Consider the following 72,089-nt stretch of genomic DNA (forward strand, 5'->3'; position numbering starts at 1 on the left):
GGAGCGACCATGTACCTGCGCACAGAATGTCGCAGGTGCGACGCACAAGAACCAGCCTTGGGTAGTAGGTTCCAATTGCTCAGTGGCTCGTACGAAACTCATCTGAGTCACTCGGGACCTCGTCCGAATATTCCAACAAGTCCAGAAACATAATACGGACTTACTCAGGGTTTCAATTCACGTCAAACAACCCCAAAATTACAATTCACACCTCGATTCGGACTTATGAGTTTCAAACTTTTCACTTTGCAAAACTTGTGCCAAAACATATTAAACGAATCCAGAATGACTTCAAATTTGGCACACAAGTCATAAATGAAATAATAGAGCTATTCGAATTTTTTCGGAATCTCAATTCGAGTCTGATATCAATAAAGTCAAATCTGTATTAAAACTTTGGAAACCTTTAGCCTTTAGATTTCTAGTTTTCGTTAAATGACGATAATTTGAGCTAGGGACCTCGCATACGCCCAAGTCCCAAATCATGATACAGACCTACCGGGACTGTCAAAAGACTGATCCAGGTTCGTTTGCTCAAAATATTGACCGAAGTCAACTCAATTGAGTTTTGAAGCTCTATTTCACATTTTAATCCATTTTTCACATAAAAACTTTCCGGATAATTATACGGACTGCGCACGTAAGTCGAGGAATGATGAATAGTACTTTTGAGGTCTTAGAATACAATAATGAATGTTTAAATTAAAAATGATATTTTAGGTCATCACATAACCGGGGTTTGATGTCTAGTAGGAGTTACGTTTTAAAGTCTTAGATGCAGATTGTAAGTCTTGTAAGTATCTATACTTGGTAAATAAAATACTTTTAATTACCAAAAAAAAGATTATTCATTCTTTTCAAATTTGTATGATTTTTATACACATGGTATTATTAATTACACCCGTGTGTGTGATCGAAGTGAGAAATTGTATACTAAATGGTGAAAGAGATAATAAAGTCCGATAATTACCCTATTGAAAGCAATATCACTAATACTATTATTACTCTCGTTTGAAGCCATTGTAGATAGAATCAGGCCTTTCAAGTCATTGTAGAAAGAATCAGGCCTTTCTTTGGTAAACTCATTAATGCTACTCAATGAAGTTTCTTCAGGAATAGGAAGGCGACTGACAATGCCATTACTATTCAGGAAGTCATAAATAACTTCCGTAAAATGAAAGCAAAACGGCTACTATGCTTAGTACAATTGATCTGGGGAATGACTTTCGATAAAATTGAGTGGCTTTCGTTAAAAGTCTCTTCATTTGATGAACTTCCTTGGCAAAATTATTCAGACTCATCATCATGCATTGCACTCACGACTACTTTTGCCTGGACTAATAAGATCCTGAGAAAATGAGCTTCGAGATGTTAAATCTGGAGCTCATAAAAGAAAATCAGGAGCTTCCAACTCAATCGAAGATCTCTTGATTCAAAAGAGGGAGCAAGTATGTCAAGCTTTGGAATAGAAGTATAGGAAAGCTTCCTAGCTGCAATGGAGGAAAAACCAGAAGCTTCTGGAATTCTAGAAGATCGACTGAAAAGAGAAGATGAAGAAGAACAGAGGCAGAGTCTCTAGTTGAGGAAAATGAAACTCAAAACTCAATTATGATGCAAAGTGTCTGTTATATACATTAAGCCCTAACTAACTAACCAATTGGAAAAATGATAGCTAAGCTACAGTTAATAACTAACTTCTATAGAAGTAACTAATATATGAATAAATATAGTTACAGTCTCAATACCCCCCCCCCCCCCCAAGTTGGAGGTGAGGGAAGCACAACCAACTTGCCCAGGACAGTAGCATGTTTGATCCCAGTAAGAGACTTTGTGAGGATGTCAGCTAGTTGATCACCATTGCTTATGTGATGAAGCGAAATGAAACCTTCTTGGAGCTTGGATCTTACAAAGTGGCAATAAACTTCAATGTGTTTAGTTCGCTCGTGAAACGTAGGATTTCTGGCAATATGTAGAGCGAATTGACTATCACAAAACACAGGAATAGGCAAGGCAGAAGGAACAGTCAACTCTGTAAGCACTCGATGCAACCGGAGGAGCTCACCAACAACTTTCCTAATAGATCTGTATTCTGCTTCTGCTAAAGAAAGTGAAATGGTCTCTTGCTTCTTAGACTTCCAGCTAATGGGGTTGTTACCCAATAAAACAACATAACCTGACACTGATGTAACAACCCGACTTGTCATTTTGAGAATTAGCATTCTGTTCGGTAGCTTAAGGTCTCGAGCAGCTTTGAAATGTGTATTATGACTTGCGAGGGTGGTCAAGTTTGATTTTCGAATAATTCGGGATTTAATTGAAAGAAAAATTCTTGTTTTAGAAGTTTAAGTTGACATAATTGACCGGATGGTGAATTATATGTAAACGACCCCGGAATAGAGTTCTGACGATTCCAATAGCTCCGTATGGTAATTTTGGACTTAGAAGTGTGTCCGGATATTTATTTTGAGGTATGTTTCTAAATTAGGCTTGAAATGACAAAAATAGAAAATTTAAGTTTGGAAGTTTGACCAGGGAGTTGACTTTTTGATATCAGGATCGAAATCTGATTCTGGAAATTAGAACAACTCCATTATATCATTTATGACTTGTGTACAAAATTTGAGGTCAATCGGAATTGATTTGATAGGTTTCGGCATCGAATGTAGAATTTAGAATTTGTTAGTTTTGAATAGGCTTGAATTGGGGTGTGATTCGTGTTTTAGTATTATTTAATATAATTTGAGGTATCGACTAAGTTCGTGTCATATTATGGGACTTGTTAGTATACTTGATTGGGGTCCCATGGGGCTCGGATGAGTTTAAGATGAGTTTTGGAAGAGTTTGATGTTTTCAGCATAAGCGTGTAATGATCCAAAGGTCCATTTTTAGTCTAGAGATCAAAATTCGATTTCGAGACTTCCGAGATTTTGATAATGAATTATAGAAGTGATCTGGAAAGTTTGGTCTAATTTTATCAAGTCGCGATTGGGTTTTTAGCTCGAAACACGAGTTAATTATTTAACAAGCAAAATAAGTATCGCATTGAGCAAATGAGCTCCGAATTGAGTTTCGATTGAACCACTAGGTTCGTATTATTAATTGTGACTCATAGGAATAAGAATCGTCAAATTCTGAGTTCGTATGATGGAGTTAGAGTCTTTTTAGTGAAAACAAATAACTGTTGGTGCAAGCAAGTTCTGGTGTGCACTTTTAGTGACGGAAAATGGACTTTTAATGACGGATGGGCAGAAACTTAAGAACCAAAAATGGTCATTTCCTTCATTTCGTTTTGGATTTTTGGAGCTAGGTTCTTGGGTGATTTTGAGGATTTCTTCACGACTTCAATTTGGGTAAGTGTCCTATATCCAAAAGTGATTATAATTCATAAATCCATGGTCATATTAATCATTTGTTTCAGATTTAAATGGAAGAAATTAAGATTTTTGCAAAACTTTTCAAGAACGAAAATTTTAGATTTGGAGGTCGAGTTTTTATCGGAATTTGATAAAATTGGTATGGTTGGACTCGTAATTGAATGAGTTGTCGGATTTTGTGAGCTTCGTCGGATTCCGAGATGTGGGCTCTACGAGTATTTTAGAGCTAAATTTCGGATTTTGTTGGAAAATTAGTATTTTCTTATGGAATTAATTTCAATAAATATTATTGACTGAATCGAATTATTTGTGGCTAGATTCGAGGCGTTTGGAGGCCAATTCACGAGGCAAAGGCATAGCGAAATAAAAAATTACGCGGTTTGAGGTAAGTAACAATTTTAAATTTGGTCTTGAGGGTATAAAACCCCGGATTATGTGTTATGTGATCGGTTTTGAGGTGACGCACATGCTAGGTGATGGGCGTGTGGGCGTGCACCGTAGGAATTGTGACTTGGTCAACTTCCATGGAACTCTGTAGTTGAATAATCTGTTGTTATATGTACATTCTCCATGTAGTAGAGAAATTGAACCACAAATCATGTTTAGATTATGTGTTGGCACTGTAGGGACCCGCATAGCTCGTGTACATGTTGAAATATCTGCTTAATTATTTTTTTGTACTCAGTAACAATTTACTTGTTTATTTTATTCTAGTCTCTATTGTTCCTTATTGATGCATCATATCATTGTTGTTTGGGCTGATTTCATGATTATTGAGAGCCCGAGAGATTGGGGAGATTTATGATTGAGTGAGGCCGAGGGCCTGATTGTGAGATATTATACTATAGCACGTGAGTTGTCTGTGCAGCACGTGACTTATCCGTGCTGATCCATATATTATACTATAGCACGTGAGTTGTCCATGTGGATCCAGATATTATACTATAGCACGTGAGTTGTCCGTATAGCACGTGAGTTGTCCGTGCGGATCCCAATATTATACTATAGCACGTGAGTTGTCCGTGCCGCACGTGAGTTGTCCGTGCGGATCCAGATATTTATACTATAGCACGTGAGTTGTCCGTGCGGATTATAGGGGTTGGGTTGTAGGAGCCCCTCTGGAGTCTGTACACCCCCAGTGAGTTCAGGTACCTACTGAGTGCGAGTGTCGAGTGTTGAGCGAGTGAAAGGACTGAGTGACTGTTGCTTTGAGATGATGCATTGATTTCTTTATTGTGTACTACATCTATTATATATCCCTATTTTTGAAACTTCTGAAAAACGTTATCTTCTGTTTCAGTCGAACTTGATATGAAATTACTGTTTGAGTTTTAAATATTGAACTTGAAAGCATGCCTACTTTCTTATGTGAAAATTACTGTAATTGGACTTAGCTGTGAAGCTCATCACTACTTTCAGTTCCTTATTTATTATTGTTACTTGCTGAGTTGGTTGTACCAATACTACACCCTGCACCTCGTGTGCATATCCAGATGCTTCAGGATACGGAAATTGTTAGATCTCAGAGTGTTATCAGTTGGAGACAATCAAGGTAGCTGCTTGGCGTCCGCTGACCTTGACTCTCCTCCTTTCAATTATTGTACTATTCTATATTTTCAGACATTGTTTTTAACAATCAGACTTTATTATCATTTAGATGCTCATGTACTTAGTGACACCAGGTTTACGGAGTGTATTTGTATCAGTATTTGTAGGATTTTGTATCAAATCAGAATATTATGTTTTCAAACTTAAAAGATTATTTTGATTTATTGAGGTTATCGACTTTCCTATTATTGAGATAGGCGCCATCACAGAATGTGAGATTTTGGATCGTGAGAAGTTAGTATCAGAGCCCTAGGTTACATAGGTCTCGCGAGTCATGAGCAAGTGTCTAGTAGAGTCTTGCGGATCGGTATGATGACGTCCATACTTTTCTTCGAGAGGCTATATGGCATTTAGGATAAACTTCCCATCTTTCTTTCCTTATCGTGCGACATTGATTCAGCTTGAAGCGTACCTCTTTGAATTTGTTTCACTCACTCGTATGCGTATGTGAGCGCTCGATATCAGTTGTGCATCGCCAACTTGTGATTCTATGAACGAGGTTCGAGATGTGTATTCTGTGTTTTGGTGATGGGCCAGTCTGGAGGACTTGAAGCCAGGTTTAGACCACAGCTTAGGCTCGGTAGCTTTAGTTGTGTGAAGTTGTACATTTGGACTCATATGTCCGGAAGTGTCCTTATGAGTGGAATTTGTGGCTCGATGAGCGGTGAAATGACCATATGATGAGTATGTTGTGACTGCGGAATGTGTCCAGATGGTTCGGATATGACGGGATGAGTTTGTTAGGATGTAAAAAGGACTATTGGGTGCTTGATTTCTATCTTGATGTGACGTATAGTCTTGAGTTATGAGTGTGTTGAATTTTTTCATGTTGTTTAATATTGGAACGAAGTAGATTTTTCATGTCTTGTGGTGAGTTCAGACCCAGGGAGATTAAGCGATCGCATATTAATTGTGGCTGCAGAAGGGCGTATCAAGATGCCAATTTTAGGCTAAGCAGGTGGGTTATCTCCTGCGAAGTAATTTATGGATGTGTGGTCCTTACAATATTGTGAGGAGAATTTCTTTTCTACCATCAGGTTCTATGTGTGGAGATTTGAATTTGAAATGGTCAAGGAAGTCGACCTAACCGTCACGAGAATGAAGGCGAGCTTAGTAGATGATTTGAGGTATTTTATGGTTTGTGTTACCTGAGCTTGTGAAGAATTTTTGTTGAACAGGATGCAATATTATGGCAGTAATAGAGTATCGGTATAGTGAGTTATCAGATGTTTTATTTTGTCGCTTTGAGCCAAGTAGGGAAGTCTGCTATCTACGATTTGATTGCACGATTATGTGTTGTATTAGTTTTGGTATGAGGCATACTTGTGGATTAATATGACTTGCAGAGGTTGAGATGGAGGATGAGTCGAGTAAGAAATATTCCTAGATACGGGTTATATTACACTTTATGAGTATATGAAAATCATGGGAGGGGTGAGTTATTATTTGCGAAGTATGTAGTGCGCACGGAGTATGAACTTGATTGGTGGTGTTAAGGCATGTTTACTTTTTTGAGTGTTATTGTGCTAATGGGGAACATGTCTTTCGGCCCGTTTGTGTAGTGCAATTTAGCTTTGAGCAAAGTGGGTGACTCCCGAGAAGGTTCTAATGGGTTCAAAATTTATATATAGCAATTGAGAATTTATCCGGACTTGTGTATGGATAAAATCTAAGATTTGCATTTGATGGTGCCGAGACTTGCGGTAATTCTGTATGACTATGGATTCTACATTCTAGTATAAGAAAGGTTAAAGAACTATGTTAAATTCACATAAGGTATTTTCAGAGTGGGCGTTTCGGTTGTGGTACTTATGTGGGTGCTTACGAAGAATACAGTGGCTTATGCGCCTTAGGGTAGTGTGTGGAATTTTCGTTTCCTTGATCGTTTATCTGATTGATTGTTTCATTCCTCTACATGCTATGTTATCGCCTAATCAGGGCAATTTGAGAAACAAAATGTGCACATGCATACATATATGTTCTTCTCACATAATTTGATGAGTTGATTTTAAATAATGTTCTGTGCCGGAAAGGTAGGATTACACTAGAATAGCTAAAATAGTTGTGTTTGTTGATATAAGGTCATTGGACCTAGAATGGATACTATCGGGTTTGATTACAGCGTGTTGGAAGAATAATTTAGAATTCAGCTTAATAATTGGCTATGGTACTTGTTGAACGAGGGAAAGCTATGTGACTTGTTGATCTAGTAAGTGGTCATGAAATATCGCGTGTTTCTTTCATTATCAGCAGTGTACGAAGGTTTTGGAATGAGGTGTTGTTTGATATGATGTTTAATACCAGTATCGGGTTTATTTTGTTTTAGCAGCTACAGTGATTAGAAACTTTTGCGAGTATGCGGGTTGTGTGGTATATCATGTGACTACATCTTGAGTTATGGCTAAGCTTAATACAACTTGTTAAGACTTATACATAATATAGATGTGAGATTCGGGTCTTGAAAAGAAATTTTTGGATGTTGAAAATTGGATTCCAATGTTTATGGGCTGATGCTATATTAGTAATTTTCAGTTATGTGGTGTCGTCAGGCCTATATGGAATAGGGTGACATGGGATCACCCCCGGGTATGTGCGTGTTAAGGTGAAATAGTGATTTGAAGGTATAGTAACAACTCTTGGCACGTTCGAGGACGAACATATGTTTAAGTGGGGAAGAATGTAACGTCCCGACTTGTCATTTTGAGAATTAGCGTTTCGTTCGGTGGCTTAAGGTCTCGAGCAGCTTTCAAATGTGTATTATGACTTGCGAGGGTGGTCAAGTTTGGTTTTCGGATGATTCGGGATTTAATTGAAAGAACAATTCTTGTTTTGGAAGCTTAAGTTGAAATAAATGACCGGATGGTGAATTATGTGTAAACGACCCCAGAATGGAATTCTGATAGTTCCAATAGCTCTGTATGGTAATTTTGGACTTAGGATTGTGTCCGGATATTTATTTAGAGATCCGAAGCTAAATTAGGTTTGAAATGGCAAAAATAAGAAATTTAAGTTTGGAAGTTTGACCGGGGAGTTGACTTTTTGATATCGGGCTCGAAATCCAATTCTAGAAATTGAAACAGCTCTGTTATGTCATTTATGACTTGTGTGCAAAATTTGAGGTCAATCGGAATTGATTTGATAGGTTTCGACATCGAATGTAGAATTTTGAATTTGTTAGTTTTGAATAGGCTTGAATTGGGGTGCGATTCGTATTTTAGAAGAACAGGTTTCCATTACCACGTATAGATGACCTATTTGATAGAGCTACAGGGTGCAAGAGTGTTCTCCAAGATTGACTTGCGTTCAGGCTATCGTTGTTCAATGTAATTTGAGGCATCGACTAAGTTCGTGTCATATTATGGGACTTGTTATTATACTTGGTTGGGATCTCATGGGACTCGGATGAGTTTTGGATGAGTTTTGGAAGAGTTTGATGTTTTTAGTATAAGCATGTAATGATCCAAAGGTCCATTTTTAGTTCTAGAGATTGAAATTCGATTTCGAGACTTCCTGGATTTTGATAATGAATTATAGGAGTGATCTGGAAAGTTTGGTCTAATTTCATCAAGTCGCGATTGGGTTTTTAGCACGAAACATGAGTTAATTGTTTAATGAGTAAAATTTGTATCGCATTGATCAAATGAGCTTTGAATTGAGTTTCGATTGAACGACTAGGTTCGTATTATTAATTGTGACTCATAGAAACAAGAATCGTCGAATTCCGAGTTTGTATGATGGAGTTATAGCCTTTTTAGTGAAAAAAATAACTTTTGGTGCAAGCAAGTTCTAGTATGGACTTTTAGTGACGGAAAATGGACTTTTAGTGACGGATGGACAGAAACTTAAGGACCAAAAATGGTCATTTCCTTCATTTCGTTTTGGATTTTTGGAGCTCGGTTCTTGGGTGTTTTTGAGGATTTCTTCACGACTTCGACTTGGGTAAGTGTCCTATATCCAAAAGTGATTATATTTCATAAATTGATGGTTATATTCATCATTTATTTCGGATTTAAATGGAAGAAATCAAGATTCTTGCAAAACTTTTCAAGAACAATAATTTTAGATTTAGAGGTTGAGTTGTTATCGGAATTTGATAAAATTGGTATGGTTGGACTCATAATTGAATGGGTTGTCGGATTTTGTAAGTTTTGCCAGATTCTGAGACATGGGCCCCACTGGCAATTTTTGAGCTAAATTTTAAATTTTGTTGGAAAATTAGTATTTTCTTATAGAATTAATTCCAATAAATATTATTGACTGAATCGAATTATTTGTGGCTAGATTCGAGGCGTTTGGAGGCCAATTCTTAAGGCAAATGCATAGCGAATTAAAGAATTACGCGGTTTGAGGTAACTAACAGTTCTAAATTTGGTCTTGAGGGTATGAAACCCCGGATTATGTGTTATGTGATCGATTTTGAGATGATGGGCGTGTGGGCGTGCACCGTAGGAATTGTGACTTGGTCAACTTCCATGGAACTCTGTAGTTGAATAATCTATTATTTTCTACACATTCTCCATGTAGTAGAGAAATTGAACCACAAATCATGTTTAGATTATATGTTGGCACTGTAGGGACCCGCATAGATTGTGTACATGTTGAAATATCTGCTTAATTGTTTTTTTGTACTCAGTCACAGTTTACTTATTTATTTTATCCCAGTCTCTATTGTTCATTATTGATGCATCATATCATTGTTGTTTGGGCTGATTTCATGATTATTGAGAGCCCGAGAGATTGGAGAGATTTATGGCTGAGTGAGGTCGAGGGCCTGATTGTGAGATATTATACTATAGCACGTGAGTTGTCCGTGCAGCACATGAGTTGTCCGTGCGGATCCATTTATTATACTATAGCACGTGAGTTATCAGTGCGGATCCAGATATTATACTATAGCACGTGAGTTGTCTGTGCGGATTCATATATTATACTATAGCACGTGAGTTGTCCGTGCAGCACGTGAGTTGTCCGTGTGGATCCAGATATTATACTATAGCATGTGAGTTGTCCGTGTAGCACGTGAGTTGTCCGTGCGGATCCAGATATTATACTATAGCACGTGAGTTGTCCGTGCAGCACGTGAGTTGTTCGTGCGGATCCAGATATTTATATTGTAGCAAGTGAGTTGTCCGTGCAGATTATAGCGCTTGGGCTGTAGGAGCCCCTCTGGAGTCTGTACACCCCTGTGAGCGCATGTACCTACAAAGTGCGAGTAACGAGTGTTGAGCGAGTGAAAAGACTAAATGACTATTGCTCTGAGAGGATGCATTAATTTCTTTATTGTGTACTACATCTGTCATATATCCTTATTTTTGAAACTTCTGAAAAACGTTATCTTCTATTTCAGTCGAACTTGATATGAAATTACTGTTTGAGTTTTAAATGTTGAACTTGAAAGCATGCCTACTTTCTTATGTGAAAATTACTGTAATTAGACTTAGCTGTGAAGCTCGTCACTACTTTCAGTTCCTTATTTATTATTGTTACTTGCTGAGTTCGTTGTGTGCAGATCCAGGTGCTTTCGGATACGGAAATTATTAGATCTCAGAGTGTTATCAGTTGAAGACAATCAAAGTAGCTGCTAGGCGTCCGCTGACCTTGACTATCTTCCTTTCAGTTATTGTACTGTTATATATTTTCAGACAGTGTTTTTAACAGTCAGACTTTATTATCATTTAGATGCTCATGTACTCAGTGACACCGGATTTTGGGAGTGTATTTGTATCAGTATTTGTGGTATTTTATATCAAATCAGAATATTATATTTTCAAACTTAAAAGATTATTGTGATTTATCGAGGTTATCGACTTGCCTATTATTGGGATAGGCGCCATCACGACATATGAGATTTTGGGTCGTGACAACTGACTTCTTAGAATTAGGGCAGACAGCCTAATTGGAATCACAATAGGCCTAAACTAAGAAGTAAGCATCATTAGATATGAAAATTCCCAAAGTAGGATCCTTGACCAAATACCTAAGCATGTGATAAGCAGCCTGAAGATGAGGCTCTATAGGATCTTGCATATATTGGCTCAAGTGTTGCACTCCATAAGCTATATCTAGTTAAGTATTGGTGAGGAAGTTCAACTTCCCAACCAACTGTCTGTAAAAAGTGGGATCAAACAAAGGTGCTCCTTCCTTAGCTTTCAGTTTAACTGAGGGATCAAGAGGAGATGAAAGACTGGTGTAGTGTAAGCAATCATAGTCTTTAAGGAGATCAAGAAAAAACTTTCTTTGAGAGATTAAAATCACATTGTCTCTGCAGAGTACTTCAAGTCCCAATAAGTAGTGTAGTCTCCCTAAATCTTTGATTTTGAACTGCTCATGCAGGAAAGCTTTCAGCATGTGAATCTCAGAAAGATCATTCCCTGTCAGTAGGACATCATCTACATAGACTCCTACAAAAACTACATAGTAGTCTTCTTGTAGAACAAAGAGTAATCATGTATGTAGTGACTATAGCCTTTGGAACAAAGGGCTTCAGTGAGTTTAGCATACCACTGTCTGCTGGCCTGCTTCAAACCATAAAGTGACTTGTTCGATCTTCAAACTAGTCTGGGGGGGATACTGCAAGACCTTGGGGCAGCTTCATGTAGACCTCCTCATGCAGATCCCCATGAAGGAAAGCATTGTTCACATCTAACTGAAAAAGCTCCCAGTGCTTCTTGGCAGCAGTAGCAATTAAGGCTCTAACAGTAGTCATCTTTACTACCGGAGAAAAGGTTTCTGTGTAGTTGACTCCTGCCTTCTGTTTATATCCTTTCACAACTAATCAGACTTTGTATCTCTCTACACTCCCTTCTGCTTTATGTTTAATCTTATACACCCACCTGCAACCTATGGCTTGCTTTCCAGCAAGTAATGGAATGTCCAAGTGTCATTTGCATGAAGTGACTCAAATTCTTGTGTCATGGCCTGTTGCCAGGCAGGATTGCTTGCTGCTTCTTCATAAGAAAATGGCTCCCTGTCATTGCAAACACTTCTCACAACCTGCTGGCTTTCAGGACTCAAGAAATCAGGAGTAATATAATTACTTTGGGTAAAAAGGGCATTGAGAGAGAAAGGTGAATTGGTCTGAGTGACTTCGACAGCCTGAGATGGTTTCAGATTGGGCACAGAATATATATAGTCAGACAAGTAATATGGAACTTTAGAGACTCTACCAGATACTCTTTGATTAGGTCTTAGTGTAGGTGGAGAGGGCTGATTAACTCTTGAAGTAGTTGGAGATGATGTTTGTGGTGAAGTAGTGTTAGGAATATGAGGTGATATATGGTATGATTAGGTGACATTGAAGTAGGTGTAACAGAAGGATCCCTTGGAGGAGTTGTGACACTATGAGAAGGACAAGAGGGAAATATACCAAAGTAATCATGGTGTGCAGCAGTATGAGGCATGGAAGAGGAGGAAGCTAATACTGATGGAAGAGAGAAAGGAAAAATAGACTCATGAAAAACAACATCCCTAGACACACAGATTTTCTTGGTAGTTAGACTCATCACTTTGTACCCTTTGACACCAAAGGGATAACCTACAAACACGTGTGGAGTAACCCTTGGCTCAAATTTGTCTATATGTGGTTTAGGAACAGTTGGATAGCACAGACAACCAATGCTTCTTAAATGTGAATAATTTGGTTTCTTTCCATACAAAAACTCAAAAGGACATTTGTTCTTTAGAGGTACAGTAGGCAGTCTATTAATGAGAAAAGTTGTTGTTGGTACACATTCTCCCCAATATTTCAAAGGGAGTTTGTCTTGAAATAACAAGGCTCTGGAAGTCTCCAATAGGTATTTATGTTTTCTTTCTACTATGCCATTTTGTTGAGGTGTGTATGGGCAGGTTCTTTGGTGTTCAATTCCTTTGGACAGAAAGGACAGAGTGGCTTTACTACTGGTGAATTTCAGACCATTGTCTGATCTGATGCACTTTACACTGGTATTAAACTGTGTCTCAACCATAGAGATGAAACTTCTGAGAGTATGCAATGCATTACTTTTACATTTGAGTAGATGAGTCCAAGTGGATTTACTAAAATCATCTACTATAGTAAGGAAATATTTAAAATTGTCATGAGTGGGTACATGATAAGGTCCCCACAAATAGACATGTAAGAGGTCAAATATAGTAGTGGTGTTTGTAACTTTCAAGGAAAAAAAAAGTCTAGTTTGTCTGGCCATAGGGCATATAGAGCAAAGAAAAGGTTGTTTTGATGCAAAGATTACTAGTATATTAGACATTCCTTTCATCTTCCCAAAGGGTACATGTCTAAGTCTATAGTGCCATAACAGATTCATATCACTTGTATCGATTGAAAAAGAATCAGAGTCATAACCCCTGTTTGTTTTATTCCAGGTTAAACAAACAATAGGAGATGGAGATGCAGTATTTATAGTAAAACAGGGGTGACGGGAATGGGAATAACAGTGAGTATTTATAGGAGGACAGGACTGACAAGAATGAGAAAGACAATGTGCTGCACTATCATAACTATCGTGCATGGAAAAACAGGAAATTGCACTCTTCTTTGCTATAACAAAACTTCCTTTGTTCAAGCAGTCTGAGCACAGAAGGTACAGCCCATCATAAACTTTACCAATCTCCAGAGGCCTCTTCAGAGAAGGGGCCTACAGAAGACAACATTTGTTAGAGAAAGAAGCTAGACATTTGAGATGTCCTGTTAAGGAACTGATAGAGATAAGGTTGTATTTAAAAGAGGGAACAAATAGGACTCTATACAAAACAATCTTAGGTATAAGTGTCACAGTTCCTACTTCTGTTACCTTGACTTTGTAACCATTTGGTAGCTTCACAAGTAAAGGATAGGGTAGGACAATTATATTTTGCAGGTGTGTCTTGCTAAAAGTCATGTGGTGTGAAGCTTCCGAGTCTAGAATCCATAATTCAGCCTTTGCTTGAAAGCATTTGCATGAGAGTTTGTCAAAATCTATAGAAGAAGTGCAATTCACAATACCTGCAAAGTTTTACTGTTCCATTGGCTGCATTTGTGTTGCTCGAAGTGTCTCCTGCACCATCACTTTGGAAATGTTGTAGCAGCCTCACTACTTGGTCATATTGCTCCTTTGAAAGATTCATGTTTTGGTTACTGTGACTATCCTGATGCTCCAGGTCTTCTCCTTTGTTTGTCATTACATCAGATGGCATACCTTGTACACCAGTTATAATATTTGCTGCAATACTCTTTCCTTTATTATTCCTGGGATATTGGTTATCATTTTGGGCAGTCAAATTATAGTTTTGAGCTCCTTTTCGATTGAAGTGTTGTGGATATCCATGAAGTTTGAAACATTTGTCTTTCGTGTGTCCTAGCCTTTTGCAAAAGTCATAAAAGGGCCTAGGTCTGTTGTTGTTCACTGAGTAATTTGTCCTGAAGCCTCTTGGCATTGTTGTACCAACATTCATTGCAGTAGATTCAAAATTCAATTGATTTCTAGGTCAAAATTCTCTTTGGTTCTCCTCTTGCATTAGAAGAGCAAAAGCTTGTGCCATGGAAGGCAAGGGATTCATCATCAGTATGCTCCATCGAACCACAATATAAACCTCATTCAAACCCATTAGAAATTATATCAATCTTCTGTCCTGTTCAACTTTGTGCGTGTTTTCCTTTGCACCACAGGTGCACTGACAACTACAGAGGGGTTTTGCACTGAGATTAGTTCATTCTTCCCATAGTTTCTTCATTTTAGTGTAATATCCAGTAATGTCGAGTACTCCTTGATTTAAATCATTAATCTCCTTTTGGATTTGATACAATTTTGCCCCATTTGTTTGATCATAATGATCTTCAAGTTCTCTCCACAACTCAACTGAACTATTCACATATTCTACACTATTCGCAATTTCTTTGGCAAGTGAATTCAAAATTCATGAAGTTACCATATCATCACATCTCTCCCATTATCTACAATTTATCGACTTCGAATCAGGTTTTCCACATTCCCTAGTGACGAAGCCTAATTTGTTCTTAACTGAGAGGGCCCTCAATACACCTCTCCTCTATGAACGATATCCTATTCCATCAAAAGGAACTGGAACTAGAAGCAGTCGAGGGCTGTCAGAAGGATGTATGTAAAGCTAACTACTTACATCAATTGTCGATTGGATCTCGGCAGGGGCAGCTCTAAGGCTTTGGGTAGTGAAGCCATTGCCTTAGGCCCCCAAATTTTGAAACCCCCAAATTTATTTTAAATTCTTATTATTATTGTTACTATTATATATTATATAATTTATATAAATAATTAGAATAAAAAAAAGTGTTACAGTATATTTTTTGTTACTTGATTGAGGTTATTTTAGACAATAAATTTATAAATTATGATAGTTTTCTTCCCTCATTAATTAGTATATTTGACAAGAGTGGGTTGCTCTAGTGGTGAGCATCCTCCACTTCCAACCAAGAGGTTGTGAGTTCGAGTCACCCCAAGAGCAAGGTGGGGAGTTCTTGGAGGGAGGGAACCGAGGGTCTATAGGAAACAATCTCTCTACTACAGGACAGGGGTAAGGTCTGCGTACAAACTACCCTCCCAAGACCCCACTAGTGAGATTATACTGGGATTAAGGGCCTCCGAATATGGTTTCGCCTTAGGCCCCAAGATCAGTTGAGCTGCCCCTGGATCTCGGCTGTTGTCGCAGTCGTAGATTCTGTACTTTGGTCATCTACCGCCATAGTTGAAGTGATCGATTAGTTCAGCTCGAGTAAAAAAATGAAAACACAGAGAAACACCAATTGAATGAGTGTATGAAACTGCAGAAAACTCAATTGAATGAGAATAGCTCCGATTTGTTCGTTTGCTCGAGAATTAATATCGCACCAAAAATGAACCATAATTTTGAGCTTGAAGAAAATAATAGCCTGCACAGTTCAATTTTTTGGATCGTTGATACGTGACAAGGCTCTGATACCATGCCAAGCTTTGGAATCCAAGTATAGGAAAGCTTCCTAGCTGCAATGGAGGAAAAATCAGAAGCTTCTGGAAGATCAACTGAAAAGAGAAGAAGTAGAAGAACAGAGGCGGAGCCTCTAGTTGAGGAAAATGAAACTCAAAACTCAATTATGATGCAAAGTGTCTGTTATATACAGTAAGCACTAACTAACTAACCAACTGAAAAAATGACAGCTAAGCTACAGTTAATAACTAACTGCTATAGTAGTAACTAACATATGAATAAATACAGTTACAGTCTCAATAAAGTGAGCTCCGAGATGTTAAATTTGTTATGTGAGGAAGAGGAAGAAAGGGAGAGAGAGAGGAAGAGTATATTGAACTTAAAACTTACTATATTGACTGGTTAAAAGGTGGATAGTTACAATGCACTAATTCAGTTACGCCCACGCGAATTTCGCTAATTTCGCGCATTATTCGGGTCACACAGCATAAGACTATGGAACTGGAGGATGATCTAGTGGATGATTTCGCTCTTATTTTAAGGTTGTTTTCGTGATAGCGGTCACGCTTCAAGAGATAAGTATCGATTTTATGTTCGACTAAAATTTGTGATTATGTGTTGCCTATATTACGTGCAAGTGATCCTGGCTATTTGCTTCTGATGTATATACCTGTTTTCCTATCATACTGAACTTAAAACTGATTGTATTGACAATGCACTAATTCAGTTACTACCTAACTAGAAAGTAACTAAATCCACGTGTTTCAATATTTTGCACCTTCCAACCTTTTCATTACCTCTTGAATATTTCCATTCCAGAGGAAGACTGTATATAGCTTCTATATATCCTACTATGTTTCTCCTCCAAGTTGGCCTGGTGAGGTAAAGTCAAATAAATCAATGTATGTTGGTGAACGTAGGAGAAAGAGATCAATTCGTCGTGCTTTAAAGTCTTCATTGAAACTTCTATTTATGTCATAAAGAGTTATTCGGATGATAACCGAGACAATTTTAGACTTCAAGGAGATGAATCAAGAATATTTAGGAGCACTAATTTACTATACAGTTAGATATTTACTCTAATCAATTATTAGTGAATGCCTTGCCTAATCAATCTAGAAGAAGTTAGACTTTTTACTTTATTCAAAAATGGTGGACAACATCAATAAGTCACAAAACGTACAGCAAATTCATATGAACTTGAGAGAAAACAGAACACCAACTTAGTCATATTTAATAAATTAACTGCATCACCAATCTAATAAAAAATAAACTTTCTTCCTCTCCGTAAGCGGCTCATATTTACAATCAAATTTATAGGCTTTAACGTCTTTTAACTGGCTGTACAAGGGCTTGCTATTCTTCATATACATTAAACGATCGGTGAAACATGTAACCATTTCAACAGTTGAGGTTAGCATGAGTTTCCTAGGATGACAACTCCATAGCAAAGCATCCACAAAAGTTGGAAGCCCTTTACGTGACTTTATATACACATTTAAAACGTTTACTTGGGGGGTAGCAACTCTGTGGTGAAGTCGCAAATCTTTCATGTTGATCTCATTGCACTTGTGAAAATAAAGGGAAACTTGAGACCAAGAGATTGAGCTTAATAGGAATATCCTCAATTTACGGAACCATGAAGCATTTAAATTATTCCCGGACCAGAAATCAAGACGGATATGTGAGCGCTTCAATTGGCTTGACTCTTTTGCAATTTTAAGCTTAGGAATTTGATCTCCCATATACTCAAGTGATACCAAATTTGAAGCATCAATCTCTCCAACTTTGTCCTCGCGATCCTTAATCTGCAAGATCCTTAGGGATTGACTCCCGCAAATCTTAAACCTTTCCAACCCTTTACAGACATTGTCTAATATTAAACTCTCAAGGGATTGAGATCTAGAAAAAAGGTGCTGGAGAAATCCATCGGATATATTCATACCTGATAGCTCTAAAGATTTCAGATTCTGATATTCGACAACATCCAACATAGGAGACTCTTCCAAAGCACCACAACAAAACAAGCGTTCAAGAGTTGGTGCTTGAATTTTAACACGCTGGTTTCCACGTGTCTTAATGGAAACTGATTTGATCTTTTGAAGATTCAACAGCTCAATCTTTTCCAACCCTGGACAATACTCAAGGATGAAAGTGTCAATCAAGGGACAACTATTAAGTAGAGTCTGAAGCATGTTGTTGTCCAACCTTACATACGATAGAGAGAGTTTTCTCAAAGAAATGCAGTTCGTGACACCACCAGATAATGAACCCCGCAACATCAGATCACAACCCTCCATAACCAATTCTCTTAAAGATTTTGCTGCCAAGATTTTGAATATAGGCAAAGGGTATGATCTAACCAAGCGCCTAGGATCTTCATACACTATATCTTTTACACCATTCTGAAGAGCGATATCAAGCCACTTACCAATCGGAGGGAAAAAAACTTCACGAGAATAAGATTCTAAACAATTTAAAAATTCAAACGTGTCAATAGGGATATTATTGTCCCTGTATCTCTCGAGGATTGTGTCCGTTATTTCCACGTCCTTATAATAACGAGCTCTGAATTTTAAGTTGGGAAGAGTCAACCAAGCTTGTAGCCATGTTTTGGAGAGAATACTCATCTTGGCTGCTCTTTTAAAAGAACAATAAGAGAGTATTTTTTGAATAAGGCATTCAGGCAATATGTCTGCTGTTACTCTCGCCATCTTCGTTGCTACAAATTCACTCAGAGTTTATAGATTGCTTCTTTTATATAATAAAGTCACACTCCTACAACTACAAGGAAAAGTAAAGGAAACCCTTTTTTTAGGCAGAATTCTACCTCGCATAAAACCTTTTGATTTAATTAAGCCAAGTTCGGTGCTATAATTTAAAGGCTTTTTGATAATCCTAAAAAACCTTGGACTTGGATTTAAAGAGTACCTAGGGAATTAGTTGCGGTCAATAAAAACTTTAATAAATTTAGAAATTTATCAGTTTGTTTAACTATTATGACTATTTGAGAAGTTAATAAATTACGTTAGTTTTTTAGTTTCCATGCATCTCCCTTCTCAATATATAAACATATTCCAAAAAAAAAAAAAAAAAAACTGAAATGAAAATTTTATGTGTTAACGGTAGTACTTGAATCCCAACACATATTTTGGGATGTAGAATCAAAAATTGTTTGCACATAGGTATTTTTTATCCTCCTTTCATAATTAAGAAACCATTCCATCCGGTTCGAAATAAATGTCTTTATTAACTTTTCAAATTTGATATTTAGAAAATAAAGTTTCAACTTCTTTTTTTCTTAACATTTTTACCTTCTTTTTTTTTGTACGTGTTTCTTCCTATTTAATGTATTTTTTTCTTTTCATCAAAACAGAATAAGAAAAAAACAGTTGTCACATGGTCTCTTCGTGATTCAGTAGACATTCTACTTAAAAACGTTTGACAACCAGAAATTAAGTAGAGATGGAGAAGAACATGATTTATTGTTGGACTGAGTACAAATAACACATTCTTGTTTGTCACAAATGTTAGTTTGATGATATAGAAGAATATAAATAGAAACCAAATGGAAAAGAAATCTTGCAATAGTCAAAGCAATTAGCCATGAACTGCTAAAATTCTCCTTGAATTGTTGCCTTCAATTCCAGGGGTTAAGGAATAATGGCTTTGAGCTTGAGACCATTTCTCTTGATTATTGAATCAATAGATTCTAACAGAAGGCGGAAAGAGAAATATATAGAGAGAGAGAGAGAGAAGAAGAAGAAAGAAACACGCTCAACGTTGTTACAGAAAAACTATGCTTTTATACTGACCATCAAGCAAGAAATTGCGAGCATCGAAGGGAGAGTTCATATTTTGCTCATTGCAAAACATTGTCCATGACCGATCATCTGGAAAAAGTAATGGAAGTTCTGAATTGAGGAACACTTTTATAAGAAGATTCATATCAAGCTCATGATAAAATTTCCAGAGAAAATTTGAGTATAAAATGTCCATGCCAATTCATTCTTATTCCTAATTACCTAGACAAAAACAATTTAGTCCACACCCTCTGAAATATGGAATTACATGAACAACAAAATTAGGTAACATGAAACAAAAAGAATAAGTACTAAGTTAGAAGCAAGTTACATACATGTTCAAGAGCCATGATTTGAATACAATGATACCAAGTACCAACTGCCCCAGTCTGAATAGCAAGCCTAGCTGTTGATCCGAGGTTGGAAGTTATTTCACCACCTATAGGACTGAATAATAGAAGAGAATAGATTACTTAGAGTATTGAGTCATATACCACCCTCAGTCGCAAGTATACCATTCGCCAAGATTGGCAATGGAGTGATTGTCAGGAGCCACTAAACGTCCTGTCAATGTCCAGACAAAAATCGTTGACATATGATACCTTTCTTGAGATTCATGTCAGATTTGAGTCTCAATCCTTAATCCCAGTGGACTTTTACTACTGGAAAACAGAGTACTACTGGATTTTATAGCTTCTGTATATGTCGTGAAAATAATGTGCATTACATATTTTTTGTCCTTCTATAAACGTGAAGTCAATGCTGCTCACCCTAGTAAGATTTAGGCACTCTCAATAATGATATAATGGTAATAAAATGATCTTTTGTCTATCAAAGCAATCTCAAGTCTCAACAATACTCAAAATCCTTGTCAAACTCAAACTTTCCCTGTAACAGTTAGTGGCCGAAAATTTATTCAGAAAGGAAATCATTACCCTAAGCCAAATTATAAAATTTGATATGGGGAAATCTGTCTTAAACTGAAATTAGGAAGGACATTGAAAGGGATAACAAAACCAGATATCTAAGGACAAGAAACCCTCAAATAACAAATTTGCCCTAGTTCATTTAGACAACCCTAAAAGGAAGACATGTCCATCACTAATGTGACAAAAAATGGAAGAAAAACATCTTAAAATATATGGAAGCAATCAAATCAGTATTAAGGAGACCAAAAAAGCTTAAATTTATTTACAGACAAAAAGGATGCGATTGCTTACTGTGTTTGTCCATTTGGAGATGGAGTAGTGGACCTTTTTCCGAGTCAAGGCTTCGAACTTGTAGGAATCACTATTCTTACATATATGAAAGGAAGGGCTTACAAGAGAGAAAAATTATCAAAAAAGCTGACCTGAGTGATCGAGAAAGATGAAACTCTGAATAGCATCTCAGAAGAAGTAAAACAGACTTCATTGGTTTATATTGGGTGGTAAAAGAGAAATATACCATGCTATAACTACATCTAATCATCTTAATACTAGTATATGCAGCAGGTTGAGTACCAGGGATAAAATTTCTATGCTGGGGAGTGACAAACGATACTCTATGTTGCTTTCGTCAAGCTGCTACAGAAACAAACGGGCACTTATATTTTAGCAAACTTGTACTAAATGGCTGTGATTGAAGTATCACAGCTTCTGCTTATCTCTAAAAGCTGTGGAATCTGGTCCATAAGCTCTATTTAGCATGACGTGAGAAAAGAAAAAATAAAGTGCAGTTCTATACTCCTATGAAATAAGAAAAAGATGCACAGGTAACAAAAATCAGAAGTCTAAACGCAAAACAATATGCAGGATAACCTCAAAGTGAAATTAGAACAGTAAGTGGAAATAAGCCAAGAAGAAGTTAATAGGTTCTCACTTTCATACTGATGCAAATTAATGAATATTCTTGAGACTGCTCACCGAATAAAGAATCCTATGATTCAAGTTCAGCACAATTATCAGTACTTAACAGACTACTTAACTACTTAGGAAAGTGCAAGAATGTAAAGATAGATATAAAAAAAGAATGTATCCTGAAAAACAGATTAATAAACTTTAGAGATAAATAAGTGCATTCAATTTGAAATAGAGACAAGTTAACTGCATCACCAATCTAATACAAAATAAACGTTCTCACTCTCCGTAAGGCTCCTTATTGCTAGCTCCCCACTTTTGAGTTCCACAGGCTGATTTTTCCAATCAAATTTGTAGGCTTTTACTTCTTTTAATTGACTACGCAAAGGCTTGCTTTCATGAGAAGTAGAATCACTTGAATTCTTCAAATACGTTAAACGATCGATGAAACATATAATCATTTTAACCGTTGATGATAGGTTGAGTCTCTTGGGATGACAACTCCATAGCAAAGCATCCACAAAAGTTGGGCAATTCCCAGATGATTTTATATCTACATCTAAAACGTCCACTTGGGGGAGAGCAACTCTATCGTGCGGTTTCAATTCTTTCCTATTTATCTCATGGCATTTGGAAAAATGAAGGGAAACATGAGACCAAGAGGTCAAGTTTGACAGGAACCTTCTCAACTCATAAAACCACACAACATTTAAATTGTTCTGACAGTGAAGAACGATCTGTGAGTGCTTCAATTGGCTTGACGTTTTTGCAATTTTAAGCCTAGGAATTTGATCTCCAATATACTCAACTGATTCCAAATTTGGAGCATCAATTTCTCCTACACCCTCACAATCCTCAATCTTCAATACCCTTAGAGATCGACTCAAAATGTTAAACCTTTCCGACCCTTTACCAAGGCAAACTATTATCAAACACTCAAGGAATTGGAATCCAGAGATAAGGTGCTCGAGAAAACCACCAGATAGAGTCACATATGATAGTTCTACAGATTTCAAATTCTTACATTCAGCAATATCCAATTTTTCCACAGACAACTGATAATACGAAAAGTGTTCAAGAGTTGGTGCTTGGATTTTAACACGTTTTCTACTGCTTTTTGTTATGGAAACTGACCTGATCTTTTGAAGATTCCGCAGCTCGATCTTATCCAACCCATAACAACTATCAATGACGAAACTGACAATCAAGGGACAATTAGTGAGTAGAGTTTGAAGCATGTCTTCATTCAAATAGATAGATGATAGAGATAGCTTCTCCAAATAAAAGAGGTTCGCCACACCTCTAGATAAAGAAACACTCTTCAGATTACAACGTGTCAAAACCAATTCTTTTAAAGATTTTGCTGCCAAGATTATGAAAATAGGCAAGGGGCATGCTAAGCCATGAAATCTACAATCTTTAACACCATTCTGAAGAGCGATTCCGAGCCACTTTTCAATATCTTCACGAGAACTAGAATCTGATGATAATTCAAACTTGTCAATAGGGATTTTTCTGTCCCTATATCTCTCCATGACTTTATCCACCACTTTCATGTCGTGGTGATAATCAACTGTGAATTCCAAGTTGGGATGAGTCAACCAGGCTTGTAGCCATGTTTTGGAGAGAATGCTCATCTTGGCTGCTTCTTTAAAACTAAGGTAGGAAACTATTTTGCGAATGAGGCAATCAGGCAATACTTCAATTGTAGCTGTCTCCATTGTAGTATTGATGTGTGCAGATTGCCAATGCAATTACTTCTTTGATTTACTGGCTACTGCTGTATTCTGTAGAGTATGTCTTACATTCATTAGTTTTGTGTAAACATTCGGTGCGGTAGTAAGTTTTTATCGAACATTAGTTGTATCCTTTTCTTAACCTATGAATGCCAGCCTACAATTAGTGTTCTCTCTTCCTGTGAGTAAAGTTCATTTTTCTTTTGATAATTTCTTTTGATAATATTTATACATATACTTAAAATATGTATAAATATTAAATTTAAAACTCAATTATTAGTTGCTTGAAGTCATCATCCTAAAATCTTAAACCATAAAGTTGAAATCGTAGCTCCGCCTCTGATTTTCACCATATTTGTTTTTTGGCTTTAATTTGAGGCAAGCTAAAACCAACAAATGCAAGAGCAGGTTGAAAATATACCAGATAATATGGCCAAATATATGAAAAAGATCAAAATTTACAGTCAATATTCCCTTCCCTTTGACAGATTAAAAACACAAATTTACCTGAAAACAGCAATTCAAAAGGGAAAAAGAAAATCTTCAACAAAATATACATACCTCTTCAGGTGAATGGGGAAGAAGAGAAACGGTTGCTCTCTCGTTTTTCAGATATCTCTGTTTTTTCCAACCCCCTTTTCGTGTGCTCTCTTTATGTAGTGTGTGTGGGAATATTCTGTAGAGAGTGGCATCAAATCATGTGTTGGGATTAATTGGGGAGCAAGGAAAAAGATAAGAGAATCAAATAGAAGAGAATAAAAATGACGTGTGAAATTGTTTATGGGTAAGAAAGGAATATTGTTAGTGTGCGCGCCATTAGGAATATCTGGCCAAGAATTGTTCCAAAATTGGATAGAGTAGAATCTTTTCTTTTCAATGGCATCATGTAATTGGTTCGTCTCTTTTTTCTTTTAGAGTTAAAGTCAAAAGGAGAAAATCAGTAACTATTTTTAGACTAAAATAATTTTTTTTTTTTTTTGGTAATTAAACACCTTTGTATTAACCACCAATGTAAATATTTACAAAGCAGTTGATCACCTCGACCTACTTCCATACTGGAAAAAACAACTTACTCTAACCTTCACAACCTCCTAACCTCATTTATACAATTACTCTCACGAGTTAACTTGTCACAACCCAAAATTCACTAAAGGTCGTGATGACGCCTAACATCGCCGTCAGGCAAGCCAACAGTGATTGATCAACTTAATTACCTATTCTTGTATTTTGAAATCATAATTTTCCTTAATCAAATCGTATGAAATAGAATTTACACAACTACAATAACGAACAACCCATAGGAACCCCCAAAATCCGGTGTCACAAGTGCATGTGCATTTTCTAAGGAATACAATAATAATACAACATATGTCCTGAATCTAATAAGATAGAATAAAATAAATAGTACAATGGAGACTCAGTGGGCTACGATGCGTAGCCTGGAGTTTAGCTCACGTGAAGTCTCCTCAATAGGTGCGCCTACGCGCCAAGGTGATCATCAATGAGCATGTCAAATCCTGCACATTTAGTGCAGAAGTGCAGCATAAGTACGTAAATCAACGCGTATCCAGTAAGTATCTAGCCTAATCTCGGAGAAGTAGTGACGAGGGGTCGACATCGACACTTACTAAAGGTCCAATAAAGTAATATAATAAAACATAAGCAGATATGAGGCATACGACAATAATGGGATAAATCTGTAAGTTACATAATCTTCCAATTTCTTCTTTCAAAGCATAAATTTCTAAATCTTGTATTTTCCCTTAACAACTCGGAAAAATGTCAAGTGTCATTATCAAATAAGTAAGGAATACCATATAAAATGCCGAGGATCAGTGAAAAGTTTAGCTCATGAATATTCAGACTACTAACGATATAACGCACGATTCTGCCGGGGTAGTTCGGCCCGATCCGGAATAATGTGTACACTTTCGAGGGTCGTGCGGTACGAACCATAGATGCATCTATATACTGCAGAGGCGTTCGACCCGCTCCACAAGAAAAGTAAGAAAGTTACCGAATTATGAGACACGTGTTTACAATACAGCACATGGGCATAAAATAAATATAATCTTTACCATTTCTCAAATAACTCGCCCGAAACTCAAAGTGTTAAGGCTTGGCACAGTGTGCATATATTTATTTCTAAATCGATTTCAGATATAACTTCAATTAATTAAGCCAGCAGAGTAAGTTCAAGAAATTTCAACATTTCATGATAAGATCCTAAGTCTACCCGGACATAAACACGCTTTAGCTACGTACGGACTCTCGTCACCTCATGCGTACGTAGCACCCACAACTAGTTGCACATAATAATAAATATTACCTAGGGGTAGTTTCTCCCTCACACGGTTAAACAGGAAACTTACCTCGCTCTGAAGTTCCATAACCGGCTCCAAAGCCACTCAAACGCCTCAACTCGGTGCCCGTCTCTTCAAAACTAATCAAACAACGTGCAAACCAATCAAAATATACCCCAATTCGTATAATTTAACAATTTATAAATATTTCAACTCCGCTAAAAAAAATCCAACAAGGACAACTCTCGGACCCACGGGCCCAGATTTAGTAAATTTTAAAGATAAGCTTTACCCATAACACTACGAACTAAAGTATACAATTTATTCCAAATTCTATGTCCAATTTCGTGGTTAAAATCCAAAAATACCAAATTCTAGGTTTTCTACCAAAATCTCAAATTCCTACTAATTTTCATGTCTAAATCCATATACAAACCATGTATTAAACTTGTAATATGTGGGAGTAACTTATCTTGTATTTCTTGATGAACATCTCCCCTTGAAGCTCTCCAAAATCGCCCCAACCAAGTGAAAATAGAAGAAAATGGGCCAAATCCCGCTTTTATAAAAACACCTCTGCCCAGACGACCTTCCGCTTCTGCGATCATCTTGGCCGCTTCTGCGGCGTCGCTTCGGTGGTGAAATCCATGCTTCCACGAAGTCGTGCTCAACATCCCTGCCCGCTTCTGCACTCCAAGCACCGCATATGCGCTCATGCAGGTACGGGAATTGCTTCGCACCTGCGGCCTCTACCCTGATCACCTCAAGTCGCTTATGCGGCCCTCTTCCTCGCTTCTGCGATGCCTTACCCGCATGTGCCGTTCCGCTTCTGCGGATGCTCGACCGCATCTGCGGTCTCAGCCTTCCCCCAGCAAAATCCACATCTGTGCTAGCCTAGCCGCTTCTGTGGAGTCGCATATGTGGCCCCGTTTTCGCAGGTGCGATTGCACCAGCAATTGGCCAAAACCAGCATTCCTCAACTTAAAAATTTCAATCTGATTCCAATCTGAAACTCACCTGAGGCCTCCGAGACCCCGTCCAATCATACCAACCGGTCCCAATACATGACACGAACCTGATCGAGGCCTCAAATCACATCAAATAATATCAAAACTACAAATCGACGACCAAAATCCTTCTTAAAACTTTTCAAACTTCTAAACTTCGATGAACGCATCCGAACCATACCAAAACATTTCGGAATAATGCCAAACTTTGCGTACAAGTCATGAATCACAATACGAACCCATTCCAAGGCCCGAAATCCCAAACGGGCATCGACAACACCAAAGCCTACTTCAAACCAAACTTCGGAAATTCTTAAGCCTTCAAAATGCCAATCTTCCATAATAAGCACCGAAATGCTCCAGGTTAATCCGATACTCAATCCGAATATATGTCCAAGTTTGAAATTATCATACAAACCTATTGGAATATTCAAATCCTGATTCCGAGGCCGTTTACTCAAAAGCCAAACCTTAGTCATTTTTTCCAATTTAAAGATTCCGAAATTAGAATTTGCTTTCCAAGTCAACTCTGAACTTACCGAAATTCAATTCCGACCACACGTACAAGTCATAATACCCGAAATGAATCTATTCAAGGTCTCAAACCGCCGAACGACGCGCTAAATCTCAAAACAATCGGTCGGGTCGTTACATTCTCCCCCACTTAAACATACTTTCGTCCTTGAACATGCTAGGAACTGCTCCGGAGTTGTCCAAAATCACTGTTTAACACCTCGTGCACCTACCCGTACCACCACAATCCAATTGAACACAAAAGGTCGAGTCAGATTGAAGATTCTCCCTTTTACTTAGTCAATAAGCCTTAAAACCAAATTCCAACCTCCGAATTTCTCTATAAGAGCTAAATCTAAAATACGAATACTGTACCAATCACCACACACTGTACCAAAACATGATCATACACCTATGCTGAAATCACACCATGCACCACGTAAGTCGGTTGCCCATAATAACATCCCCCAACTACAATAGCTGCAATTTCATGAATCTGATACCCATAACACACCTAATAATACATATAAGTCATGTTCCAACTCTCACAATACTGCCACGACGAAATAGACATGTAGAAACTCATAACCACCTACCGAATCAATAATTCATGGAGTCTCTCCTCCTGACAAGAACCATTACCTCATTCTGAACTGAATAACGATATTTTCTCTTTAATGTACCTTATATAAATCTGATTACACAAATTTCAGGTCCAATAATCTCGTCTCACCCAGGACAAGCTGGTCAAGCAATAATTCATCTCAGACATTGCCAAAAATCTTATATGACGCCCACAACGTGCCAACAAGTTACAACTCGAATGCGATACATAAGGAAGAACGAACGCTGAAGAAGGACTACCCAGCCCGCATAACGAATAAAACGGCCAAATAGATGATGTGAACCTACCTTAGGGATGAAAAACAAGACACACAAAATAAGTGTAATGAGTTGTGCTCATCATCTCGCTATTGCGGCGTGCAACCCGATCCGACATGACATTATTGCGGCATGCAACCCGATCCAAACATGACAATGTTGTGGCGTGCAACCCGACCTAAATAATATACTCATGGAGGCGTGCCACCCGATCCGCACATAACAATCAAGAAGAAAACACACACATCAAGTCGTAATGTTTACATTTATGAAATGCCTGAATATCGACCACAAGCACGCCAAGCGCATAATACACATCTTGGGGAGACGGATAGCGCCATACGCTACGAAACCCAAGCACAGCTAAGTTGCAATGATGACCTGCATCTCGAGAGCCCCTTTCTCACATAACGCCACAAGCTACACGGGACCTCAATACGTGTGCGAATAATCAAGTTGTCTCACAACCCACATGGCACAATAGAGATATACATGGAATAGCTTACAACGAAAATAGCATACAATGCATGATGCCTCATCCGTAAGAAATGCTATGACGAATGAACACATACGACCTGACGTAGAGCACACACTCACATTAGACCCACCAACGGACCTCACACTAATTCTAGTCATACCATGCCGGGCCAATAACCTTCGAAAGATCCACAATGGCCCTATTCATGACACATAAGAACAATCATCAAATCTGAAACAAGCTCACACGGTCCACAGCCTAAGGAACTGGACACCTCTCAGGCATAAACTCTCGCATTAACGATATTACCATAATCTTCATACTTGGTTTCAATATTTAACAATCAATTGACTAACATGTCACACTTATACAGATTTTCATGTGGGATACTCTCACACGAACTTTCTCACCAAGTAGCAAAGTCTGCATACCCATACCACCAACCGTTCTAATCTGTAAAGCAATTCCAGAACCCGCAAATCAATACACAATGCCCCTTCCGCAGAACACCATTCTCAAGTGATACTAAAGAAAATGCCAGCTTACTCTGAACATCTGAATTCATCCCTGCTCATCCGAGCTTGTGACATTCCTGTCAACACCGAACCGCAACCTTGATCCTCAACTTTTAAATTCATATGCCGATCACTGCACCTATCATGCCGCTACGCGATAATACCCGCATTCACCATAACCCTTGAACTACTAGTGGAATAACCATTTCATTGGCTAGAAGCCTTTCACTTAGCTCAGTTCAGAAAAATCAATGCAACACGCAACTAAATTCCAAAACCGCAGAAAATACAAACCTCAAGTCGTGACCTAAACCGCCATGACTCTTCTAGAATCCATTTACACAACAAGGCCATTTGAATCAAATACCTCCTAAATCAATCAAGTTATGGTGGCTTTCAAGCCCACACGTATAACCACATGTATGACTTCTCACGCCGAAGGAACTGATTGTTTCCACAATCATGCCGACTCAACCATTACTAACCAACCTAACTTCTTTCAGTTTACCCTTGTCCTGACTTAGAAATATATTAGCTCCATTCACAACATAACGAACTAAATCTGGACTTGCCCCGAGTGACCCGAATAGCGAGACCACATCATCTCAATACCCATGAATCATCTCATATTTCTTTACGCGCACAATATCATCTCCAACTAGTGCACCCATTCTGCAAGACCTTCCGCGAGTCCGAAGCTATTTCTTCTTTTCCTCTAATACTGCACTTTAATTCTTGAACCCACTAGGACCGTTGTCGAGAGTCACCCACTCTGACCTGGTCCTAAATATAACCAAACTCTAACACTCTACTAGCACATGAATACCCTCTCGTAGAAGAAACCGGCTGAACTCTTTTCCTTGTACATCTCATCCATAAAAGCATAAGCTCCGAGTCTTTCCAAAAACCTGAACATGCATCAATAAAGCCGAATATAGCATACGCCCATAAAGTTCTTTATTGAATTTTCCCCTGATGTTTCCTTTTCTTAGTTATAAATATCCACCAATACACCGATAACCAAAAACCGTACAAGCAGATACCCACGCGATCCAATCGTAGACGGTGGGCTCCCCTACTTAGCTTTAAGCTAACACCACGTAATATAGAGCACACAATGATTCCTCCTTCTCAATTACTATGATCTCGCACCGTTAACCCTCCAAAATTCTCGAAGTGTTTTGTTAAGCTTTTCATGAACATTCTGAATCATCAGTCACAATCACATATAAAACCTCTTACTAGGTTGCAAGTGGTATTCTTCGCAGAAGCTTCATCAACATCACGCAACCGCTAACATGATCACAGGAGATAACCCACATGTGGGATTCCTTACCGACACCTTCCAACGACGCTGCACTGGGTAAAACTACCACGTAATCACTAAATTCTCCTAAGCCCATGCTCGCCCACCAGTTGTATAAGTATGTTCCTTCCCCATTGACATCAACTAAAAGTTCAACAATACCTTCCAAATTCAAATCATATTGCATCAGAAACGATAATCAAATCTTCACACCCTCTTTATTTCAAGCAACTCCTTTCTGCCACATTTAATCTTTCTTCGTACAGTAACCACCATTCCAAATAAAATCCGTAGACCAGGTCACCTTCCATCGCGATTCCCAAACCATTCTACACTTATCAAGGCACGCGGCTATCCTACCACATAATCTATATGCTAATCTGCCACTCTTACTTCAGTTGAACCATCTCCTTTAAGCAACTTCTCAACCTCTGCTTTTCATACTTGACCTGCTAGTACTTCAACCACCGCGAAACACTTCCCGCCATGTCCTTCCTCATACTTCGCTGTTCAATTGTTGCATCAAATCAAAAATCCATCTCTGTAGTACCTTAACCAATAAATTGTTACTGACTCTAAGCCTCTTCGAAGATCATCTTTCTTGAGCCGTCAACATTAGAAAATAATTCGATTCTGAACCACTGCACACAACTATCTCTGACAACCGCCCCTCAAGCACCATTTCACAACACCCTTCCCCGAAGGCAAAATCAAAGGTGAACATAACACTGGCGAATCGTAATGTGTTCAAACAAGGATGACGACACTGCATCACAATGAAAATTTTACCACGCTCGAAACTACCAAATCTCATTATCCATCAACCAAAACCTTAATGTCCATAGTCCGATTGCCTTTCCTTTGCTGGAATTAAATGTTGAATCTCTAAATCATGGACTAAGAAATCCTCCTTTCAAGTCATTCGCTGCCGCGATACATAAATAAGCACTCTACCATTACACCAACATGGTGCGGTAACTCATGGACATGATAGCAAGATGTGCATAGCCTCAAAACCATAGGAAATACAAATACTGAGCAGGAACAAAAGAACATCCTTCCGCAAGGTGACGATAACAGTCTGCCCGAACACACAGGGAAAAACATCCTGCACCACATGTGTAGTACCAATATAACTCCTAGACATCCAATTGAAAACAAGCGCTTCACATCGCATAGGATTGAGTAGGAAGGAAATAAAGGTACAAGCCTCAATGGAATCAAATTGCACGATGAGGAATCAACAATGGAAGTGCTCCTAACAACCCTATAGCCCCTCGAAGATAAGTACAGACGTCTCCGTAATGATCCGCCAGACTCTACTAGAGTTGATCATGACTCGTGATACCTAAGTGAACCTAATGATATGATACCAAGCTGTCATGACCCAAAATTCACTAAAGGTCGTGATGGCACCAATCATCACTGCCAGGAAAGCCAACGGTGATTGATCAACTTAATTACCCATTCTTGTATTTTGAAACCATAATTTTCCTGAATCAAATCGTATGAAATAGAATTTACACAACTACAATAACGAACAACCCATAGGAACCCCCAAAACCCAGTGTCACAAGTGCATGAGCATTTTCTAAGGAATACAATAATAATACAATACCTGTCCCGAATATAATAAGACAGAATAAAATAAATAGTACAATGGAGACTCGATGGGCTGCGATGCGTAGCCTGAAATGTAGCTCACGTGAAGGCTCCTCAACAAGTGCGCCTATGCGCCAAACTGATCATCAATGAACCTGTCAGATCCTACACAGAAGTGCAGCATGAGTAAGTAAATCAACGCGTACCCAATAAGTATCTAGCCTAACCCCGGAGAAGTAGTGACGAAAGGTCGACATCGACACTTACTAAAGGTCCAATAAAGCAATATAATAAAACATAAGAAGATATGAGGCATACGACAATGATGGGGTAAATCTGTAAGTTACATAATCTTCCAATTTATTCTTTCGAAGCATAAATTTCTAAATCTTATATTCTACCTTAACATCTTAGAAAAATGTCAAGTGTCATTATCAAATAAGTAAGGAATACCATATAAAATGTTGGGCATCAGTGGAAAGTTTAGCTCGTGAATATTCAGACTACTAGCGATATAGCGCACGATTCTGAAGTGGACGTTCGGACCGATCCGGAATAATGTGTACACTTTCGAGGGTCGTGCGACACAAACCATATATGCATCTATATACAGCTGAGGCATTCGGCCCTCTCCACAAGAAAATAAAGGAAATTACTGAATTACGAGACACGTGTTTACAATACAACACATGGGCATAAAATGAATATAATCTTTACCATTTCTCAAATAACTCACCCAAAACTCAAAGTGTTAAGGCTTGGCCTAGTGTGCATATATTTATTTCTAAATCGATTTCAGTTATAACTTCAATTAATTAAGCCAGCAGAGTGAATTCAATAAATTCTAACATTTCATGATAAGATCCTAAGTCTACCCGGACATAAACATGCTTTAGCTATGTACGGACTCTCGTCACCTCGTGCGTACGTCGCACCCACAACTACTTGCACATAACAATAAATATCACCTAGGGGTAGTTTTCCCCTCACAAGGTTAGACATGAGACTTACCTCGCTCCGAAGTTCCATAACAGGCTCCAAAGTCACTCAAACACCTCAACACGGTGCCCGTCTCTTCAAAACTAGTAAAACAACATGTAAACCAATCAAAATATACCCCAATACGTATAATGTAACAATTTATAATGATTCCAACTCCGCTAAAAAAATCCAACAAGGATAACCCTCGGGCCCACGTGCCCGGATTCCGAATATTTCGAAGATAAACTTTACCCATAACACCACGAACTAAAGTATACAATTTATTACTAATTCTGTGTCCAATTTCGTGGTTAAAATCCAAAAATGCCAAATTTTAGGTTTTCCACCAAAATCCCAAATTCCTACTATTTTCTCTATCTAAATCCATATACAAACCATGTATTTAACTTGTAATAGGTGGGAGTCACTTACCTTGTGTTTCTTGATGAACATCTCCCTTTGAAACTCTCCAAAATTGCCCCAACCATGTAAAAATGGAAGAAAATGGGCCAAATCCCATTTTTATAAAAACACCTCTGCCCAGACGACCTTCCGCTTCTGCGGCAAAATCCACACTTCTGCGAAGTCGTGCCTAACATACCTGCCCGCTTCTACTCTCCAGGCACCGCATCTGCGCTCACGCAGGTGTGGGAATTGCTTCGCACCTGCGTTGTCTGCGCTGATCACCTCTGGTCGCTTCTGCGGCCCTCTTCCTCGCTTTTGCGAGGTCGCTTCTGTGATTCCTTACCCGCATGTGCGGTTCTGCTTCTGTGCACACTCGATCGCATCTGTGGTCTCAGCCTTCCCCCAGCAAAATCCGCATCTGCGCTAGCCTAGCCGCTTCTGCAGAGTCACATCTGTAGCCCCGTTCCGCAGGTGCGATTGCACCAGTAATTGGCCAAAACTAGCATTCCTTAACTTACAAATTTCAATCTGAAACTCACCCGAGGCCTCCGAGACCCCGTCCAATCATACCAACCGATCCCAATACATGACATGAACTTGCTCGAGGCCTCAAATCACATCAAACAACATCAAAACTACGAATCGACGACCAAATTCCTTCTTAAATCTTTTTAAACTTCTAAACTTCGACGAACGCGTCTGAACCATACCAAAACATTTTGGAATGACACCAAACTTTGCGTACAAGTCATCACAATACGAACTCATTCCAAGGTTCAGAATCGCAAACGGACATCGATAACACCAAAGCCTCCTTCAAACCAAACTTCGGAAATTCTTAAGCCTTCAAAATGCCATCCTTCCATAATAAGCGTCGAAATGCTCCCTGGTGATCCGATACTCAATACGAACATACGCCCAACTCCAAAATAATCATACAAACCTATTGGAACCTTTAAATCCTAATTCCGAGGTCGTTTACTCAAAAGCCAAACCTTAGTCAATATTTCCAATTTAAAGCATCCGAAATTAGAATTTTCTTTCCAAGTCAACTCTGAACTTTCCGAAATTTAATTACGACCACACGTACAAGTCATAATACCTGAATTGAAGCTACCCAAGGCCTCAAACCGCCGAACGATGTGCTAAAGCTCAAAATGACCGGTCGGGTTGTTACATAACTACTCAGTAATTATATTTTGTTAGAAGGACATGAGTATAACTCTCGGTTCTAATATTGCACATGGATACCACTCTCCTTACAAGTACATCCCATGTTGTTACTTGCTTCTCAAATATCCTTGCATTTCTCTCAATCCACACTTTTTGTATTTTCTGCATACACTAGTTTGAGTATCCTGGCTAGCTGAGATCGCCCCTTTGTTTTCATTACAATCTAGTGCTGTCAATCAAACCATGATGTTGTAGATGGTTGTTGTATCTGTAACCATTGCATGAGTCTTGACCATAGGCTTCTACCAAATGCACATTCTGCAAATATATGATCTCTCGTTTCTGGTGTTTGATTGCAAAAGCAGCATGTGTCTTCCACTTGTATTCTCCAGTTCTTCAATCTGTCAGTAGTGAGCAATCTTCCTTGAATTTGTAGCCACACTGTGAAGACTACTTTTGGTCGTGCTTGATTCTGATACATTAAACCTTTACATGAGACTTTAGATAGCTCTCCTAATAGTTGCAAGTAAACATGTTTGATTACATTCCTTAGGTAAGTCTCGCTATTGCTGATGACATCCAGATTACCCCTTGCTCCAAATATTTTCCTGACCATCCATGATGCCTGCTTTGGTGCTCCCATGGTGGCAAAGACTTGATCCTTAATGTAGTAACTATAGATCCATTTGATCCAAAGCTTATTTTTTTTGTTTGCCAATTCCCAACATGTTTTTGTGATTACAGCCTTATTCCATAGTGCCAAGTTGATCAAGTTAAGCCCCTTTGTTGCTCTAGGTGAACATATCATGTCCCATGCCACTAAAGCTTTTTAGTAATTATATTCTCCCCCGACCACACATAGCTTTTACAGTAGGCATCAATTGCTTTGACAATTTTAGCCAGTATGATGAAGATTTGAGCCCAATAAGCTTGAATACCAAAGTTTACATGTTGCACAAATTGAATTCTGCCTGCATATGAGAGCTTCTTTGTTTTCCAAGAGGATATCCTAGCCACTATTTTATCAATGAGTGGCTGCCATTGCATTACAAAGAGCTTCTTTGTGTCAAGTGGTATGCCCAGATATCTGAAAAAGAGAGATCCTTGACTATAGCCTAGTTTTTGATGTATATCATGCTTCATTTCTAAGCTGACCCCTCGACAGTAAATAGAGCTTTTGGCTAGGTTAGCTTTAAGACTTGATGCTGCTGAGAAACTATTGAATCTGTCATGTAGTAGTGCTATAGATGCAGCATCTCCTCTTACAAATAAGAGGAGATTATCCGCAAAACTTAAGCGAGTTAAATCCAGCCTTGAACACATGGGATGATAATGAAAAGCCTTCTTCTGCTTCAAAGTCTTCAAGTTCCTGCTCAATTTTTCCATTGCTATAGCAAACAAAAAGGGGGACATTTGATCCCCTTGCCTCAACCCTATAGCTGCATCAAATGGCTTAGTTGTTTCCCTATTGATGAGTATAGTATAATTAACAGTTGTCACACATTCAACAATCCACTTAGTGAATTTGTTTGGGAAGCCCAAGCCTTCTAGCATTTGCTGTAAGTACCTCCAATCCACTGTATCATAAGCCTTTTGAATATCTACCTTGATGAAACATCTTGGTGAAATATTCTTCCTAGAATAAGACTTAACCAACTCATGGTCAAGTAAGACATTATCTGCCACCTTTCTACCTCGGATGAACCCTGCTTGTGTATCTGAAATTATAGAAGCTATAACTTTCTGGAGTCTGTTGTCCAATACCTTGGCAATAAGTTTATATAGTACTGTACAACAGGATATTTGTGTGTATTCTTTGATGCCTCTGAATTCCTTGTTATTTAGTTGCCTTAGTAATGGCCTTAAAACCTTCATCTTATACCAGACATTCTTCATAGGATCTGCACTTAGGTGACCTTTCCATATTTTTTCTACCAATGCCGGGAAGTTTGGATAGTCAGCCCATACATTGAAGAATTTAAATGGAATCTTACCACTTCGTTCAACACTTCTTATTCTAATTACCATAGGAGCATGATCTGAAATTAATGGCAATCTGTATTCTACTTCCATTTGCCCATATTTTTGCATCCAGTAATCATTCCCTATAGCTCTATCAATCCTGCTATAGACTTTATCAGCACCTTGTTGCTTGTTTGACCATGTATAAAATTCTCCCTTCTAAGGTAACTCATTCAAGTTTAACGAGTGCATACAGTCTAAGAAATCTTGTACTTCATTGCTTGTGAATAGATTATCATAAAGCCTATCTTGAATTGTAAAAACTAAGTTGAAGTCTCCCCAGATGATCCATGGTTTAGAGCTTTGTGCTGATAAGGCTTGTAACTGTTGCCACCAAGGTTTTCTCTAATCAATGATGTTGAAGCCATACACTACTGTCATGAGGCAATTCTTTGGATTCTTTCGACCAACAATACTACAGTGCATTACTTGAGAAGATTATTCTAGCAATATTATCTCATAAAAGTTAGGATCTCATAACATCATCCTCTCATTAAGTGCCTCTTCATAATTGTATCTAGTTTGCCATCATGGTACCACTAGCTGAGCTATATGGTCAGCCTTATCCTTCTTGACTCTGGTTTCTACTAAGCCAACTCACTTAATATTATTCTCTTTTATATAGGTACAAAACTCTTTTTGTTTGTTCTCTTGTTGGTACCCCTTATGTTCCACACCATCCAAGACTTCAGGTAGGGTGAGCTGGACCACCTGTGGCAGGTGGTTTCAAGTTAGCCATCACAGCTGAACTTGTTTGTTGTTGAGGTCCTTGCTTCCCATGAGATGGTATTGCTTTAGCGTAGTTCATTGGGACCCCATTGATCTCTACTGCAATCTTCCTCTTTTCTAGTTGTCTTTGTAGTCCTTCCTCTGCTAGTTGCTTGTCATCAAGATTCTCAGGTTGCTCAGAAGTACACTCTACTTCCTTGCTTAATTCATCTACCTGTTTTTGGCCTTCTCCTGAAGTAGAAGCTACTGATGCTTCTTCAGTTTTCCATACCTGCTTCACTGGTGGTGGCCTCCTTTTCCTGGGCTGTTGGTCATGTTTAACTCCCTCTTTGGGAATTTTTGCACATTCATGCCTAGTTTTAAGACACTTTTCACAAAATTCTTGCTTCCAATCATATTCAACAGCCTATTCAAATATTTCACATGATTCATCCATGACTGGTACCTTTCTTGGTAATGGCTTGGTAACAATTACTTCAATAAGAATTCTAGCAAAAGAAATTTATGATTGTTTGGCAGTGCACTCGTCTGCAAACATTAAAATTCCTATGGTGCTTGAAATTATGCTCAATGAGTTACCACTCCAGCAGTTCATAGGCATCTTAGGAAATCTTACCCATAAAGGTATTTCTGTCAAGAATTCTGAGCCTAAATCTAACTGTAGAGACCATTGCTTCATTATCAAAGGTCTATTGTTCACTGTATATGGACTAGCACATATACTTTCTTTCATATCAGCCATATTTTGAAACCTGACTATGTAATAACCTTCATCATGATAATATAATTCTGGCATAGTCACAGTGTTCCACATTTGATTAATGTATCACTTCATATAATTGTATCCAGTTTTTCACCAATCACATACACAATTAAGGCACACTTCCATTTCAAGTTCTCCTTCTTAGTTTCTGGTTTTTCAAGCTTAGCCACTAGGTATCCTTCTACAATTTCAGGAGTTATGTAACTCAATGTCGTACCATTAGCAGCATATCTGTTAAATGTTAGTACTCCAGCCAAAGTAGACTCCTTAGGCACCTCCGGTAACAGAATAATGACTGGTACTGGTAATGAAGCTTGAGGTACAACTTCCTTCTCCTTGTTCTTCAACGGAACAGTAGCAACTCGAGCAGAGGGAGGTGTGACACTACCCTTTAGGTCGGCATGCATGAGGATTGGGCTTTGATTTGCCTTTTTCTGTTGTTGACTAACTGATCCTGAAGCACCGACATAAGGGATCTGGTGAGAATACCAGATCCAACTTGCATCTTCGAAGCTCTAGAAATAGACTCCATAAGCGTTGCTGAGTTCCTTCCTATGTTATTGAGCTTTGGAATTTTGTCATCTACCTGAATTTGTTGCTTCTTAGGTCTACCTCGAGCCTTCTTTCCAGCCATAACCGAGATCGACGCACGTTAGCTTAACCTACGCCGAAAGGACTAGAGAAGAAGACATGACTAAAATAATTAAATGTGACTAACTTATTTATTAAAATACTAGATTAAAAGAAGATATATTTTTGTAATTTTCTTTATTTTTTTGTAAATGCAAACTAAAACTAGTACTAAAAATGTGATTCTTTTTTGTGGTTTTCAATTTTCTCAAATAAATCCTATAAAAATGTGAAATAAGTGCCAAACTAAGTAGATTAAACTTAAAATATTTCTACATACTAAAAAATGATGAAAAATTCAAATATAGTCAAAAATTAGGTGCTCACAAGTGATAGCAGATGCAACTTGCAAAATGGATCTTTGTTTCATGAATAAGAGAGAACGATCAAATGGCGGTATAATTTTAAAACACTTTGTTTTATCTTATAAGTAATGCATGTAAATTGATAATAAATTATGAATATGTGATCCATATTCAGTTGTTAATCAGAAAACTATAAAGTGGGGGAGAGAGAAGAAGATCTGAATTTTGTAAGAATTTACAAAATTAATAAAGTGGGACAAGTACTCCAATTGTCAAATTTTAATGAGGTCTCATACAAGTAGTGTTGTGTGACTTAAAGTAAATTTTCTGAATTTCGTAAGAATTTACAAAATTAATAAAGTGGGACAAGTACTCCAATTGTCAAATTTTAATGAGGTCTCGTACAAGTAGTGTTTGTTGTGTGACTCAATGTAAATTTTCTCCCTTAGAAATGAATACATTCACCGACTCTGCACCCTTTAATTCGACCTTAATTTATTTTTGGTTTTTTTATATCTCAATTCCATGTGTAAAATAGTTGGCTGCCTGTGATTAGGTCACTAATCCACATAGGAGCATGTGTAACTCACCTATTAGACCGGCCAGAAATTTGTGTTTACGGGTCCAAGTTTATACAAGTTGAAGTGTCTATATGTGCACTCCTAAAGTTGGGGTGTTTACTTGCCAGCTGAGGCCAAGTTTCAGTGCATATTTTTGTATTTGGCCGTAAGTTTACTGCTTTCTGAATACCAGCCTACAGTAGATTTATAAGAAATCTTCTCTTCTTGTAAAAGAATTCAATTTTCTTTTGATATATTTACCTGTTTCATACCATATTTTTCTACTTTAATCTTAGGCAAGTTTACACCACTATTACACACAAAAACATTAGTAAGTTCTATAAGACTACCACCCTTCTGGTGTTGTAACCTGATCAGTAACTCGCGAGAAACAAGAAATACCTTCCCTTTATTCTATTTTTCAAAATTAAAGCAAACAATTATTAGCTAACGTTAAATCAATTTGTACTACTGCATAGGAAGTACATATTCTGCGTGATGAAAATCAAACCTCTTATCATCATGATAGAAGACTAAAGGAAGTAAATATCTCCGCATTTATTTGATGGAAAAAAAGAGAGTAGGGAAACTGATATTGTATAGCTACTCTCAAAATAATAATCGAAAAAATATTTTTTTTATTATATATATACGTTATGTATATTAAATACAAAAATATATAAATTTTATATATTTTTTTGGCTATTAACTTGGCACTTGTTTGCTTACAGAAAAAATCCGAATTGCAAACGAATCCACGTGATTTCTTCCAAATAATTAAAATATAATTTATAAGAAAAAATGGCGTTTAACTTCCACCAGCAAGGAATATAAAGTTAAATGCACGCGAATCCACATATTTTACAAGGTGTAGGGAGGGGAATATTAAGAAACTTAATTGTAAAGAAACTTGTGCAAACACAAGTACCTCATTGTGATGCAAAAACAAGGGGATAATTAAGCCTAGTAGATTTGCAGCCACAAGCTTATTCCGTTAAACTATAGAAATGAATAAGTGCATTTCAATTTAAAATATAGACAAATTAATGTATATGATAAAATTGGCTTATATTAAATGATCGAATAATTGCATGGCACGTGGAACCGGAAGCAGATGAAGGATGAATCAAGTAAAAACCAAGACCGAGGACAACAACTTCAATTGGCATCAAGTAAAGGAACACCGTCAACGAGGCAAATTAATGTTTGTCACGAGATAGAATTTAATAAAAAATATTTCTTAGTATTAAATAGACAACTATTGCAGAGAATATTTGCATTCTTGGCTTACCGTTACGTATTCTTCAATGGCTCCCATTATTGTCATTCAAGAGGGGCTTGATCCTAAGATCTTGTTCCCTAGAAATAGATATAAATAATGGCTTCAACAACCATTGTGAGGACACGAAATCTCTGGCAGAACTTATGCAAAACTTTATTCTGAGACTAAATAATACAATTTGTTTTGATGTTTGATATAGTTCTTACTGCTGACTTCGGAAACGTCGCTCCCAGAGCTAGGCTGGCCATTCTCTTTGATTTTAACGCTAAGTCTTATTTTTAATCTAATTTTTTAATTATTTTGGATCAAATCAGTTCGCTTGTCTATTAACCACGTAACAAATTTAACTGTACCGTTTTATAGGTAAACAGTTTGGCACCCACCGTGAGGCTAAGACACTTGCATAATTGAGTAGATCCTTGTATCTATTACTAACTTGTTTGATTCTTTGTTTCATAGCAAAAATCAAAAAAATGGCAACTAACGATGTCAACATCGTGCATAACGTTGAGGCACCCAAAATTCTGCCTCAACATGAGGATTCGATCAGTGACACCCGCAACGAGGGAGACGTAGAAACTCCGGCCCATGGCAGGCAATATCCCCGACATGTGCGGAAGACAACTCCTGATGACGCTGAGGACGAGCATGTTACGGAAACAGTAAAGATCTTGAGAGAGCAGCAAAAGGCCATCATGGGCCATCTCTCAAGGCAAGACTAGGCTATGACAGAACTAAAGCAGGCATTATCAGATGCTTCCAACAATGTAAATGGAAGAGGTCCCGTTCCTCCACGCTATCACGACCCCAATTTTCCTCCATAGGATGTCGTAATGACACGTAGTCTCTAAGACTAAGCCTAACATTTATGCAGAAATAACTGAAGTAATAAATAAAGTCTCAAAACTCAGTAACTATATAGTATGAAATCTGGAACTCAGCACATACTACTCCCAAGACCCGGCGAATACAAGTTACGAGCTCTAAATAGAAGTACTGCATAATCCTATACATCAATATCTATAAAAGGATAAGGAAAATAGAATAGTAAAGGTAGAGGGGGACTTTGAGGCCTGCAGACGCCGGCATAGTATACCTTAAAGTCTCTGCAGCTAAACTCTCGCTAATACCTGGCATGGTAGAAGGTACCTGAATATGCACAAAAAGATGTGCAGAAGCGTAGCATGAGTATACCATAACGGTACCCAGTAAGTGTCAAGCCTAACTTCGGTAGAGTAGTGATGAGGTCAGGTCAAAGCCCTACTGGAATAAAAAAGAAAAGAAACTATGCAAATGTATGGTACTGTAATAATGACAACAATGGAATTGAAACAACAGTAGCATATCAAGGTTAGCTACACGAAATTAAAGCAAATAATGCAATACGGAGAAAACGAGGAATGATATGCTAGGAGACAAAACAACCAAAGAACCAAAAAGAGTCACTATTGAGGTACCGCTTCGTAGCCTCAAATCACAAGAATAATTCACAATCTTTCCTTATATCACTGCGGGAGCCTTACATTTAGTTTTGAGAATAATTTTTCCGAAATAGCATCCCGCGCTTTAGCACATCTTATCACACCGCATGGCTTCTAGTAGTTTCCCTACTAGCCACGCGTATCAAACCCACCTTATCTCACCGCATGCATTTTAACCCCCAAGCCTTATACCACCGCATGCGTATCAATATCACAACGTATCGTAAATCGGACCTCAAGTGCCCAATATCACAACTTGCCAAAGAAATCAACAATAACAATGTTTTCACAATAAAGAGCCCATGGCTCAACCACAATGTACACAAGAGTCTCAACAATAACAACTGAAAGTGAATAACTCAACAGAATTGTATTTCACAACTAACATTTTGCCTCAATATAAATCACGGCCTTTATAACCCAATGCCTCTTTTAACAACAAGATATTGCAAGAATAACAATTTTAAGTAAAGAATTCAACGGTGACATAATGAATACGGAATAAGGGAAATAAGAACTTCAACTAAACATGTAGAGCAATTAACAAGTAAGAGATAAGACAAGTAGAGCATGTGAAAATATACTAGAAATGATGACTACAACATGTTAAGGTAATTCAATTAAGGCATGAAAGGAATCTACATAGCTAAAAATGGTAATTTCCACATTTAACCCATGCACATACTCGTCACATTGCGTACACGGCTTTCACACATCATAATTATCACAAACAACACCAATCCTAAGGGGTAATTCCCTCACACAAAGTTAGGCAAGACACTTACCTCAAATCACGCTAACTCAATCCACTAGTAGGACTTTCCCTCGATTATCCAACTCCGAACTCGAATCTAGCCAAAATAACTTCATACTATAAATATAAACTATAGAAAACTATTTCGAACAATAAAATTACGATCTGATATCGACTCAGAACCTGACCAAAATTACAAAATCCAAACACCCATTTGATATCGAGTCCAACCATATAAGAATTACTCGAATCCGACCTCAAATCACTTTTCAAATCCCCAAATTTTAGCCTAAGAAGTTTCATAAACCTTTCCCAAATTTCTAGCTCCAAAACACTAATTTAAAAATAGAAACAACAATAGATTTATGTAATTTAACCAAAATCGAGTTAGGAATTCTTACCCCAATATTTTCCTTGAAATTCTCCCAAAATATCGCCTCACACCGAGCTCTCTAAGTCCAAAAATCAATTATGAAAATCAAACCCTCGAACAAGACCTTTCTGCCCAATGCTCCTCACTTCTGCGGGCTTGTGGTCGCACCTGCAACGCCGCGCCTGCGGAAACTCCATCGCAGGTGTGGTTCTAGCTTAACTCGGAGGTTCCACTTCTGCGGACAATGGCTCGTACCTGCGAGCCCGCTTCTGCAGAGAAGGAGACCGTACCTGCGGTCCTGCCCAAAGCCTCCTCCTCTAATGTCGTTTCTGTGCAAGCTGGCCCGCGCCTAGGTATCCGTACCTGAGAGCCCAGCCCTGGGCTCTCCTTTTTGCTTCTGCGCTTCACCTTTCGCACCCGCGATTCCGTATCTGCGATCAATCCCTCCGCAGGTGCGATGACACCAGCATGCCTGGGACTTTAGCAATGAAACTAAGTTCAAATTTGATCCGAATTTAATCGAACCACACCCGGGGCTCCTAGGACCCCGTCCGAATATACCAACAAGTTCCAAAACACATAACGGGCCTACTTGATGACAAAAATCACATCAAACAACATCGATTCTACGAATCGCAACCCAAATTCAAGCCTAGGAAACTATGAACTTCCGAATTACAAAACTAATGCCGATTCACACCAAAACAACTCTGATTGACTTCAACTTTTGCACACAAATCATAAATGACATGACGGATCTATTCCAACTTCCGAAATCGGATTTCGACCCCGATATCATCAAAGTTAACTCCCGGTAAAACTTCCTAACCTTCCAAACATTCAATTTTCTAACTTTCGTCAATTCATGCCGAAACAACCTACGGACCTCCAAATCAACATACGGATACACTCCTAAGTCTAAAATCACCATATAGAGCTATTGGAACCGTCAAAACTTCATTCTGGAGTCGTCCACTCCAAAGGCAAACTACGGTTAACTCTTTTAACTTAAAGCTCCAACTTAGGGAATATGTGTCCCATTTCACTCCGAAACTCACCCGAACCAAAACCAATCACCCCCGGTAGGCCACATAACCATAATACAATATAGAGGAGGCAATAAATAGGGGATCGAGGCTAAAATACTCAAAATGACTGGCCGGGTCATTATATCCTCTCCTTCTTAAAATAAATGTTCGTCCTCGAACGAGTATAGAGACATACCTGAAGTGGTGAAAAGATGAGGATAACGCTATGCATATCATGCTCGGTCTCCCAAGTCGCCTCCTCGACTGGTTGAGCCCCCCACTGAACCTTTACTGAAGCAATGTTCTTCGACCTCAACTTTCGAACCTGACTGTCCAAATTGGCCACCGACTCCTCATCATATGACAAATCCTTGTCCAACTGGACAAGGATGAAATCCAACACATGAGACGGATCGCCGTGATACTTCCGGAGCATAGAAACATGGAACACTGGATGAACTGCAGCTATACTAGGTGGTAGTGCAAGCCTGTATGCCACCTCTCCAATCCTCTTAAAAATCTCAAAAGGTTTGATATACCTAGGGCTCAACTTGCCCTTCTTTCTGAACCTCATAACACCCTTCATGGGAGTAATCCGGGGCAAGACCCGGTCCCCAACCATGAATGCAAATTTGCGAACCTTCCGATCTGCATAACTCTTCTGTCTAGATTAGGTTGTGCGAAGCTGATCTTGAATCAATTTAACCTTTTCCAAAGCATCCTGAACCAAGTTTGTACCCAATAACCTAGCCTCACCCGGCTCAAACCAACCCACTTAAGACTGACATCGCCTCCCATACAAGATCTCATGCGGAGCCCTTTGAATGCTCGACTGGTAGTTGTTGTTGTTGGAAAACTCCGCGAGCGGCAAGAACTGATCCCAAGAACCCCTATACTCCATCACATACGCACGAAGCATATCCTCCAATATCTGAATAGTGCGCTCGGACTTTCGTCCCTCTGAGGGTGAAATGTTGTACTCAACTCAACCCACATGCTTAACTCATGTTGTATGGCCCTCCAGAATTGCGATGTAAATTGTGTATCACGGCCACATATGAGGGATACCGGCACGCCATAAAGTCGGACAATCTCGCGAATATAAACCTGAGCCAGTTGCTCTGAAGAATAAGTAGTCACCATTGGAATGCAATGAGCCGACTTGGTCAACCTATCTATAATCACTCATACTGCATCGAACTACCTCTGAGCCCGTGGGAGCCTAACAAAAAAATACATAGTAACCCGCTCCCATTTCCACTTTGAAAACTCTAGCCTTTGAAGCAATCTACTTGGCCGCTAATGTTCATACTTCACCTGCTGACAATTTAGGCACCGAGCTACATATTCCACTATGTCCTTCATTCTCTTCCACCAATAGTGCTGAATCAAGTCCTGATACATCTTGGCGGCACATCCTGAAGAATCAACTCACGCAAACCATCTACATTGGGCACACATAGCTTGCCCTATATCTGTAACACACCGTCACACCCAATGGTGACCTCCCTGCATCGCCATACTGAACCGTGTCCTTGAGGACAAGCAAATGGGGGTCGTCATAGTGACGTTCCCTGATACGATCATATAGAGAAGACTGAGAAACTACACAAGCCAAAACTCGACTCGTCTCCGAAACATCCAATCTAACAAATTGGTTGGCCAAGGCCTGAACATCCAATGCTAATAGCCTCTCCGCTGCCAGTAGATATGCTAAACTTCCAAATCTCTCTGCCTTTCAACTCAAGGCATCGACCACCACATTGGCCTTCCTGGGATGAAATAGAATGGTGATATCATAATCCTTAAGCAACTCTAACCATCTCCGCTGACGCAAGTTAAGATCCTTCTGTTTGAATAGATGTTGTAGACTTCGGTGGTCGGTATAGACCTCACAAAGGACACCGTACAAATAGTGCCGCCAAATCTTCAAGGCTTGAACAATTCCTGCTAACTCAAGGTCGTGGACATGATAGTTCTTCTCATGCACCTTCAGCTGTCTAGATGCGTAGGCAATCACCCTATTATGTTGCATCAACACCGTGCCGAGACCAATACGCGACGCATCACAGTACACAATATAAGACCCCGAACCCGTAGGCAACACCAATACTGGGGTTGTAGTCAAAGTAGTTTTGAGCTTTTGAAAGCTCTCCTCTCACTCCTCGGTCCACCTAAAGCACCCTTCTGGGTCAATTTGGTCATAGGTGCAACAATAGATGAGAAAACCTCTACGAATCGACGGTAATTTCCTGCCAAACCAAGAAAACTCCGGATCTCCATAGCTGAAGACGGTCTAGGCCAACTCTGCACGGCTTCAATCTTCTTTGGATCTACCTGGATTCCCTCACTCGACAATACATGATCCAAAAATGCCACCAAATTAAGCCAGAATTCACACTTTGAAAATTTTGCATCAACTTATTTTCTCTCAAGGTCCGGAGCATGGTCCTCAGGTGCTGCTCATGACCCTCCCGGCACCGGGAGTACACCGGAATGTCGTCAATAAACACAATGACGAATGAGTTAAGATAGGGCTGGAATACATTGTTCATCAAGTGCATGAATATTGTTGGGGCATTGGTCAGCCCAAATTACATCATAAGGAATTTGTAATGACCATACCGAGCCCTGAAGGCAGTCTTCAGGATATATGGCTCCCGAGTCTTCAACTGATGATAGCCTAACCGCAAATCAATCTTTGAGAACACTCTGGCACCCTATAGCTGATCAAATAGGTCATCAATGTGTGGCAATGGATACCTGTTCTTTACTGTAACCTTGTTCAATTATCGATAATCAATGCACCTGCGCATAGAACCATCCTTGTTCTTTACAAACAAGACCGGAGCACCCTAAGGTGATACACTAGGCCGAATGAAACCCTTATCAAGCAACTCTTGCAACTGCTCCTTACGATATGGTGGAATAGAAATAGGCTGAGTGACTGGCAACAGATCAATACCAAAATCAATATCCCTATCGGGCGGCATGCCTAAAAGATCCTCTGGAAATACATCTGGATAGTCCCTTACTACAGAAAATAACTCAACAGTAGGAGTATCAACATTGACATCTCTCACATATGCTATATACGCATCACATCCCTTTCCAACCATCTGCTACGCATTAAGGAAAGACATCAGCCTGCTAGGAACATAATCTAAAGTACCTCTCCACTCCAACCGCGACAAAACCTGGCATAGCTAATGTCACCATCTTGGCGTGACAATCAAGGATAGCATGATAGGGCGACAACTAGTCCATACCCAAAATAACATCAAAATCTACCATACTGAGAAACATTACATTGGCTATGGTCTCAAAACCACCAATAATAACTAAACATGACTGATACACACGATCAACAAAAATGGAATCTCCCACAGGCGTAGACACATAGATAGGGGAACTCAAAGAATCACGGGATATACCCAAAATATGGAGCAAAGTAAGATGATACATAGGAATAAGTGGAGCCTGGATCAAATAATACTGATGCATCTTTATGACAAACCGCAATAATACCTGTGATAATTGAGTCGGATTCAATCGCATCCATCCTAGCAGGAAGAACATAATATCTGACATGGCCTCCCCCTCTAGGGTGACCTCTACCTGCCCGAGCTCCACCTCTAACTGGCTGTGTAGGTGGAGTGGCAACGTATGCGATAACGATGGCCTGGGAAGCCTGAGGGCCCTATGGAATATGTGGGGCCTGAGTAGTCTCTGGAGGTGCACCCCTCCTAAGTCTGGGGCAGTCCCTCACCACATGACGAGTGTCACCATACTCAAAATAAGCTCTCGAAGGACGTGGCTGCTGAGACTGACTCGGGCCTGGTCAACTGGATGAACCACTGAAAGCACCCCGTGCAGAAGGTGCACTAGACAGTGGCAGTGCATAATGGGCAGCCTGTGGCCTGGAAATGGCCGGAATACAGCTGGAAGCTGGAAGTGCTGAATGAACAGGGCAACTCACAAAGCCCCTACCATGACGAGCTACAACTGGGCACGGGCACTACTATATGTGCCAGAATCTCGAGGCCTCTTGGCCTCCCTCTCCTCTCTCTCTCGGGCCCACATACCTTCTAACCTCCTAGCTATCTCCACTATTTGCAAATATGGGATGCCCAACTCCAACTCTCAAGCCATGCTGAATCTGATACCGGGGTTAATCCCCTTGATAAATATACGAACTCGCTCTCTGATAGTGGAGACTAAGGCTGGTGCATGCCTAGACAAATCACTGAAACGGACTGCATACTCCGATACTGTCATAGCACCCTGGCGCAACTGCTCAAACTCTGCGTGCCATGCATCCCTAAGACACTAGGGAACAAACTCCCTTATGAACATCTCTGAGAACTGAGCCCAGGTGAGTGAAGCTGCCTCGATCGGGCTACCCAACTCATACGCTCGCCACTGGAGGTGTTCGTCGGTCGGTACGGTACAGTATTTAAATATTTCGATTTGGTATTTTTGGTATTCAATTTCGTAAAATGCTATACCAATACTGTACCTAATTAAATTTGGTATGGTTCGATTTTTCTTCTTTTGATTTCGGTTTATTCGGTTCGGTAACTTCGGTTTGAATACTAACTAGTGCATAGAGTCATAGACGGTAATATTCTTAATTAAAGTACTCAAAAGTACAAAACTAAAAACGTTTGTTGACAAATGTTTTGTCCAAAATCAGCAAATACCAACCTAGAGAGAGAAAACTTAGAGAAATGTCTTGTTACTTGCTTAGAGTTAATTGATGAACTTAAAGAATAAAGGAAAGTAAAATTTTAGATTTCTTATATTTATGTTATAATTAATAAAATATGTATTGTGTAATATAATATAGATTTCGATACGGTATTAGTATTTCAGTATTTTATTTTTAAATACCAAATACCATACCTAATACCAATTTTGTTTAAAACTTAAACCAAATACCATACCGAATACCAAAAAATCGAATATCGAATACCAAAATTTTCAGTTTCGGTATGGTAATTCGGTATTTACCAAATTATGCCCAGCCCTACTCGCCAGCACTGATAAGCCGCTCCCTTAAGCTGGAACGTAGTGAAAGCAACCCCACTTGACTCCACAATACCCATAGTACGATAGATACGGTGGCACTCCTCAAGAAAACCCTGGGCATCCTCTGAAGCCAACCCGCTGAAAGTAGGAGGTTGGTACTTCTTGTACCACTCGAGCCTGAGTTGCTCCCCCTCAGAAGTTGTTGCCCTAACCTCGCGTTGAACTGGGACAATCGGCTATACTGGTATGACCTCTAGGACCTGGTCAACCTGGACCCGCTACTTTGGGGTACGGGCTACGGGAGTCTGTGCTCCTTCCCCTGCCTGAGATGTGGCAGTAGCTAGTGGAATCAACCCCGCCTGAGCTAAAGTGCCAACCATGCTCAAAACCTGCGCGAGAGTCTCCTGAAGTGCAGTGGAAGTAACACGTGTCTCAGGTGCCTTCTCTCCAACTGGAACTACTGGTGGCTTCTCTATCAACTCGTGTAGGTGCTCAAGCTGCACCACGTGATCGTCCTCCGGCCCCGGCCTCTCGCGGCTCTGGCAGGGGGCGCTGGTGTCTGATCATTAGATCCAGTTGTGCGTGTCCTCACCATCTGTAAGAGAATAGAAAGACAGAGATGTAGAGTTTCGAAGTCAACAAATTCGCACGATAAGGAATCAAAGAAGTGAAACTTTTCCTAACAGTTCCATAGCCTCCCGAAGATAAGTACAAACGTCCCCGTGCCGATCCGCAAGACTCTACCAAAGCGTAGCATGAGTACACCACAACGGTACCCAGTAAGTGCCAAGACTAACCTCGGTAGAGTACTGATGAGGTCAGGTCAAGGCCTTACTGGAATAAATAAGAAAATAAACTATACAAGTGTATGGTAGTGCAATAATGACAGCAATGAAATTGAAACAACAGTAACATGTCAAGGTTAGCTACACGAAAATAAAGCAAATAATGCAATACGGAAAAAATGAGGAATGATATGCTATGGAAACAAAACAACCAAAGACAAGTGCACCAATAGAGAAATACCAACAAGAGTCACTACCGAGGTACCACCTCGTAGCCTCAAATCACAAGAATAATTCATAATCTTTACTTATAACACCGCGGGAGCCTTGCATTTAGTTTTGAAAATTATTTTCCCGAAATAGCATCCCGCATTTTAGCTCACCTTATCACACCGCATGATTTCTAGTCGTTTCCCTACTAGCAACGCGTATCAAGCCCACCTTATCTCACCGCATGCGTCTCAACCTGCAAACCTTATACCACCGCATGCATATCAATATCACAACGTATTACAAATCGCACCTCAAGTGCCCAATATCAAAACTTGCCAAAGAAATCAACAATAACAGTGCTTTCACAATAAATAGCTCATGGCCCAACCACAATGTACACAAGAGTCTCAACAATAACAACCGGAAGTGAATAACTCAACAGAATTGTATTTCCCAACTTAACACTTTGCCATAATGTAAATCACGACCTTTATAACTCAATGCCTCTTTCAACAACAAGATATTCCAAGAATAACAACTTCAAGTAAAGAATTCAACGGTTACATAATTAATACGGAATAAGGGAAACAAGAACTTCAACTAAACATGTAGAGCAATTAACAAGTAAGAGATAAGATAAGTAGAGCATGTGAAAATAGACTAGAAATGATGACTACAATATGTTAAGGTAACTCAATTAAGACATGAAAGGAATCTACATAGATAAAACCGATAATTTCCACATTTAGCCCAATCACACACTCGTAACCTTGCGTACACGACTTTCATACATCACAGTTATTACAAATAGCACCAATTCTAAGGGGTAATTTTCTCACACAAAGTTAGGCAAGATACTTACCTCAAATCACGCTAACTCAATCCACTAGTAGGCCTTTCCTTCGATTATCCTACTCCGAATGGCTCGAATCTTGCCTAACAAAATAACTTCATACTATAAATATAAACTATAGGAAACTATTTCGAATAATAAAATTATGATCTTTGCAATGAATTAAAAAGTCAACTAAAAAATTCAACCCGGGCTCGTGTCTCGGAACCGACCAAAATTACAAAAACCACATACCCATTTGATATCAAGTCCAACCATATAAAAATTACTCGAATCCGACCTCAAATAGCTTTTCAAATCCCCAAATTTTAGCCTAAGAAGTTTTACAAATATTTCCCAAATTTTCAATTCCAAAACACTAATTTAATGATGAAAACCACAATAGATTCGTGTAATTTAACCAAAATTGAGTTAGGAATTCTTACCGCCAATGTTTTTCTTGAATATCTTTTGAAAAATTACCTCACACCGAGCTCTCTAAGTCCAAAACTGAATTATGAAAATCAAACCCTCGAACAAGACCTTTCTGCCTGGCGATCCTTGCTTCTGCGGGCCTGGGGCCACACTTGCGACGTTGCGCCTGCGAAAAATCCATCGCAGGTGTGATTCTAACATAACTCGGAGGTTTCGCTTCTGCGGACAGTGGCTCGCACCTGCGAGCCCACTTCTGCAGAGAAGGAGACCGCACCTGCGGTCCTGCCCAAAGCCTCCTTCTCCAATTCTGCTTCTGCACAAGCTGGTCCGTGCCTAGGTGTCTGCACCTGCGAGCCAGCCATGGGCTCTCCTTTTCGTTTATGCGCTTCACTTTCTACACCCGCGATTCGGCACTTGCGGTCAATCCCTCCGCAGGTGCGATGACACCAACACCTGCATGCAATGAGGCTAAGTCCAGAATTTATCTGAATTTAATTCGAACCACACCTAGGACCCTCGGGACCCCATCCAAATATACCAACAAGTTACAAAACACATAACGGATCTACTCGAGGCCAAAAATCACATCAAACAACATCGATTCTACGGATCGCAATCCAAATTCAAGCCTAGAAAATTATGGTTTTTCGAATTTCAAAACTAATACTGATTCACACCAAAATAACTCCGATTGACTTCAAGTTTTGCACACAAGTCATAAATGACATGACGGACCTATTCTAACTTTCGGAATCAGATTTCGACCCCGATATCAACACAGTTAACTCCCGGTCATACTTCCCAACCTTCCAAACCTTGAACTTTCTAACTTTCGCCACTTACGCCGAAATGACCTACGGACCTCCAAATCAACATTGGGACACACTCCTAGTCTAAAATCACCATACGGAGCTATTAGAACCGTTAAAACTCTATTTCAGAGTCTTTTCTACTTCAAAGTCAAACTACGGTCAACTCTTTCAACTTAAAGCTCTAACTTAGGGACTATGTGTTTCATTTCACTCCGAAACTCATCCGAACCAAAACCAAACACCCCTGGCAAGTCACACAACCATAATACAATATAGAGGAGGCAATAAATAGGGGATCGAGGCTAAAATACTCAAAATAACCGGCCGAGAGGTTACATCCCTCCCGGCGCTCCTGCAAATCAAATAGCTCAAAGAGATGATAATAACACCCTGAGGGGTAAAGTCGGCTGCGACGGAGCCGGGGGGATCGATAGCAGATCTAGAAACAACAACGGCAATGATCCCTTCAAAACTGAACTCATGAGGTTCATGAGGAAAATGAATGAGCAGATGGATCAGAACATGAAGAAGTTTCACGCCCGAATGGATCAAACTCCGGGTGCACCACCAGTTTTGAAGGCACCGGATTTGAAGAAGTACACCCAGTTACCGTTCAAGCCGAGCGAAGCGCCAGAATTGAATGCGAAACGATTCAAAATGTTGGACATACCAAAGTACGATGGGACTTCAGATCCTCATGAGCACATCATGTAATAACCCGACCTTTTTTCTTGTAAAACAGAATTTTTGAGTTATATATTTATTATGGAGAATGTTACTGATATACGTATAAGAGATTAAGTATTAATTAAGTAAGTAGATAGAGGACCATTTATACTTACACATTTGGTTAGCCTTTTAAAAGACTTTAGGTATTAGAAGGTAAAAATTCATTATGAAGTAATTGATAGTATTCCCACTTATTTATTGAGTTACATTAAGTGTAATAAATATTTTTAGACGATAATCTCAAGTTGTATGGATTATTTAAGTAACTCTAAGTGATGAGGGTTCAAGAGATTATTAAATTAATAGTGATACTTTGGAACTATATAGTGCTTGTTTAAATGAGGAATAAAGAGGTGGTCCTAATTAATAATTGAGAAGCTTAAACAAAGATTTTACTTGGTCATTATGAATAGATTATATTGCAGCAAATAATTATTGCATTTACTGTTGCAACGTGATGGAGAAAAAGGGATTCAAAAGAAATTACTTTGCTTTGACTTTACAGGTGGCATTATGGAGCCAAACCTTTGGCTTTTGGACGGCGAACCCTTTAAGGGTCTTATTTCAAGATTTATATAAATAATTCCAAATCCTTAAATGGCTATTTCTCATCCTTATTCGAATGCTACAACAACCCCTGTGATTTTGGATTTATGTGGCAACGTAAGTGAAAATATTGGGATGGATATGGAAGTTGAGATCACGTGAGGCACAAATTAGAGTTTAACATTTTTGCTTCTTTTAAAATTATGATTTGTTGAATATTAGAAGTGAATTGGATCTATGACTTCGACATTGATACCACTAGAGGTCGTTTGGTTGGTGTTTAGGCGTTGCAAGGCTGGGAATTTATCATTAGTCAGGTAAGTGAGACTTTAAGCTTTGATGCTTATTTTTTTAAAATCCATTTTGAAAATGTATTTTCTCTACTTGGTCTATGTGTTGGAAAATGCGTGCGCTTGGCAGAATCGGTAGTCTTAGACTAGCCGCAAATATATTATTTTATGAAAAATATAAAAAATTATTTTATAAGTTGTTTGATGGTGTGATACGACTGTGAGCCATGATGTTGAGTTTGATACGGTTGTGAGTTATGGTGTTGAGTTTGATAGTTTGATACGGTTGTGAGCCATGATGTTGGGGCATTGTGTATGCCTTTGTACATCACACGAGCATTATGTATGCTTCTTGATATATTTGGGGCATTGTGTATGCTTCAGTGAGCATTGTGTATGCTCTGTTACATATTTGAGGCATTGTGGTGCCGTTGTGGACTCGTAGATGTGTTGGTTAATTTCTTTCACTGCAATTATGATAAGTCCTTAGTGTATACTCTTGTTGTTTAATTCTTATTAACTGTGTTGATACATATATATTAATTTATTATATAATTATCGTATTTATTATATCATTCTTGTTGTGGTGTGGTTGTATTTTTCTAATACTTGTTCTAGGGGTATTCAAAGTGGTGAACCGAGGATCTTACTGGGTTTTATTCACGTATAACTCACTCCTTACATGCATGTCCATGTAGATACTATTCGTGACGACGGAGCTAGTAGCAGTCGAGTTCGTTAGAGTTGATCATGTTATTAAGGTGAGCCACCACATTGTTCGTGGAGGCTACCCAAATAGTCTTTAGAATTTAATCATTGATGTCTTTATTTTGGAATTTACACCTGCTTTTGAGTCTTTTATAATTCTATTAGATGTTCCATCGTCTAGTGTGGGAATTGACAATAATTTTAAATCTGTATTTTGCAATGTTATTTGTTCGTAAATAAATTTTCAGATTGTTTGGATATTTTGTTTAACTTATTAAATGCTTTGAATTAATGGTTAAGGTGTGAAAATTAAGTTCGCCTAGCGAGTGGTGTATGCTGGGTGCCAGTCATGTCTAAGGGATAGTTTGGGACGTAACACATCACAACCTATACAACGACGGTGAAAGGAAACGACTTGGCCCAGCACGATATTGAGTCGGTTCTGCTAAAGAAATTTGGGGAAATCTTCATGAAAGGGGCACTGACATGGTATTCAGTCTTACCCGAGCATTCGATAGATTCTTTTGAAATGCTCACAAATTCTTTCATTAAGGCCCATGCCAGGTTTAGGCTCGAAAGGCGGATATATTCAGAATTTTCGCAAGGAGAGTCCGAATTGCTGCATAAGTTCTTGATCAGATTCAAGAAAGAAAAAAAATACCATTACCGGCCATGCCGAGGGCAGCCGAGGCATTCGCTAAGGGTTTGAACCCGAGGAACTCCGACGCCTCCCAGAAGTTGAAAGAAAGCCTGCTTGAGTTCCAAGGAACCACATGGGCGAATGTCAATAACCATTATAAATCGAAGATAATGATAGAAGATGGTCAGCTCGGGTTCCCGATATCAACCAAGGGTCGGGACCGAGACAGGAATAGGGATAAATTCAAAGATGATTTTGACACAGATCGGCGGTCTTCTAAAAGCCAATTCCTTCTGTACGAGAGAGCCAAATGGCCCGACAGCAAAGAGTTTCAGTTCGCGGATAGGTTTGCCCCCGACAAAAGAACTGACATGGCCAAAATAACAAGTTGTTGTAAACAAATAGGTATCGGTTTCTCGGGACTCCACTTATCCCAGGCTGTTGGTGTATAATTTTAACGTTAGTGTCGTGGAGCTGGTATCAGCAATGAGGAATATCAAAGAGGCACGATTCCCGAAGCTGATCAGATCTGATCCCAGCCAATGGGTTCCTAACTTATAATGTAAATACCATGGGACTCATGGCCACTGAACTGGGGACTACCGGCATCTCCGCAAGGAGGTGGCATTGCTGTTGAAGAACGACCATCTCAGGGAGTTCTTGAGCGACCGGGCCAAGAACAATTACGGTCACAGTCGAGACAATACAGAACCCTCAAATATAGGGGAAGATCCTCCTGGACTAACTATCAACATGATTTTCGAGGGGAATGAGATTAACGATGTGACTTTCTCGGCAATCAAGAAGACGAAGGTTTCAGTGACTCACAGTAAAAGACTTCCGGAAATTACCGAAGATGACATCGCTTTCACAGAAGCAGATGCCGATGGACTTCTCCTACCGCACAATGACACCCCGATAATTTCTCTTAATGTTCTAGATTTCAAGATTAAATGTGTTTTGGTTGACCCAGAAAGTTCAGCCAACATCATTCAATAGAGAGTGATGGAGCAACCCAAAATAACCAGAAGCATCATCCAGACGACAAAGCTCCTTATCCGGTTCAATCTAGCAAGCGTGACGACCCGAGGGGAGATCCTGCTGCCCATGAACGCCGAAGGGGTCACGAAAACTACCTTATTTAAAGTGGTAGACGATGATATGGGTTACAACATAATCCTGGGTAGACCAAGGTTGCATGAGATAAAGGTCGTATTGTCAACTTACCACCAACTGCTAAAATTCTCGACCCCATAGGGAATCAAGTAGATAAGGGGAGATCAACTGGCAACAATAGAAATGAACCCAGTATTAGTTTCCAGTAGTAAGGGGAAGGAACCCAATAAATAGCAATTATAGGAACTGACACCTACTCTCGAGTCGAGTAAAGATGATAAAGACGATGGGGCATCAGAATCCGACTAGGTAACGATATATTTTCAGGTACCGGAAGAGACAGACGCAACCAAATCCACGACAGAAGAGCTTGAACAAGTAGCTTTATTCGAGGAATTCCTGGAGAGAAATTATCACTTGGGAACAGGACTCAATCCCGAGCTCAGGTTAGGGTTTATTGATTTCCTTAAAACTAACCTTGATTGTTTTGCATGATCACACGTAGATATGATAGGTATCCCGCTAGAGGTGGTCGTGCATAAGCTAAGCCTGGACCCAAGCATCCCTCCGGTGAGGCAAAAGAAATGCCCTATAGTCGAGGTCAGAAACAAGTTTGTTAAGGAAGAGGTAACTCGACTACTTGACTTCGGTTCAATCCGGGAGGTAAAGTATTCCGACTGGCTAGCTAATGTAGTTGTAGTTCTAAAAACGAATAATAAATTTTGAATGTGCGTAGATTACAAAGACTTGAATAAGGCGTGACCGAAAGACTCGTTTTCATTGCCAAACATTGATCAAATGATTGATGCAACGGTCGGACACAAGTTGATGAGTTTCCTCGATTCCTATTTCGGGTACAATCAAATTAAGATGACCCCGGAGGATCAGGAAAAGACTTTGTTCATAACGAACTTTGGCACATATTGTTACAATGTGATTCCCTTTGGACTTAAAAATGCTGGAGCCACTTACAGAGACTCGTGAACAAGATGTTTGAGAAACAAATAGGAAAAATAATGAAAGTATACATAGATGATATGTTGGTCAAGTCTTTGAATGCAGGTGATCATTTAAAACACCTCTAGGAAACCTTCGATATCCTAAGGAAGCACAAACATGAAGCTCAATCCCGAACAATGCGCGTCAGGTTAGCTCCGGTATGTTCTTGGGTTTCCTGGTGTCACAAATAGGGATCGAGGTAAGATCAAAGCCATAAAGGCAATCCCTGGCCAGCTGACAAGTGTGAAAGAAGTTCAAAGGCTTACCGGGAGATTGGTCGCTCTAAGGAGGTTCATTTCTCGATCTTCAAAAAATGTCATCACTTCTTCTCAATTCTCAAGAAGAAGAATAACAACAACTTCAAATGGACTCCATAATGCCAACAGGCCTTAAAAGGCCTGAAACATTATCAATCAAGCCCTCCGCTACTATCGAAAATCGGGGGAAGGCGAACAATTGCTGATATACTTAGCTATCTTGGAAGTAGCGGTAAGTGCCTCTCTAGTCCGGGAGGACAAAGGTACGCAATCTCCTATTTATTATATTAGTAAAATTTTGTCAAGAGCGAAAACTCATTATTCGCACTTCGAAAAACTGGCCTTAGCTCTCGTAGTCGCCTCTCGAAAACTTAGGCCTTATTTTCAGTGTCACCCGATAGCTATTGTGACAACTATCGGTTGCGTAATATCCTTCACAAGCCCGAGTTTTTGGGTCGTTTTGCCAAATCGGAAGTTTAAATTAGTGAATTTGATATTGAATATAAGCCCAGCACTGCGATCAAGTCATATGTTTTGGCCGATTTCAATCTCGGGCTACTACCTTTGGCAGTAAAAGAAGTGGTGATAGTGTCGAGAATGACATCAAGAGTTTGGACCCTGTTCACGGATGGAGCTTCCAATGTGAAATGTTCCGAGCTCGTGGTGGTCCTGATCACGCCCTCGGGGGAACCCTGAGGCAGGCCATAAAAATTATTTTGTTGACTAACAATGAAGCCGAGTATGAGGCTTTCATTACAGGACTTGAACTGGCCTGGGGACTTGGCTCCAAGGTCATCGAGATCAAATGTAATTCCCAATTGGTAGTAAACCAAGTATATGAAATTTTCGACATAAAGGAGGAATGCATGCAAACAAATGTGATTAAAGTTCAAACTTTGCTCACACGATTCAGGGAGTGGTCGATCAATCATATCACGAGAGAAGAGAACATAGAAGTAGATACATTGGCCATAAGAATGGTGGCTCAAAAATAAAGGATGGAAAGATTTTACAACCGGAGGGCCAATCTCCGATATTTTAAAGTAGGAGACTTGGTTTTGAGGAATGTGACTCAGAACACTCGGGATATCAACGCTAGAAAGTTGGGTCCAATATGGGAAGGTCCCTACCGGGTTTCAGCTATCACCGGTAAAGGTTCATACGAGATGGAAAATCAAGATGGTGTCAAATTGTCAAGCAACTGGAACGTGACTCACCTCAAAAGGTATTACTGCTGATGGATCCTACTTATACTGAACGTATGTGGTGTACTCTTTTTTCCTTCGACCAGATTTTGTCCTAATCGAGTTTTTCTAGTAAGGTTTTTAGTGCGGCAATAACAGAAAACATACTACGAGGGGAATATCATCATCAAAGTTAAGGCCTTTAAATGACAAGGCACTGAAACAACAAATCACTACGGGATGGTTAGATAGTCTTTGGCTCGCTGGCAAATTCCTAATGGGAAGTAAAACTTGCCATCGAACCAAAGGCTATTCAATCGTTCACAAGTATTTTTTCTTAAAGGAGCAAGACTTCTAGTGTTCCAATTCGCCTACTTCGCATTCGACCATTGGGGAGGGGAATAGTCCGAGAATACGACAACATGATTGCCACGGAAATCGGGACTACTAGACCTGGGAACAATAATGTCTCATAGGGGCTGGGGACTACATATCTAGCCCGTAGAAATAAGTTGTACAAGTTAGCCATATGTATTGGCAACTTCTTTATTTTCAACAAACGAATGCTTATATACTTTGAAGATAGAAGGAATAAAAATGAAGTCCTTTAATTTTTATCTTGTTTCTTGTCCAAATGATGAATTAATTTTATCATTTGAAAGTTAACTGTAAACATCAAATACTAGTGCCGGAATTAAAAAGAGATGTCCTCTTCAAGAGCACCGTAAACATAAGAGGGCCCTCTCTTATGGAACCCTCATAGTATAGGTTTGGTTCCGAAAGAGTTTATGCCCGGAACCCAAAAAGCTATCAGGAAAAAATACACCTGAAGCCTTATCTAATTCGACTCAAAAGGAATGAACTTTGCACAATACTTAAACAAAAAGGCCTTTCTTATTTATTAAGCATGCCAAGCGGCATATGTACAAAGATACAAAAGAAAAACAACAAAAGAAAAGAAAGAAAAAAGGCTAAACTTTATCGCCACCGAAACTCGGGGGAAGAGAGACATCTATGCCCCCGGGAGAAGTAGGCAGATTTGCCACCGGTGTAGGATCTTGGTCTTTATCATCATTTTCTTTAGGTTCTCAAAAACTCGGAACCAGCACTAGAAGAGTCGGTTGCGTCAGGCTGAGCCGGGAGGCGTACTCGAGCAGTTAACTCCAGTGTTTGGGCCTTGGCGATCTCATCGTCAATATCAATAACACCTGCCTTAGCTTATTCCAAGGTTTTCCTCCTCATATGGTACATAGAGTACGTTATTTTCAATAATGAGGGAATCCCCTTGGTCATGAAGTTTTGCCTTAAGCCTGTCGACCTCGGCCAGAAGGCCATCCCGCTCGGAATTTGTGGCACCGAGGGTGAGATCGAGATCACAGAGCGTAGATATGTGTACCAAGTTTTGATCCATGATCTTCTTATACCTCTATTCCATCCAGGCCCGTTTTTCTTTGGCAGCAGCAGCCTCTTCAATTTTGGAGTTCAAGGCTGCCTCCAAATTATTTACCCGTTTGGTGGAGGCAGACTCACGCTCGGTCGCAGCAATCACAACATCTTGGACCTCACGCCATTTAGCCTTATCTTCTTGAAACATTACATTTAGCTAAGAGCCTTCTTGGCTGAGGGCCATCACTTCCTGCTCACTTAGTTGCAACTGGGCCTCGAGCTCACCTGCTTCAGCGGCCTTCGCCTCTAGCACTGGGAGGCGTAGTGAGTTGATTTCTTTCAGCCAAAAGTAGATCCCGCTCGGACATAATTCCCTCTTTGTCAAGGATCATTTTCTAAAGTCCCTCGGAAGTGAGGAAGTTGGCATGTAAAACAAATATCAAAGTCAAAAACCCCATTGTAATAGATGAATAGAAACAAGCAGTAAGAGAACAAGTATGGTACTGTTGCATCGTTGTGCATGGCGTTGTTCAACATACACTCCCCTGAAAAAGAGTATATTAATCCTTTTTTTCTAAAGCCAGTAGCTTCAGATAGTTGGCAAGCTCCACCGGCATAGACAGCATGTAACACTCCTTTGAGACCAAGAGAGACACGCTCCTCCTCCCTTGGGGATCTGTAGAAGGGGGTGAATAGTTATGCCCAAAATTCTCATGGTCAAGGGACTGGAGGGAGGGACATCCTCCTCCTGGGTGTCTACGGCCGGTGGAGGAGGTGTAGCAGTTGATGGTGACGAAGGCATGACCGGTGTAGAGGGGGATGAAGCTGATGGTGTAGTAGGTTGATAAACAGTTGTAACGGGAGCAGTGCTGATTATTGGTTACTCATCAATCGAGAGCAGAAGAGGCCCGATTTCTGACCTCACAGGGCCAATAGCAGTAACTGGGGCTGGAAAGCGAGAATCAACATTCTCTACTACTTCCATCTCTTCCCAGAGCGCTAGGACCTCGCCCTCGGTTGGGGTTCTAAGCCCTCCATATTGAGCAGTCTGTTGAGCCGATGAAGATCGTTTTCTCTGTTGAAGGGAAGCCTCTCCATCACTAGCTTCCCCATCATCATCAATGACCACCGTATTTGCAGCTGACTCAGACGTGGTCTTCTTTATTCTCTTATTTCTATCCCCAGTCGAGGAGGGACGCCACCTTTTTGGTTGCGTGTTCTCCAGCTAGGGACCCTGGGAGGAAGGACCTGTCCCGGAAGAAGACCAGATGGTACCACTCCTGGTGAGAGCCTCCTGCAACAACCTCGCAGCCTCTACGGGATCGGCCAAAACCTCCTCTTCATGGTAGGAAACAGAACCCTATGGAAGCCCTGAATCAAACAGAAAGGTAGGGTTAGCAGGTTTTCTTATGTACAAAGGCGAAAAGGAGAAAGAGTCAGTTTACTGTGGTTCTTGGCCTTCCACCCTTATTTGGGGGCCAACTCTTTCCACCGACGAGTTTCCGACGTAGTGATGTGCAAATTCTTCTGAACCCATTTGTCTAGGACTTCAACCCTTGTTGGTGTTCACTAAGTAGCTGAAATAAAGGAAGGAAAAGTGTTAACAGTTACATGGAACAACCTTTTTCGGAGAAAGAGGTATATTTTAAACTTACATGAACTATTCCACGATTCGGGAAAAAGATGGAGTTGTGGCCGGAATGATATCCCTAGTAGCAATGACAACAAATCGCTCCATCCATCCATGGTCATTATCGTCATCCATGCTGGTAAGCAAAGCATAGTGTCCACACTTGCTGAAATTTATCACTCTCCCATGGAAGATTTTGGGGGAGCAGAGGTTCATCATATGTGCCAAGGTTAGGGTCTCCCCCATTTCCAAGCATAGCCGGTGCAGACTAGCCACTGTCCTCTACACAAAAGGTTCTACTCGACCAAGCAGACTTGATACTGGTGGCAAAATTCCAAAATCATGAGGTCAAGTTCCCCGCTCAATGATAATGGGCCCAAAGTGAAGCGATACGTATACATACGTAAACCCTTCTTGGTGAAGGTCACCCACCCTCCGCCAGGTCAAGAGCAATGATGTTAAGGTCCTGGCAGTTAAAATTTTCCTTCACAGTAGGGATACTGGAAGGGCGAATAGAAAAAGAATATTTTCCAACAGCCCACATTCGAGGGTTTGAGGTGGGGAACTTCTCTTGAAAGTCGTAGGAGATGCTCAGATGTTTAGGTATAATGATGCTCACCGTGGGAGGATCATCATTAACATTAACATCTTTATCTTTGCTCCTCTTTAGACCTCCACCGAAGAGAAGACCAGAGTTCTTAGAAGATTTAGTAGGAGAAACCATAGTGATAAGAAGATGATAGAGTTTTTTGGAGAAGATCATAGAGAGATGAAAGCAGAAAGAAGGTTAAGAACAAAGGGGATAGTGAACTTATGTGACTTCGAGTATTGAAAGAGGTAAACTGATAAGTACAAGTAAAGATATAGGCGAAAAAAATCATGGCCATAATTACCTCGAGAACCAGCGAAAATACTACTGAATTGTGGGGCAACACGTGTTCAGGATATTAAATGTGAGGAGACATGCATCTTGTCAAGCGTTAGAGATGGTTCAGAGGGCCTCAGAAAAAATTTTCGCCATAAAAGGTATCTTCACCAGCTTCCCGATGACACAAAGATATGTCACCGAAAAGTAAGGGGACTATCTGTATAGGGTAAAATTGGTTTATATAAATGATCGAATGATTGCATGACACGCGGAACCAGAGGCAGACGAAGGATGAATCAAGTAAAAACCAAGACCGAGGACAACAACTTCAATTGGCATCGGGTAGATCCCGAAGGAAACACAGTCAATGAGGACAAACAGATATTTGTCACCAGATAGCATTTAATAAAGAATATTTCTTAGTATTAAATAAATAATCGTTGCAGAGTATATTATTTAAGATGACCAAAGTATAATTCCAAAACTGTATGGTATAAATTTATATAATAGTTGTGAAGCTGAAGTGTCAAGTACTATAGATGGTATAGTTTAGCCTATTTACTTTCTCAGTAATATAGGTATAGTTTAGGCTTTGTTAGATATGTTAGTCAAAAAGAGCCAAAGTTAATTGGTAGTTAGGGAATCAAAGTTGTTCGAATGTTGTTGTATTTATGCTTGGTTGTTGTATTTATGCCAATTTACTATACACTGACATCTTGTCTATAGAGTTGCTACCCCTCAAGTGGACGTTTACTATGTCAGTGTTCTGTTTTCACTTCAGTTCATGTGAATTTGCGGCATGTTTTTTTATTGTGATATTTTCATATATTGGGTTTATTATTAGTGTATGTTATATATGCACATGTCGGGGCGTAGAAAGCCAAGAACATTACAAGGATAAAGTCGTTAGTGAATGATCCAACATGAGTTGTATTTGATATGTTATAATGTTAATTTTTTGGGAAAAATCATAAGTATCCCCTGAACAAAATTATATTTTCAACTACACACTTTATATTTGCACGAAACCTATTACCCCTTGAACTTTTTTAATACAGAAAAAATACCTCCTTAGATGCTGAGGTGGCACAGAGAGTGTGCTCACTATCTTTCAAGCATGTGAGACACAAAAAATGAATTAAAAACTGATAAATTTTTACACGTGCTATTGTTTAATTAAACACTTTAGAATAAATTATATTTAATTAATAATCATTATAACTTAAACTTTTTTTCTTTTTTCTTTCTTTTTAAATTTTTTTGTTAACGCCTAAGAAGGCACGATCAACCAAGTGCTCACAAAAACTTCAAATAAGAAAAATAAAAGTTAATGTCAGATTGATAAGAAGAATAAAAAATTTTAATTTCAGAATCTTGATTTGTTCATAAACCCTTGAAATATTATTTTCAGTTTCTGTGGTAAGCCTAAGCTACAGTGAAATTTTCATTGTTAGGTCTTTGGCGACTAAGAAATAATAATATTAAAAATAAAGATGAGAAAGAAAAGAAAAAGAAGGGGCAGTGTAACGACCCGATCGGTCGTTTTGGGTATTTATACTCCTTTCTACTATTTGAAGTCTTGAATAGCTTCATACGATGTATTATGACTTGTGTGAATTGTCGGTTTTGGTTTACAGGTATTTCGGAGTTAGTTTGAAAGAATGAAAATCAAGGTTTAAAGCTTAAGTTGAAAAGGTGGATCAGATGTTGACTTATGTGTAAACGACCCCGAAATAGAGTTTTGATAATTTCAATAGCTCTGTATGGTGATTTTGGACTTAGGAGCGTGTCCGAAAAATATTTGAAAGTCCGTAGTTGAATTGGGCTCGAAATGGCTAAAAATAGAAATTTAAGTTAGAAGTTTGACCGAGGAGTTGACTTTTTGATATCGGGATCGGAATCCAATTCTGAAAATTAAAATAGGTTCGTTATGTCATTTATGACTTGTGTGCAAAATTTGAGGTCAATCGGACTTGATTTGATAGGTTTCGGCATTGAATGTAGAAGTTAGAAATTGTTAGTTTCATTAGACTTGAATTGGAGTGCGATTTGTGTTTTTGATGTTGTTTGATGTGAGTTGAGGGCTCGCCTAAGTTTGTATCATATTTTAGGACTTGTTGGTACATTCGGACGGGTTCACGAGTGGCTCTGGTGTGTTTCAGGTTGAGTTTTGAGCGAGTCTAGGTATTTCGGCACTCTGATCTTGTTCTGGAACTTTGGAAGTGCGGGGGGCATATTTTGGAGTGCTGAGGTAAAGGAAAAGTGAAGACAGCAGAGGAAAAGTACGGACCACTGAGGAAATGTGCGGACTGCAAAGGAAATATGCGGACCACAGAAATCCTCTCGCGGACGCAGAAAGAAGATTATGTAGGTTCGATAATCCGACTTCGGAAGCTTATATCTTTTAATCTACAAGGAGTTTGGAGATGATTGAAACATGAACGTTGTAGCTCTTTGACTCTAGTTTCCAGAAAGGTATACCAGTAATTATTTAGACATTTGTACATAAAGTTATGGTCAATTTACTAAAATCTAGTAGTGCAGTCACTGCTGAAGTGCGGCCGCACAATTTGGATCGCTGCCGCGAAACTTGGAAATGCGCGGACCGCAATAAAAATGTGCGGTCAGCATAATGGGAGATCATAGTTTTATACTTTATAAATGAGGGTTATTGTATTATTTCATATTTGAACTTTGGGAGCTCGGTTTCTAGCGATGTTTCGTGGGATTTTCAAGAAAATCATTCGGGTAAGTGATTTTAACTCGGACTTGGTTAATATACATGAATGTATCATTGTTTTCATCATTTAATCAGTATTTTGAGATGGATATATGGGAGAAATTGTAAAAATTTCATAAAACGAATTTTTGAAATTTGAATACCAATTCGGAGTAGGATTTGAGTGAAATTAGTATGGTTGAACTCGTAATTGAATGGGTTGTCAGATTTTGTGAGTTTTGTTGGATTCCAAGATGTGGGCCCCATTGCCGACTTTTCGAGCGGCGTTAAAATTTTTTATAAATTGTTAAATTGTAACTATTAGAGTATATTTTAATTAATTTGTACGTTATTTGACTAGTTTCGAATCGTTTGGCTTGGAATTGAGGAGATATGAAGGCGTTCGGAGGTTGATACGCGCGGAATGGAATTTTTGGAGTATTATTTAGCTTGCTCGGCATTGGATTCGGCTTGTTCGAGGTAAGTAACTCTTCTAAAGTTAGAGTTGAGAATATAAACCCTGATTATACGTGTTATGTGAATTATTTAGAGGTGACGCACATGCTAGGTGACGGGCGTGTGGGCGTGTACCGTAGAAAATGAGAATCAGTTGATTTAGTAAAGATGTATAGTCAATTAACTTGTATTTTTTCATGTATTTTTATGTGTTTGAGAAACTGAGCTGTGATTCATGTTATAAATCATCCTTAGGCAAATGTTGGTATTATTGAGACCCACTGAAGTCAGTTCTGCTGTCGAAGTATATGTTTAAATTGTAATTTCGTACTCAGTAATATACATTTATTGCATATCATATCTCAGTCTCTGTTGTTATTTATGGATACATCATATCATTATTCTGGGCTAGTTTCATGACACTGTGAGCCCGAGAGACTAGAGAGATTGATGATTGAGTGAGGCCGAGGGCCTGATTTTTGAGATATTGATACTATAGCATGTGAGTTGTTCGTGCAGCACATGAGTTATCTGTGCAGATCCAGATATTGACACTATAGCATGTGAGTTGTCCGTGCAACACGTGAGTTATCCGTGCGGATTCAGATATTTTTACTATAGCACGTGAGTTGTCCGTGTAGTACGTGAGTTATCCGTGCAGATTCAGATATTGATACTATAGCACGTGAGTTGTCCGTGCAGCATGTGAGTTCTCCGTGCGAATCCAGATATTGATACTATATCAGGTGAGTTGTCCGTGCAGCATGTGAGTTGTCCGTGTGGATCCAGATATTTATACTATAGCACGTGAGTTATTCGTGGAGCACGTGAGTTGTCCATGCGGTTTATAGTGCTTAGGTTGAAGGAGTCCCTCCGGAGTCTGTACACATCCCTAGTGAGCGCAGGTACCTACTGAGTGCGAGTGACGAGTGAATAGGAGGACTGAGTGACTGAGAAGACTGAGTGAATTGATACTCTGAGAGTATTGACATGATTTTTTCACTGAGTTGCATCGCATTGACATGCACACTTGACATACATGCATAGAGATGTATTTTCCTCATGCTATACGATATGGCGTCATTTATGACTCCACATACTCATTGACATGTAGGCATATGGATGTATTTTGCTCATGCCATTTGAAAATGAAACATCCTATCTGTTATTGAAACGTTTTTGGGAAAATCACAGTTTTTACAAAACGTACTCATATTTTGGTGTTTTCGGTAAAAGATTTGGATTTTCATTGATATACTTGAAAAACATGTCTATTTTTCTGTAACTATGAATGAGCTGAGCATTTTATGTCTAAGCTGCTTCTTTTATTACTTCCATTATGTTGTTATGAACTGTTTTTGGTTATTGGTGTTGGACCCCGACCTGTGTTCCAGCTCATCACTACTTTCAACTTAAGTTTAGGTTTATTACTTATTGAGTACATAGGGTCAGTTGTACTTATACTACACTTCTGCACCTTGCATACAGATTTTGAATGTTGATGTTGCTATACATGGCGGGAGCTGGATCTGAAAATGTACCTGTATTCCAGTCATTGCTGCCTTTCCTTCATGGTAGCTTTAGAATTTTAATCTGTTCATGTATATTTTAAACAGATATTGTATTTCATTTTATACCAGCTTTGTAAATACTAAATCTTAGAAGCTCATGATTTGTACTACCAGTCCTTGGGGAATGTGTTAGATTCAGTTAAATATTATTTTAATCGGATATTTGTAAATTGGCTTACCTAACGGGTTGAGTTATGTGCCATCACGGCTATTTGGGTTTAGGGTTATGACAAGTTGGTATCAGAGCTCTAGGTTCATAGGTTCTACAAGTCATGAGCACGTGTCTAGTAGAATCTTGCGGATCGGTATGATGATGTCTATACTTATCTTCGAGAGGCTATAGGGCATTTAGGATAATTTCCCATCTTTTTTTCCTTATTGTGCGGAATTGATTCAGCTTGAAACATAGCTCTTTCAATTCATTCCACGCATTCGTGTGTGCATGTGATTAGCACTCGATATCAGATGTGCATCGATGGCTTGTGATTCCATGAACGAGGTTCGAGATGTGTATTATGTGTTTTGGTGATGGGCTAGTCTGGAGGACTTGAGGCCAGGTTTAGACCGTAGCTTAGGCTCGGTAGCTTCAGTTGTGTGAACTTGTACATTTGGACTCATATGTCTGATAGTGTCGCTATGAGTGGAATTTGTGGCTCGATGAGCGGTTGAATAGCTATGTGATAAGCATGATGTGACTGTGGAATATGTTCAGATGATTTGACTGTGCCAAGAATAGTTTGCTTGAGATGTAAAAGAAAAAGTGGCCATTGGTTGCTTGGTATCTGTCTTGATTTGACGTATAGTCTCGAGTATGAATGTGTTGAAGGTTCTTTTATATTGTTTAATTGTGAAGCGAAATAGATTTTCACGTCTTGTTGATAAGTTCAGACTTAGGGAGATTAAGTGATCGCGTAGTGATTGTGGCTGAGAAAGGGTATATCAAGATGCCAATTTTAGTCAAAACATATGGGTTATCTCATGCAGAGTAATCTACGGAGGTGTACCCCTTATAATATTGAGTGGAGAGTTTCTTTTCTACCAACGGGGTGTACGTGTTGTGATTTGAATTTGAATTTGGTTGAGAAAGTTGACTTGACTGTCAAGAGAAATAAATGCGAGCTTAGCGGATGATTTATGTATTTTATGGTTGGTGTTGCATGAGCTTGAGAAGAATTTTCGTTGAACTGATTGTGGTATTATGGCAGTAATAGAGTATGGATATTGTGAGTTATGGAATATTTTATTCTATGGTTTTGAGCCAAGTGGGGGAGTTTGTTATTGCCGATTTGATTGCACGGTTATGTGTTATATTGGTTTTGGTCTGAGGCATACTTGTGGATTAATTATGACTTGCAGAGGTTGAGATGGAGGATGAGTCGAGTAAGGATATTTCTGGATACGGGTTATATTGCACTTTATGAGTATATGAAAATCACGGAATGAGTTGAGTTGTTATTCATGACAGATGTAGTGTGCACGGTATATGAATTTGCTCGGTTGCGTTAAAGCATGGTTACTTGTTTGGGGTGTTGTTGTGCTAATTGAGCATAGGCAGTTCGGCCCGTTTGGGAGGTGCAATTGATATTTGAGCAGAGTGGATGACTCTTGAGAAAGTTCTAATGGATTCAAGATTAATATGTAGGAACTGAGAATTTTTGGCGGATTTGTATATGGCTAGAAACTGAGATTTAAGTTGGATGGTATCGAGACTTGTGGCATTTTTTTAATCATTATGGATTTTATATTTCAGTATCAGGAAGGTGAATGAAACGGTCTTAGACTCAAATAAGGTAATTTTAGAGTGGGTGTTTCGGTTGTGGTATTTATGGGGGTAATTATGATGTGGTGAGACTTTACAGATGTCTTGGTGGCAATATTCTTGGGTTTGGTGACCTGTGTGGCTTGGTAGAGTTAGGGAGATTAAGTTCTAATAGCTTGGTTATGTGCAAATAGATTTTAAAGTGTTCTTGATGGTTTCTACCATGGTTATAAATGGATATTTTCTACTGGTATGGGAAACGTATTGTGTATTGTGATTTCCTCCTGGAAGGAAGCAAGGGAAAGGTTTCTAACTAACCGGGTATGTAATTTGCTGGTGACTCAGAGTTCATAATGAGATTCTTGTGCTTGTCACATAATGACATAATAGATGTGGTGTGTTGTGTGGGATTAAGATCTACATGTACAAGGTAGTAGTTCATTCTTGAAAGGAAGGTCAACGAATTTTGGATAGCATGGTCAATTTCAGATATTTAGATGAATGTTATAGTTTCTCGGTAATTCCTGAGAAGGGTGCGCATTTCAGAAGGCACATTGTGTTTTGACTTACAAATATTTCATTGGTATTGCGGTACTCACCCGGTTGATAGACTGCTGATATTCAAATTATTTCTATGTGGAACGGAAGAATTATGGAAGTGATGATCATGCATGAAGGATGTGTTAGTCATTCAAATGCTAGACTTGGGAACAGTTATGATGATTCATGTGTCCTATGAATTTGGAGACTGGGAATTCTCAAAAGCATAATTTTTCAGGGTTGCTACCTATTTGAGGTGAGTATTTTATTTAAACTCAGTGGATGCACTAGTTTCATTAATTATTTGTGATAGTTACGCGCTATGAGTGTGCATATATGTGAGGTTTGAGCCCATGTGCAGGCATCAGGGCGAGTATTCATACTCGGAAGAATGCTTAGGCTATGATATGCCTAGAGTTAACTGTTAAGTGTAAAGTTATAACGTTCTCGTATTTATACCTTTGTTGAAAACTATCTTAGTCATACTCGAGGTTACAAAGAGGCTGAATCCCTGAATGAACTGGAAAGTTACTATTTCTGCATTAATTTAACAATTTGAATTGTGATAGCAGACTTTGTATATGCCTACACTATGTCATGTTATTTATACTAGTCCAAGAGCATGAGAATCTTATTTCATTATTATATACATGTGTACTTGTTTAATTGCTCATGTATGAGATGCTGGGACTGGAGGTATGTGACCATGCCAGGCGATTTATGTTATTTGCACGTGAGTTTTCCGTATGGATATACATATTGGTATCATTGACACGTGAGTTATCCGTGTCGCATATGAGTTATCCGTGCAGTGTGTGGGAATTTTATTTTTCTGATAATTTATCTGATTTCCTTGCTTTCCTTCCTCTACAAAAAGAAATTACTGGAGCAACTTATTTGAGAAATTGTGCACATGCGCCTACGATTATCCTCTTCACGAAATTTGAGGAGTTGGTTGTAAATATTAGGTTGTGGTAGTGCTAGTTGAACTTGTGAAATGGTTCTCTTCTCTAAGATGTTTTTCCATTTTTGGGTGCATGGATTGCACCATTTTTGGCTTGAGATATATTGGTATGGCATGTATGTGGAATAGTTATGTTTGATAATATAAGGCCATCGGACATAGAATGTGTACTATCAAATTTTATTACGGTATACTTGGGAGGATAATAGCGAAAGTCGGCTCAGAAAGTAATTATGGTTCTAGTTGGGAGAGAGAGCTCCATGTCTAGTTGATCTAATGAGCGGTTATGAGTTTTCGAATGTTTCTTTCTTTATCGGCGGTGTACGAAGGTTTCGGAATAAGGTTATGTTGAATGTGGGATTTTATACTAGTACTTAGTTGGTTTTGAATAGTTAATGTGATCGGGAATGGTGCTACGAGTATGCGAGTTGTGTAATATGTTATGTGATTATATCTGGAGTTATGGTTATTGCTTGATACAGCTTGTTCAGACTTATACAGTGTGTAGATGTGATATTCGGGTCTTGTAAGAAATTTTGAATGTTGGGAATTGAAATCCAAGATTTTTGAGCTAAGGTGAAATTAGTGATCTTCATTTATGTTGTGTCGTCAGGCCTATATGAAATAGGGTGGCGTTGGATCACCCACGAGTATGTGCGTGGTAAGGTGGAATAGTGATTTGATGGCTTGGAAACAACTCTTGGTACGTTCGAGGATAAACGTATGTTAAAGTGGGGGAGAATGTAATGACCTGACCGGTCGTTTTAGGCATTTACGCTCCTTTCTACTATTTGAAGTCTTGAATAGCTTCATACGATGTATTATGACTTGTGTGAATTGTCGGTTTTGGTTTTCAAATATTTCGGAGTTAGTTTGGAAGAATGAAATTCAAGGTTTAACCCTTAAGTTGAAAAGGTGGACAGGATGTTGACTTATATGTAAACGACCCCGGAATAAAGTTTTGATGATTCTAATAGCTCTGTATGGTGATTTTGGACTTAGGAGCGTATCCAGAAAATTATTTGGAAGTCCGTAGTTGAATTGGGCTTGAAATGGCTAAAATTAAAATTTAAGTTGGAAGTTTGATCGGGGAGTTGACTTTTTGATATCGGGATCAGAATCTAACTCTAAAAATTGGAATAGCTTCGCTATGTCATTTATGACTTGTGTGCAAAATGCGAGGTCAATCAGACTTGATTTGATAGGTTTCGGCATTGAATATAGAAGTTGAAAATTGTTAGTTTTTATTAGGCTTGA

The 72,089-nt window shown here is 39.1% G+C and overlaps 2 protein-coding genes across 24 annotated transcripts; both read right to left on the bottom strand.

The window, feature by feature from the left end:
• Positions 1-17,106: 17,106 nt before the first annotated feature.
• LOC104088988 (putative F-box protein At1g49610) lies at positions 17,107-24,102 on the bottom strand. Of its 23 annotated transcripts, none has more exons than XM_033654236.2 (5): positions 23,832-24,102; positions 22,669-22,731; positions 21,557-21,613; positions 20,032-20,143; positions 17,107-19,786 (listed from the first exon to the last, which is right to left on the bottom strand). In XM_033654236.2, exon 5 carries the CDS (start codon positions 18,605-18,607, stop codon positions 17,144-17,146), a length of 1,464 nt encoding a protein of 487 aa, XP_033510127.1. In that variant the 5' UTR covers positions 18,608-19,786; positions 20,032-20,143; positions 21,557-21,613; positions 22,669-22,731; positions 23,832-24,102; the 3' UTR covers positions 17,107-17,143. The 23 variants fall into 23 exon arrangements, with proteins under 23 accessions (XP_033510127.1, XP_070042111.1, XP_070042107.1 ...); XM_070186010.1 differs by lacking the exons at positions 21,557-21,613; positions 23,832-24,102 and adding an exon at positions 22,835-23,825 and having other exon boundaries at positions 17,107-17,751; positions 17,839-18,024; XM_070186006.1 differs by lacking the exons at positions 21,557-21,613; positions 23,832-24,102 and having other exon boundaries at positions 17,107-17,751; positions 17,839-18,024; positions 19,709-19,786; positions 22,669-23,825.
• Positions 24,103-34,667: 10,565 nt separating this feature from the next.
• On the bottom strand, positions 34,668-35,243 carry LOC138898386 (uncharacterized). Its single transcript, XM_070184448.1, has one exon. The coding sequence runs from the start codon at positions 35,241-35,243 to the stop codon at positions 34,668-34,670; it is 576 nt and encodes a 191-aa protein (XP_070040549.1).
• Positions 35,244-72,089: the final 36,846 nt, after the last annotated feature.

This window comes from Nicotiana tomentosiformis, chromosome 9 (genome assembly GCF_000390325.3).
Source record: "Nicotiana tomentosiformis chromosome 9, ASM39032v3, whole genome shotgun sequence".
Classification (NCBI taxonomy): domain Eukaryota; kingdom Viridiplantae; phylum Streptophyta; class Magnoliopsida; order Solanales; family Solanaceae; genus Nicotiana; species Nicotiana tomentosiformis.

Coding starts and splice junctions, on each gene's coding strand:
- LOC138898386 (XM_070184448.1), bottom strand. CDS start 35,243: ATGATATGTTCACCTAGAGCAACAAAGGGGCTTAACTTGATCAACTTG.
- LOC104088988 (XM_070185990.1), bottom strand. CDS start 23,255: ATGGAGACAGCTACAATTGAAGTATTGCCTGATTGCCTCATTCGCAAA.